This window comes from Arachis hypogaea, chromosome 9, assembly GCF_003086295.3.
Source record: "Arachis hypogaea cultivar Tifrunner chromosome 9, arahy.Tifrunner.gnm2.J5K5, whole genome shotgun sequence".
Classification (NCBI taxonomy): domain Eukaryota; kingdom Viridiplantae; phylum Streptophyta; class Magnoliopsida; order Fabales; family Fabaceae; genus Arachis; species Arachis hypogaea.
In genome coordinates, this window is record NC_092044.1 from 23,834,380 (window position 1) to 23,906,468 (window position 72,089).

The following is a 72,089-nucleotide window of genomic DNA, read 5'->3' on the forward strand; positions in this document are numbered from 1 at the left end:
GAGATAATGAACATATCCCCTTCCTTTTGGCTTTCAGTTATTCCATCTTAACCATAACATTATCGTACGCACGGTGCAGAATGGAAGTCAGCTCCTCGGATTCTGATGCAAATTCGCATATATTTTGTGAACGAAACACCAATTCATTAAACCTCTTGCTTCTTGACTCCAATAGTGGCTCGTCGTGACTGCTTTTGATGTGAGTATGTCGCCTCTTTACCTTCCTGCTCCATCGTTCCAATATATATCTCGGTGAAACTTGGGTTACCCGTTCAAAGCTTAACACGCTTAGTCGCTTAGGGCGTGACGGCACAATCTCCCTCTTGATTCAAATAATAAGCACTGGCATTTCACTTGGGCTGCTATTGAGTCATAAGTAACTGCAAACTTGTTGAATATTGAGCTGAAAACTTGTTCTCCAACTTCGTATACTGAATAGCATAGAACGAAATTCATTAATCTTGTGATGCAATTCGCATTCCCTCTAAATTGTGCTTAGACTTCCCTAAACTTTTGGTGAGTGTACACATGTTGAAACTAAGCTTCAATGGAGGATTTTGTTGCACATGGTATGACCGTGTGAAAATCTACAGCATCCGATTCTCTCTCTGTTTGCTCCCTGCTTCCAAGACAATTATCGTATTGTTTGACAAATTTGATAAGTGAGCTGTTCCGGGTAATGAACTTATTGAAAAATGAATGCATGCTCTCGCTCCTTTGTGTACTTCTTATTCCAGCTCAGAAGTGGTGATCTAGATAAATTGAAACCCATATATGACGGTCTTCATAAAGATCCGCATAATACACCCAAATCAGACTATAGTGCACCCAAAAACATGCAATTTGTACCTCTGCTGCAGATTTTAAACGTTATTACCTGAAAGCCACTTGTTGTCCACAAGACCATACTTCAGCAGAAAATCATCCCAATTCCTATCAACTGATTCTTTGGTATGAGAGTTCCAAACAACTTGGCTCATTTCTTGTTCAATTTCTATGTGTCCCTTGTAGCCATTTAATTTGCTTGGAATCTTCTTCATGATGTATGATGAGCGGATATTTTATACGCTTTTTGGGGGTAATTTCATGTAGATTTTAGCATGTTTCAGTTAGTTTTTAGTAGGATAATATTAGTTTTTAGGCAAAAATCATATTTTTGGACTTTACTATGAGTTTGTGTGTTTTTCTGTGATTTCAGGTATTTTCTGGCTGAAATTGAGGGAGCTGAGCAAAAATTTGACTTAGGCTGAAAAAGGACTGCTGATGCTGTTGGATCCTGACCTCCCTGCACTCGAAATGGATTTTCTGGAGCTACAGGAGTCCAATCGGCGCGCTCTCAATTGGGTTGGAAAGTAGACATCCAGGGCTTTCCATCAATATATAATAGTTCATACTTTGCGCAAGGATAGATGACGTAACTTGGCGTTAAACGCCAAGTTCATGTTGCTGTCTGGAGTTAAACGCCAGAAAAACGTCATGATCCGGAGTTGAACGCCCAAAACACGTCATAACCTGGAGTTTAACGCCAAGAAAGGCCTTTACACGTGGAAAGCTTTAGTCTCAGCCCCAGCACACACCAAGTGGGCCCCAGAAGTGGATTTCTGCACCAATTATCTTAGTTTATTCATTTTCTGTAAACCTAGGTTACTAGTTTACTATTTAAACAACTTTTACAGACATTTCTTGTACCTCATGACATTTTCAGATCTGAATTACATACTTTGTGACGGCATGAGTCTCTAAACTCCATTGTTGGGGGTGAGGAGCTCTGCAGCGTCTCGATGATTTAATACAATTCCTTTGTTTTCCATTCAAACACGCTTGTTCTTATCTAAGATGTTTATTCGCGCTTAATTGTGAAGAAGGTGATGATCCGTGACACTCATCACCTTCCTCAATCCATGAACGTGTGCCTGACAACCACCTCCGTTCTACATCAGACTGAATGAATATCTCTTAGATTCCCCAACAGAATCTTCGTGGTATAAGCTGGATTGATGGCGGCATTCATGAGAATCCGGAAAGTCTAAACCTTGTCTGTGGTATTCCGAGTAGGATTCCGGGATTGAATGACTGTGACGTGCTTCAAACTCCTGAGGGCTGGGCGTTAGTGACAGACGCAAAAGAATCAATGGATTCTATTCCAACCTGATTGAGAACCGACAGATGATTAGCCGTGCTGTGACAGAGCATAGGAACGTTTTCACTGAGAGGATGGGAAGTAGCCACTGACAACGGTGACACCCTACATAGAGCTTGCCATGGAAGGAACTTGCGTGTGAGAAGAGGATTTCAAGGAAGAGTTGAAGTTCTAAGGACAAAGCATCTCCAAAACTCCAACATATTCCCCATTACTGCACAACAAGTAACGCTGTTATTCTCCATTATTTTAACTTACAATTTTAAGTAGTTTGTAGTTTGGCTTTTTACAAATAAATCCAAATAACTTCATTAGCCTCCTGACTAAGATTAATAAAATAACATTGATTGCTTCAAGCCAATAATCTCCGTGGGATCGACCCTTACTCACGTAAGGTATTACTTGGACGACCCAGTGCACTTGCTGGTTAGTTGTGCGAATCATAAATTCGTGCACCAAGTTTTTGGCGCCGTTGCCGAGGATTATTGAGTTTGGACAATTGAAGGCTTATTTTATTTCTTAGATTATGAATAATTTATTTCTTTTGTTATAGAGTCATCAAATTTTGATAGGATAGTTTATTTTCAAAATTTTCTTTTCAAAAATTATTTTTCTTAATTAATTGTTAATTTTTCGTGAGTTTAGTGTCTTCTTTTAAGTTTGGTGTTAATTGCATATTTGATTTTTTTCTTTAATTTTCGACGTGTGTTCTTTGTTCTTCATTGATCTTCAAGTTGTTCTTGGTTATTTTTCTTGTTCGATCTTGAGTTTTTCTTGTTTTGTGTCTTTTCTTGTTTTCCTGTGCTTTTTCAAAACATTAACTTTAAAAAAATAATACATCTTTAAAATACATTACATTTTTAACTCAGTTGGTTATAGCGTTGGCTTATATTCTTGATAAGGGAGCACCAGTACTTTTGGAAATCTTTTTCAAAAATAATTTTTCTTTGATTTAATCTTGTGTCAAATTTTAAGTTTGGTGTTTTCTTGTTAATCTTTTCATAAATTTCGAAAATTTATTTTGATTTTCTAAAAATTTTAAGTTTGGTGTTCTTCCTTTTGTTCTTGATGTTCTTGTGAATCTTCAAGGTGTTCTTGAGTTTTTCTTGTGTCTTGATCTTAAAATTTTTAAGTTTGGTGTTCTTTGGTGTTTTCCCTCCAAAAAAAATTTTCGAAAATAAGGAGCACTAAATCTAAAAATTTTAAGTCTTGTGTCTTTTATGTGTTTTTCTCTTTCATCATAAAATTCAAAATTCAAAAAAATTTTATTTTCTAACCATTTCTAAAACTACTTTTTCGAAAATTTGCTATAAAAATTCAGATTTCAATTTCAAAATATTTTCAATTTCCTTTATTTGTTTCGTTTTTAATTTTATTTTATAAAAATTAATTTTTATAAAATAAACAATATCAACATACATATCATCACTCTTGTATTCCATTACAACAATAAGTATGAATGAACAAGACAAGAGGACTCTGGGGTCATATGCTAACCCCACTACTGCTTCATATGGGAATAGTATCTGCATACCCTCCATTGGAGTTAGTAGCTTTGAGCTGAATCCTCAGCTCATTATCATGGTGCAGCAAAACTGCCAGTATTCTGGTCTTCCACATGAAGAACCTACAGAGTTTCTGGCACAATTTCTGCAAATTGCTGATACAGTACATGATAAGGAAGTAGATCAGGATGTCTACAGATTATTACTATTTCCATTTGCTGTAAAAGATCAAGCTAAGAGGTGGTTAAATAACCAGCCTAAGAACAGCATAAAAACATGGAAACAGCTGTCAGAAAAATTCCTGAATCACTATTTTCCTCCCAAACGGATGACACAGCTAAGGCTAAACATCCAAGGCTTCAAACAAGGAGATAATGAATCCCTTTATGATGCATGGGAGAGATACAGAGAGATGCTAAGAAAATGCCCCTCTGAAATATTTTCAGAATGGGTGCAATTAGACATCTTTTACTATGGGCTTACAGAAAAAGCTCAGATTTCTCTAGACCACTCAGCTGGTGGATCTATACATATGAGAAAAACAATTGAAGAAGCTCAAGAGCTTATTGATACAGTTGCCAGAAATCAGCATCTGTATCTAAACAGTGAATCTTCCATGAAAGAAGAAGCTAGAACAGTAACTGCTGAACTCAGTCCGGTGGATCAGGCTAATGAATTCAATCAGCAATTAGACTTTCTAACCAAGCAGCTAGCCGAATTCAAGGAAATATTACAGGAAACAAGAATGGCTAACAGGAATATGGAAGTGCAATTAAAGCAGACAGAAAAGCAACTGTCAAAACAAATAGCAGATGAATGCCAAGCAGTTCAATTAAGAAGTGGGAAAACATTAAATACCCCACTTCAAGGCAGCAGGAAGCTAAGAAATGAACAGATGGCCAATCAAAATCCCTCTGAGGACAATCAGAGCCCAGAGAGGAATAATGCTGGCGCTGAACGCCCAGCCCATGCTCATTCCTGGCGTTCAACGCCAGAAACAAGCATGGATCTGGCGTTGAACGCCCAAAAAGAACATGGTTCTGGCGTTCAAACGCCAGTAACAAGCAAGAAGGTGGCGTTTAACGCCACCCCAGCTTCCACCCCTGGTATTCAAACGCCAGTGGGTGATCAGTCACATTCAAGTGCTGATGACAACCCTTCTAAAAAGGCTTCCCAACCTACTTCTATAGGTAATAAACCTGCAGCAACTAAGGTTGAGGAATACAAAGCCAAGATGCCTTATCCTCAAAAACTCCGCCAAGCGGAACAGGATAAGCAATTTGCCCGCTTTGCAGATTATCTCAGGACTCTTGAAATAAAGATCCCGTTTGCAGAAGCACTTGAGCAAATACCATCTTATGCTAAGTTCATGAAAGAGATCTTAAGTCATAAGAAGGATTGGAGGGAAACTGAAAAAGTTTACCTCACTGAAGAATGCAGTGCAGTCATTCTGAAAAGCTTACCTGAGAAGCTTAAAGATCCTGGGAGCTTTATGATACCATGCACATTAGAGGATACTTGTACCAAGCAAGCTTTATGTGATCTTGGGGCAAGTATCAATCTAATACCTGCATCTACTATCAGAAAGCTTGGTTTGACTGAAGAAATCAAACCAACCAGGATATGTCTTCAACTTGCGGATGGCTCCATTAAATACCCATCAGGCGTGATTGAAGACATGATTGTCAAGGTTGGACCATTTGCCTTTCCTACTGACTTTGTGGTGCTGGAAATGGAGGAGCACAAGAGTGCAACTCTCATTCTAGGAAGACCTTTCCTAGCAACTGGCCGAACCCTCATTGATGTCCAAAAAGGGGAAGTGACCTTGAGAGTCAATGAGGAGGAGTTCAAGTTGAATGTTGTTAAAGCCATGCAACATCCAGACACCCCAAATGACTGCATGAGTGTTGATATTATTGACTCTCTGGTAAGAGAGGTCAATATGGCTGAGAGTCCCGAATCAGAGCTGGAGGACATCTTTAAAGATGTTCAGCCTGATTTGGAGGAATCAGAGAAGATAATAGAACCTCTGAAAATTCCTCAAGAAGAGGAGAAACCTCCAAAACCCGAGCTCAAACCATTACCACCATCCCTGAAATATGCATTTCTGGGAGAAGGTGACACCTTTCCTGTAATTATAAGTTCTACCTTAGAACCACAGGAAGAGGAAGCACTAATTCAAGTGCTAAGGACACACAAGACAGCTTTTGGGTGGTCCATCAGTGATCTTAAGGGCATTAGCCCAGCCAGATGCATGCACAAGATCTTGCTGGAGGATGACGCCAAGCCAGTGGTTCAGCCAAAGGCGGCTAAATCCAGCTATGAAAGAAGTGGTGCAGAAGGAGGTCACTAAATTACTAGAGGCTGGGATTATTTATCCTATTTCTGACAGCCCCTGGGTGAGCCCTGTTCAAGTTGTCCCTAAGAAAGGTGGCATGACAGTGGTTCATAATGAAAAAAATGAACTGGTCCCTACAAGGACAGTTACAGGGTGGCGTATGTGCATTGACTATAGAAGGCTCAATACAGCCACCAGAAAGGATCATTTTCCTTTACCATTCATAGACCAGATGCTAGAAAGACTAGCAGGTCATGAATACTACTGCTTCCTGGATGGATATTCAGGTTATAATCAAATTGTAGTAGATCCCCAAGATCAGGAGAAAACGGCATTCACATGCCCATCTGGAGTATTTGCATACAGAAGGATGCCATTCGGCCTGTGCAATGCACCTGCAACCTTTCAAAGGTGCATGCTCTCAATTTTCTCTGATATGGTGGAAAAATTCCTGGAAGTCTTCATGGATGACTTTTCAGTATTTGGAGACTCATTCAACTCCTGCCTTAACCATTTAGCACTTGTTCTGAAAAGATGCCAAGAGACTAACCTGGTTTTGAACTGGGAAAAATGTCATTTTATGGTGACTGAAGGAATTGTCCTTGGGCACAAAATTTCGAACAAGGGAATAGAGGTGGACCAAGCTAAGGTAGAAGTAATTGAAAAATTACCACCACCTGCTAATGTTAAGGCAATCAGAAGCTTTCTGGGGCATGCAGGATTCTATAGGAGGTTTATAAAGGATTTTTCAAAAATCGCCAAACCTCTGAGTAACCTGCTAGCTGCAGACACGCCATTTATCTTTGATAAAGAGTGTCTGCAGGCATTTGAGACTCTGAAAGCTAAATTGGTTACAGCACCAATCATCTCTGCACCAGACTGGACATTACCATTTGAACTGATGTGTGATGCCAGTGACCATGCCATTGGTGCAGTGTTGGGACAAAGGCATGACAAGCTTCTGCATGTCATTTACTATGCCAGCCGTGTGTTAAATGATGCACAGAAGAATTACACAACCACAGAAAAAGAGCTACTTGCAGTGGTTTACGCCATTGACAAATTCAGATCCTACTTAGTAGGATCAAAAGTGATTGTGTACACTGATCATGCTGCTCTGAAATATCTACTCACAAAGCAGGATTCAAAACCCAGACTCATCAGATGGGTGTTGCTTCTGCAAGAGTTTGATATAGAAATAAGAGACAAAAAAGGGACAGAAAATCAAGTAGCAGATCACCTGTCCCGAATAGAACCAGTGAAAGGGGCATCCCCTCCTCTCACTGAGATCTCTGAAACCTTTCCGGATGAGCAACTGTTTGCCATCCAGGAAGTGCCATGGTTTGCAGACATTGCAAACTATAAGGCAGTGAGATTTATACCCAAGGAGTACAGTAGGATGCAATCAAAGAAATTAATCACAGATGCAAAGTACTATCTTTGGGATGAACCATATCTCTTCAAGAGGTGTGCAGACGGAGTAATCCGTAGATGTGTGCCTAAAGAAGAAGCACAGAAGATCCTTTGGCACTGCCATGGATCACAGTACGGAGGACATTTTGGAAGTGAGCGAACAGCCACAAGAGTCCTCCAAAGTGGCTTCTACTGGCCTACTCTCTATAAAGATTCCCGAGCATTTGTGCTTAATTGTGACAGTTGCCAAAGATAAGGCAACCTACCTCACAGTTATGCCATGCCTCAACAAGGAATCTTGGAGATTGAATTGTTTGATGTATGGGGCATTGACTTCATGGGACCTTTCCCACCATCATACTCAAACACTTATATTCTGGTGGCAGTGGATTATGTATCCAAATGGGTGGAGGCTATTGCAACACCCACTAATGACACTAAAATAGTGTTAAAATTCCTCCAGAAACATATTTTCAGCAGATTTGGTATCCCTAGAGTATTAATCAGTGATGGGGGCACTCATTTCTGCAATAAACAGCTTTACTCTGCTCTGGTACGTTATGGAGTTAACCACAGGGTAGCTACTCCATATCACCCACAGACTAATGGGCAAGCTGAAGTCTCAAATAGAGAACTCAAAAGAATCCTGGAACGGACTGTAATTAACCGTAGAAAGGACTGGGCAAGAAGCTTGGATGATGCTCTGTGGGCATACAGAACAGCATTTAAGACCCCTATAGGGACCTCTCCATACCAGCTTGTGTATGGAAAGGCATGTCACTTGCCAGTGGAACTGGAACACAAGGCCTACTGGGCAACCAGATTCCTAAACCTTGATGCCAAGTTGGCTGGAGAAAAACGATTGCTCCAGTTAAATGAGCTAGAGGAATTTAGACTCAATGCTTTTGAGGATGCGAAAATTTACAAGGAGAAAGTAAAAAGGTGGCATGATAAGAAATTGTCATCCAGAGTCTTTAAACCAGGGCAGAAAGTTCTGCTATTCAACTCTAGGCTCAAATTATTCCCTGGGAAATTAAAATCCCGGTGGAGAGGTCCATATGTAATCACAAATGTATCACCATATGGATACATAGAACTTCAGGATAGTGACTCTAACAAAAAGTTCATTGTTAATGGACAAATAGTTAAACACTATCTTGAAGATAATTTCGAGCAAGAATGCTCAAGACTGAGACTACATTGAAGATCAGTGACAGTCCAGCTAATGACATTAAAGAAGCGCTTGCTGGGAGGCAACCCAGCCATTTACAAAGTTTATTTACTAATTAAATAAATTTTCTTTTTTTTTACAGGTTTGAGTCCAAGTATCTTCAAAGGTGAATTAGCAATTGGTTGAAGTCACAGAGTTACAGGGAAATTTGGAAGCTCACTGGCGTGAAAAAGCCAGTAAGGAATGCTTTGGGCGTTAAACGCCCAAAAGAAGCACCCACTGGGCGTTTAACGCCAGTAAGGGTAGCCTTCTGGGCGTTAAACGCCAGAAAGGAGCATCTTCTGGGCGTTAAACGCCAGAAAGATGCACCTTCTGGGCGTTTAACGCCAGTCTGCTAGCATCCTGGGCGTTCAGAAAAACGCCCAGTGATGAAGGACTTCCTGGCGTTCAACGCCAGAAAGAAGCACCAAATGGGCGTTGAACGCCCAGGAGAAGCAACATGTGGGCGTTAAACGCCCAAAACATGCACCATGTGGGCGTTTAACGCCAGGATGGTGGGAGGAGGTACAATTTCGTTTTTCTTTATAATTTTTCAAAATTTTTATGTTTCAATTCATGATTTCTTGCATAAACATATTTTAAATTATCACTTTCAATTCCAAAAGTTTTTATCCTAATTTCTAAAATCCCTTTTTCAAAAATATTAAATATATCTTAATCCATAAAGCCAAATGGCTTTCCAATTCAATCCATCATCTTTTCAAATTTGTTTTCAACACATCAATTATCTTTTAAAATCTTTTTCAAAATTAAATTTCAAATCTATCTTTTAAATTATAATTCATATCTTTTTCTTTTCAAAGTTATATCTTTTTCTGATCATATCTTCTATCTTATCTCTTTCTTATTTTTTTGGAAAATTTCCCACCCCCCTCCCTATATATTGTGTTCGGCGCCCCCCTCACCATCACCATTCCACAATTGCTCTCCTTCTATCCCTCTTCTTTCTTCTCTTTTGCTTGAGGACAAGCAAAGCTCTAAGTTTGGTGTGTTTTATCCGTGATCACAAAAACATACCCACTTAAGATCATGGCTCCTAAAGGGAAACAACCCAACCCAAGAGGCAAGAAAGAAAGCACTCCAAAGCCACTTTGGAATCAAGGGAAGTTCTTAACTAAAGAACATTCAGACCATTACTACAAGATAATGAGTCACAGATCCGTGATCCCGGAAGTCAGATTTGATCTGAAAGAAGATGAATATCCGGAGATCCAAGAGCAAATTCGAAACAGGAATTGGGAAATTCTGGCCAATCCTGAAACGAAAGTGGGAAGGAACATGGTTCAGGAATTTTATGCTAATCTATGGCAGACAGAAAGGCAAAGAATCATTGGAGCTGCTCTCTTTGACCATAAGACTGTAGTCAGAGGAAAGATCATTCATACCAACTCTGATAAGATCAGGAGATATTTAAGCTTCCTCAACTGAAAGATGACCCAGACTCTTTTAACAGGAGAATGATGAGGGTCAATAAAGGGCTGGACAAGGTTCTGGAGGACATATGCATCCCTGGAGCCAAGTGGACTACCAGCACTACTGGCATCCCAGTTCAACTCAAAAGGGAAGATCTGAAACCAGTAGCCAGAGGTTGGCTGGATTTTGTAGGGCGTTCCATATTGCCCACCAGCAACCGTTCTGAAGTCACTATTAAAAGAGCAATAATGATTCACTGCATCATGTTGGGAAAAGAAGTGGAAGTCCATCAGCTGATCTCCTGTGAGCTATATAAAATAGCAAACAGGAATTCTAAGGACGCCAAATTGGCTTATCCAAGCCTAATTTCTATGCTTTGCAAAGATGCTGGAGTAAAGATGGGAATAACTGAATATATCCTAATTGAAAAGCCCATTACTGGAATATCAATGATCAGACAACAGCAGCAAGAGGATTCAGCCAAGAGGAGAGCACAAGAAGTCCTCCCAGAACTGCCCCAATTCGAATATTGGGAACAGCTTGAGGCTTCTATTTCCAGATTGCAAGAAGCTATGGATCAAATAAAGGAAGAACAGAATAATCAAGGTAGCATGATTTGCAAACTGCTCAAAGAACAGGAGGAGCAAGGGCGTGATCTAAGGGAGCTGAAGCGCCAAAAATTAATCCTTGAACAACACCCCACAGATTAGAGGAACATCTACTCCTCAAAACAACAGGTTGCTGAGTTCCTATTTTTGCTTTAGCTTAGTGATAGTATTATTATAGAAATTCACCTTAGGAGATATTTAGTAGTAATTAGTATGTCTATTTTGATTTTATTTCCAATTAAGCTATAATTTATTTTTCTCATCATCAATAGGCATGAATAAAGTAGTAGATTTTCTTTTAGAATAAAGAAGTAATTTATATTTTTCGAGTTCTTAATAATAAAAAGTATAATTAATTATATGTGGTGGCAATACTTTTTGTTCTCTGAATGAATGCTTGAACAGTGCATAATATGTACTTTGAATTTGATGAATATTGGCTCCTGAAAGGATGAGGAACACGAAAAATATTATTGATGATCTGAAAAATCATGAAATTGATTCTTGAAGCAAGAAAAAGCAGTTCAAAAAAAAAAATATTCACAAGCCATGAGCACTAGGCAAGAGTAAAAAGGATCCAAGGCTTTGAGCATCAATGGATAGGAGGGCCCAAGGAAATAAAATCCAGGCCTAAGCGGCTAAAACAAGCTGTCCCTAACCATGTGCTTGTGGCATGCAGGTTCAAGTTACAAGCTTGAGACTGAGTGGTTAAAGTCGTGATCCAAAGCAAAAGAGTGTGCTTAAGAGCTCTGGACACCACTAACTGGGGACTCTAGCAAAGCTGAGTCACAATCTGAAAAGGTTCACCCAGTTATGTGTCTGTGGCATTTATGTATCCGGTGGTAATACTGGAAAACAAAGTGCTTAGGGCCACAGCCAAGACTCATAAAATAACTGTGTTCAAGAATCAACATACTACACTAGGAGAGTCAATAATACTATCTGAATTCTGAGTTCCTAAGGATGCCAATCATTCTGAAATTTAAAAGATACAGGGAGATGCCAAAACTGTTCAGGAACAAAAAGCTACAAGCCCCGCTCATCTAATAAGAATCTGAGCTTCATTTAAAACTCTAAAATATTATTACTTCTTAAATTTCTGTTAAGAACCTATTTTATTCATCTAGTTGCTTGAGGACAAGCAACAGTTTAAGTTTGGTGTTGTGATGAGCGGATATTTTATACGCTTTTTGGGGGTAATTTCATGTAGATTTTAGCATGTTTCAGTTAGTTTTTAGTAGGATAATATTAGTTTTTAGGCAAAAATCATATTTCTGGACTTTACTATGAGTTTGTGTGTTTTTCTGTGATTTCAGGTATTTTCTGGCTGAAATTGAGGGAGCTGAGCAAAAATCTGACTTAGGCTGAAAAAGGACTGCTGATGCTGTTGGATCCTGACCTCCCTGTACTCGAAATGGATTTTCTGGAGCTACAGGAGTCCAATTGGCGCGCTCTCAACGGTGTTGGAAAGTAGACATCCAGGGCTTTCCAGCAATATATAATAGTCCATACTTTGCGCAAGGATAGACGACGTAACTTGGCGTTAAATGCCAAGTTCATGCTGCTGTCTGGAGTTAAACGCCAGAAAAACGTCATGATCCGGAGTTGAACGCCCAAAACACGTCATAACCTGGAGTTTAACGCCAAGAAAGGCCTTTACACGTGGAAAGCTTTAGTCTCAGCCCCAGCACACACCAAGTGGGCCCCAGAAGTGGATTTCTGCACCAATTATCTTAGTTTATTCATTTTCTGTAAACCTAGGTTACTAGTTTACTATTTAAACAACTTTTACAGACATTTCTTGTACCTCATGACATTTTCAGATCTGAATTACATACTTTGTGACGGCATGAGTCTCTAAACTCCATTGTTGGGGGTGAGGAGCTCTGCAGCGTCTCGATGATTTAATACAATTCCTTTGTTTTCCATTCAAACACGCTTGTTCTTATCTAAGATGTTTATTCGCGCTTAATTGTGAAGAAGGTGATGATCCGTGACACTCATCACCTTCCTCAATCCATGAACGTGTGCCTGACAACCACCTCCGTTCTACATCAGACTGAATGAATATCTCTTAGATTCCCCAACAGAATCTTCGTGGTATAAGCTGGATTGATGGCGGCATTCATGAGAATCCGGAAAGTCTAAACCTTGTCTGTGGTATTCCGAGTAGGATTCCGGGATTGAATGACTGTGACGTGCTTCAAACTCCTGAGGGCTGGGCGTTAGTGACAGACGCAAAAGAATCAATGGATTCTATTCCAACCTGATTGAGAACCGACAGATGATTAGCCGTGCTGTGACAGAGCATAGGAACGTTTTCACTGAGAGGATGGGAAGTAGCCACTGACAACGGTGACACCCTACATAGAGCTTGCCATGGAAGGAACTTGCGTGTGAGAAGAGGATTTCAAGGAAGAGTTGAAGTTCTAAGGACAAAGCATCTCCAAAACTCCAACATATTCCCCATTACTGCACAACAAGTAACGCTGTTATTCTCCATTATTTTAACTTACAATTTTAAGTAGTTTGTAGTTTGGCTTTTTACAAATAAATCCAAATAACTTCATTAGCCTCCTGACTAAGATTAATAAAATAACATTGATTGCTTCAAGCCAATAATCTCCGTGGGATCGACCCTTACTCACGTAAGGTATTACTTGGACGACCCAGTGCACTTGCTGGTTAGTTGTGCGAATCATAAATTCGTGCACCAATGTACTAAATACACCAACGGTGAATTGTTGTGGGCATACAAGCCTTGATAGCCCTTTGCATAGATGTACATTGATCAGTGAGAATCCCTTTCGGAGTATTTCCTCCCATGCAATGAAGCTAACATTGAAATAACCATTTGAATGATTCAATATCTTTATTTTTCATCAAAGCGCATCTAAGAAGTGTTGACTGACCGTGGTGATTCACCCCGACAAAAGAACCACAAACTAGATTATACCTGAAACAAATTACCACAAAACAGGATTAAAATCAACAAAATGCACCCAAATAATGATCCTATGCACCCAAAAACTGTCAATATACACCTCTACAACAGATTCATAAAACAACATAAATTCAGCATCATAAACCAGAATACCATGTTACCTGCTTGTATTGTAGGTGGTGTCCAATAAAATAACATCTCCGGAATACTCACAGGTAGCTCTCCTCCTTGCATCTGCCAGAAAAGCAAGCTTAATGGACTGATCATCCTTGAGTTCGAGCTCAAAAAAGAAATTCTGATTCTTTTCTTTCATTCTTAATAAGTATTTCTCGAATTCTTTTGCATCCTCTTGTTCCAAAACATTCCGCACTTCTCTAGTGATGTAATTCCTCATATCTTTTTCGATAAAATTTAACTCGCGGTGACCCCCGGCTGCTGCAACAAATGATTAGAAAGTTTTGCTAGGTCTGCTACCGGCTTTCTCGTTATTCTCTATCGTACGACGCACGGACATACTTAGTTCCCTGTGTTGTTTGAGCATCTGTGCTTGATCTGGACAACAAGGATGTGAATGATGGAACACGACCTTCGAAATGATCCAAATACCAACAACCTTCAATACGTGTATATAAATTCTTGTAGGACAATTTAAACCAGCTAAGGGATTTGTCTTCTCGATCAGAAATATTTTCAATTAGCATTTTTCTTCTCTAGTATATGTAATCAATTGATTCTTAATTTCGTTTTTCTTCTTATTTGTGCACCAAACTCTTGTAGAAAAACCTGTAACCTTTGAATAATCCTTGTAGAATTTTGCAGCATCTTTAAAGGTGTTAAAAATCATCCCAACCTTGGGGACAAACTGGTCATCAACAGCACAAAAGGTCTGCAAAAGTACACTCAAAATACACTATATTAAAACAAAAACTAAAACAATTCAACTAAAATAATAAGACAAATCACTCTCCATCGGATGAAAATTAATAAACTGTAAATCACCCAAATTTTTCTTAAACGCATCCAATTGTTACTGATCTACACATGAATGTCTGATATAAAATGGACAAAATTATTTTAATTCTAATGAGAACTAGTGCATTAGATTCAATTCAAATAAGAAAGAACAAACAGCAAATATCACAGTCATGATTCACAGATTATTCAGCTACACAATCAAAAAACTACTAATCGGATTTAAATTCAGATTCAATTACTAAATAAAACTAAATCACACATCAGGAACTTCATTGGATCAGTTTCAAAATCTACTTCGCTATGGTTCAGCTGAGAATCTGAAGTTGATTCATCCATTATCTTCAAAAGTAATTTCACAGCTTGATGTAAAAAAATAATGGATAAACGCAAAACGAAACGAAAAGTCTGAAGCATGTAAGGCAGAGAGAAACGCACGTAAAACACGAAAGAGAAGGCACAGAGAAACACTCGAAAGAGATCGAAGAGAGAAGGCAAGGAAACGTAAAAGAAATTCAAAAAATGAAACGAAATCTTTTTAAAAAAGGAAGTTATATATTCGCATGTTGATTGATTAAAGACTTGTAAGACTTGTATAGAAAAAAGACTTGTACGTAGAGATTTTCTTAAAATTAAATCATACTTATTTTGACATTTTTTTCCAACTTATTCTTTCCAATAATTAAAGTTCATGAAGACATTTTTTTTATAAAACTAAATATGGATATCATATTATTGACTATTAATTAAATCACTAATTGGATCTTAATTCATGCACAATAATTACCTATCATAAAACCACAACACGAATATTACTCACCTGAAATCATGGATTTAAGGTGGACAAAAACACTAATTGAGTCTTAATTAGTGGTGTGAGAGTTAGTGACATTAAATTGAATAAAAACAATAATCAAATATTGATTGATGGGAATTTTTTAAACAGTATTTCACTATTCATTATTACAGCAATTAAAGAGAATCAAAAGGAACTCAAATGATAATCAAAACAATCATAGGTATTAAAAAGAATATCTAAATAAATATTTATTATTTATGGTCTATCTTAATTACATGGATTTGGATTTTTATTTGGTGCAATTGTTTAAAGAAAAGTACAAAAGATTATAAATGATACTTTTTGATGAAGAAAAAGAGAATTTTTCTAATATTATAGAAAAAAAGCTGAAAGAAAAAATGGACAACAGCTACTTCTTAATCAACTAGGTAAACAATAATTATATAATTTTGTGATTTGTTTTTTGTTTCTGCAGATTTCTTAGATGAATTTCATTTATTTGCTTGTTAAGGTTTTTTCGTTATTTTTTCTTCATGAAGACTTGCATGATACCGAATTACTAAATTCAGTGACAAACCCAAAAAATTTTAGGAGTGAGGCAGAAATATATATACTAAAATAAATTTTGTTAAATATTATTAATTATATAAAAATATAAAAATTATAAAGAGTTAGTTAAGACTTTCATTTTTAAAATACTATTCATTATATATAATTTATAAAAAATATTTTTTATTTCTAAAACTTAAACTTAAAATATTTTAATTAATTATCTTATTATCCTAACTAATTTTTTATACAAATTTAATAATAAAATACTGAATTAATTGATACACTAGTATTTATAATTTGAAACTAAAATTATATATAAATACTAGAAAAATTAAATCTCTATATGAGGAGTATGTTTATATAAAATAATAGAAAAATAATTCACAATTTTTTCTTTCTTTCTTTTTAAAATAATTAAATTTGTTATATATTTTTTAATTTAATTTTGATATAATGTTAGATGAAAGATTTTATGCATCTGTTTAATTATGTATTGTAATTAAAATATTTTTTTTATTATTTCTAAAAATAAAAAATATATTCTACATTAGTAAATTAATCAATTTATTTTAAAATTTTATATGCAATATAGGTACATATAATAGAACAAAAGATAAAAAATAAGTTAAAAGAATGAATAAATCGAGAATAAAATAAAATATATAAAGTCACGAAAAAAATAAAACATTGGATTAATACCTAAACTATAATTGTTTGAATTAAAATTTGCAATTGAAAATATCAAAAAGAGAAACAATGAAATTGGAAGATACATAGAGTCATGGAGAGCTATATAAAAAAAATAAAAAATTTAAAATTTACTTTTTGATGATGAGAAGATGACCACTAGACAAAAAATAGAAAAAGAAGGTTGAAAATATAAAAATAAGAAGAGAGTTTAAGGGAATAAAGAAGTGACGACACAAGAATTAAATTTGATTAAGTTAGATAATATTTAAAATGATAGAAAAATAAAAAAAAAGTGAATTTAGAACTTTAGTTAATTGAGTTTAGTTTATTTGTAATGGGGTCATTTAAAATTTGAAGTGAGGTACATTATATATAACTATATTTTAAAAAAAAATTTAAAAACACCATGGGGGCAAGTGCCCCTCATTGATGTTTCTGGGTCCGTCCCTTACTAAATTAGTATTTTATTTTTTCACTTAGACTATAATATTACTATTATCGTGTTATTGGATTCTTGTATTTCACCAATGTTATGAAAATCGGACCGGATCGGCCAATCGAACCAATTCAACCAAAAATAACGTGAAAAATGGTCCGATCTTCCTTTTAAAACCGTTATTCTCAAAACTGCTGAAAAATTGTTGAACCAGTCCGTAATCGATCGATTGGACCGGACCAAAAACCAACCGATTCTTAAGAAACGACGTTATTTTCTTTTTTTTTAAAAAATTAAAAAACCCCAACCCCACCTCATGCGAGTCCCTCACCCGCATACTCCCCCACCCCTACACACACCAAACACCCACACACTCAAGCCCTAAAGTTTCCCAAATGGCCAAACCTAAAATCCAGCTTCGTCAATGGAATTGTTGTCACTGTCCGTGGTTGTCGGCGTTTCCACGGCCTCCTCTTTCCCGTGTCCCAAATCCATACGGCCAGACCTTCTTTTCTAGGCTTTCTAGCTCGGCACGTTGTCCTGTCTTCGTCGGTGACTTCACTGTTCAAGGCTTCCAGCTGTTGCGCCGTCATGCCGCCGTTGTCGTCTTGCTGTCAATGGAAGGTTAGTGAATTTATTTTTGATGTTGAGCTGTTTCAGTGTTATGAATTTGATTTTGAATGTGTGATGAGTGATTTGTAATTTTTGAAACTGAAATCAATTAATTTGTAATCAGTGTTTTGAATTTGAAATTTGTGATAAGTGATTTGTTATGCTGCATTGCTGTTGTTGGTATTTAATTTGTTATTGAAATAGTTACTGATTTGTTGAAATAGTTACTTATTTATTTAATTTCTGAATGCTCGGTTCTTCTTCTTACTTTTAATTTCTGAAATTTTTGTTTAAATTTTCTTGTAATGTTTTGTATGTTTGTTGCTGTTTTGTAATTGCTGGTTGCTGGGTGCAGGTTTAGTGTCATCACTGATTTAGAATATTTTGTAATGTACAATGTTTGTTGCTGTTTTGTAGTTGTTGTTTTGTAATTGAGGGTTGCAGGTTTAGTGTGATTATTGGTTAATGTTTTGTAATGTTTGGTGCTGAAGGCTGATTGTTGAGTTCAGATATAGTTGTTTATTTTGACTTGGGTAAAGAGACTTATGGTCATTTTTTTCTGCCTTGTACCAATTCAGATGATTATTTTAAGAGGATGAGCACTTATTTATGTTTTTTGAGAAACTATTTTATGTTTGTTATAAGTACTTAGTTTTACTATAAAAGCTTAGTTTCACCAAATGGTCTTCAAAGCAACTCATCCAAAATGCTGCTGCACAAACCCAAGCTATTGTCTCTTAGGTAGCGTTTGTTTTGAGGTATTGAGACAGAGACTAAAATTCAGTATCATGTTTGTTGGTTCAGAGACTGGTACTAAAATTTCTGTTTCTGTCCCCAAAATTTCAGTATTTCAGTACCTCCAAAAAGTGAGGATACAAGGGACTAAAATTTTTAAAAATAGAGACTGAAATTTTAATAACATTTTATACCTAAAATACCTTCATTTCAATTAATTAATTCTAATTTTATCCTTTGTATGAATTAAATTATAATTTTATTCTTGTTTTAATTTCTGTCTCCTATTTTGCACCAAACAGAATACTGAGATTGATTTTCAATCTCTGTCTCTTAGTCTCTATCTCTCAGTCTCAATCTTTTCGTCTCTGTCTCTCCACCATACGTTACCTTAAAGCCTGCATGCTCCTTCATTTGGTGAAGCCTTTCTAGCACTAGTCCATTGCCAACTTTGTTATTAATAATGTTATCAAATTTGTTTATCCAAGTACTATGTTTATTTTTTTTAGTTAGATTTATAATAATTCATTTGATATTCTTTTTATTCTTGTCAGATATTTTTTTTAATATTTTGTATACTGATGAGAAATTGTACTTGCTTAGTATCATGCTTTCATCTGGCAATTTTGTATTTACTATAAAAAAGAAAATCCTAAAAGAGTAATTTACCGCTCCATTGAAAAAACTTCATACTATTCTATACCCTCAATTTAATACTTGCATATTTATAATTTATTTATTATTTTATTCTAAAATAATTTTTTTGATTGAACTGGTTGAATTAATAAACTAATAAATCAATGACTAAAACGATTTGACTGGTTCAATTCTCAGAACCTTCGATTTCACAGACACATTTTTAGACTTAGAGAATAAGGTTAGGGATTTTGTAACAGCATAGATAGATAGCACTTAGAGGATAAGAGTAGAAACATTTGCAATTAATGCATACTTTATCATCACTCCGAATTTTTAGTTTTTTTTTTTAATATATTCTTTATCAATCATTATAAAGAAATGCTTTGCTAATGGTTAAGAAATCAAAAGTGAAATAATTTTATAAATAATGAAAATTTAAAGATTTTTATTAATTATTGCAATAAATATTAAATAAAACAAATTTGATAAAATAATCAGTAATTAAAAAAATGAAATGAGATAATTTTAGACTCTTTTAGACTAATTTTATTGCCTTCTAAATATTTTAGAAAATGTAAATACAAATCAAACACGTCCAATATATGCACTCATAAAAGTAAAGATAAAATCAATTACATTATTCAACCTTATGTAAATCCACAATTTTCTTTCCAATATTATCTCCTTTGAAAATTCCTACAAAGGCTCAAGGGATGCTCTCTACACCCAATGAGATGTCTTCAATCACTTTCAACTTGCCACTTCTTAGATATCCTGATGTTTGTGCCAGAAAATCTGAATAGGTATTCAAAAAGTCATCAGCCAATAATCCTCTTATGGTGATTCTCTTTATAACATTCAACATGTTTAGTGATGCTCTGTTCTTTGCAGCATTGTATTAAGATATTACCCACAAATAGTTATTCTACCAAATGCATTCATATTAGCAATTGCAGCCTCTAACATCTCACCCCCCAATATTGTCAAAATATACGTCAATTCCGTTAGGAAAGTACCTAAACAAAAAACAACATTAACAGGGGAAAAGATTGAACTATTATTATTTTCTTCATTTTAAAATAGGTATTCATTTTATTAAAAGTACTATCACAATCAAGTTCTTCAATGGGGAGAAGTATTTGATTTTGATGGACCATAGTTGTAACTGTAACACCCTACTACACAGAATTTTACGTTTAAGTCGTAGAACAGAAGTAGTATAGTGTTATGGACCTCTAAACAGTAAAATATATACATAATAGAGGAAAAAGATAATATATTAGGAGTCTTGAAAAACGAGTAAAACAAAATTACAAAATAAAAAGTACAACGCTCAAGGAATAGGATTACTTGCGTGCTAAGAAACCTAAAAGGTATTGATAAAAACAAACCAAGAGAAAGGAAAACTAAGAAAATAGCATAACTAACACCTGACTCAGCCTGCGAAGCTAAGACTGGCTGGAGGATATATATATATATATATACACATACATAGGTATCCCAAAATACATTAAAATACCAAAATAAGCTCTTATCTCTTCCTCAACCTCTATGAGGAGCAGCATACACAAGTTACTTGGAGAGTAAGCCAAACACATATATACATATATATAAATAGAAACCCAAAATACACCCAGGAACTACTTCGCTTCAAAGATCCAGACGCCTAGCGAGGAGCCTCTCGACCTGCATCTGAAAACAACAACACAGTATGGGATGAGAACCGGAGGTTTTCAGCATGATAAAGGCACCACGCGTATAATAAATAAGGTCCTGAGAATGCCAGAGGCAATCCTAGAACTCCGTCATTCAGTTATCCAACTTAATTACTAAACAGAAGCCATAAATAGGGGTAGGTAACCTAAATCTGCCTAAACTCACTCAATTTCAAACCTAACATAACACCAAACCATTTCTCCCTTTCCTCCATCCATCCGTTATCCATAAATCAGCAGAGACAAGTAACCAAACAAGTTCAGGTAGAAGTAATGAGCAGATATTGCAAGTAGCAAGTATAACAGGTAGCAGAAGGTATATATCAATTAGGCAAACCCAGGAAATTCATAGCAATCAAAACAAACAAATGCATATGATGCATGCCTGTCCTGTAGTTGATGAGGCTCATCTGTCGATTATCCAGCCAACCCGACAAGTTCGAAAACCTTAGACTGTCCCCCGTCGCGCATCCCCAAGAGCCTATGCATAGATTTCACATTCAAACATCAAGTAATCGCTCAATGGGGGCTATCCATACTCGGAAATTTATACGTGCCCGGTCACCCTTACGATGTAGGGTCAATAGAGTGTTGAGATTCAACCTGGAACATGTGGTGGCAAGCCACGGTTCTTACTCAGGAAAACTCGTATCTTAGATATCATTATTCATAAGCCATTTCATTTTCATTATCAATACTTCATCAATTATCAAGCCTTGGCATTAACCTTCTTTAGTATTCTTATCTTCTTCATAAAATCCATCATTTACCTCTTACTTCACCCTCAAGTTATCTTATTTTTCCTAGCTTCATTAACCTCTTGCACTATCTGCTAATTACTTGTGCGTGAACTTGTTTGGTTGCTTGTCTCTGCTGATTTATGGATAACGGAGGGATGGAGGAAAGTGAGAAATGGTTTGGTGTTATGTTAGGTTTGAAATTGAGTATGTTTAGGCAGATTTAGATTACCTACCCCTATTTATGGCTTCTGTTTACTAATTAAGTTGGATAACTGAATGACGGAGTTCTAGGATTGCCTCTGGCATTCCCAGAACCTTATTTATTATACACGTGGCACCTATACCATGCTGAGAACCTCCAGTTCTCATCCCATACTGTGTTGTTGTTTTCAGATGCAGGTTGAGAGGCTCCTCGCTAGGCGTCTGGATCTTTGAAGCAAAGTAGTTTCTGGGTGTATTTTGGGTTTCTGTTTATATATATGTATATATGTGTTTGGCTTACTCTCCAAGTAACTTATGTATGCTGCTCCTCATAGAGGTTGAGGGAGAGATAGGAGCTTATTTTGGTATTTTGATGTATTTCTGTTTATGTATGTATATATATATATATCCTCCTGCTAGCCTTAGTTTCGCAGGCTGAGTCAGGAGTTAGTTATGCTATTTTCTTGGCTTTCCTTTCTCTTGGTTTGTCTTTATCAATACCTTTTAGGTTTCTTAGCACGCAAGTAATCCTATTCCTTGAGTGTTGCACTTTTTATTTTGCAATTTTGTTTTACCCGTCTTTCAAGGCTCCTAGTATACTATCTTTTTCCTCTATTATGTATATATTTTACTGTTTAGAGGTTCGTAACACCACACTACCTTTGTTCTACGACTTAAGCGTAAAACTCTGTTTAGTAGGGTGTTAGATTATGATATCAAAGCAGTTCGTTCCTATAGAGCCTGAGGATAGACTGATTGTGCTTCTGTGCATTCTCTGTGTAGTGTTTATGTGCTATTAGGATATCTAACTGATATATGTGGCATAAACGTTCATGAGCATGCATTTAGGACTCAAAGCACTAAACTTGCGATATTGAGACTGATCAACTTGATATCACTTGTTTGGTGTGTATAGGGACCAGATGTCTGCACGCGGACGCGGACGCGGCTGAGGTAGAGGTAGAATAGGCAATGTTATGCCTGAAGCGCAGGGAATACTCCTAACCCAGTAGACTTCATGGCTGCTTTAGGCAATATGGCAGTAGCAATGCAAGCGACAGCTGAAACCTTGGGAAATCAGATTAATAATGGAAACAATGGCAATAATGGTGATAATAGTCCAATGTCGCCTTCTTCCTTCCTGAAGGTTTACCCTCCGACCTTTAGAGGGACCTTGAATCCTTCTGATGCTGATAATTTGATACAGGCTATTGAGCGAGCATTACAGGCTCAGCAGGTTCCCGATAAACAGTGGGTTGAGTTTGGAACCTACCAGTTGCATGGTGAAGTTCAGCACTGGTGGCAGGACATGAGGCGCATTCTATAGCCTGACGGGGTTGTGATCTCTTGGGAGTTGTTCGAGAGGAATTCTATAAGAAATATTTCCCCACTTCAGTTAGAAATGCCAAAGAACTCGATCTGCTTCAGCTTAAACAGGGCCAGATGACTATTACTAAGTACACCACTAAATTTGAGGAATTGTGCCGCTTCTCACGCATCTGTCAAAGACCTCCTAAGGACTTTGCTGAGTGGAAGTGTATAAAGTATGAAGGAGGCCTTAGGAGTGGCATTCAAAGCTTTGTGGCACCTATGGAGATTCGAGTGTTCTCTGAAGTGGTGAATAAGAGTGGGGTGTTACAGTAACTGTTATTCTCACCTCTTTGGTTCGGATATGTTTGAAAATTTTTTGTTTTTATTTTTTATTCAAAATTATTTTCTTATTAGTGAAATTTCGTTGATTATATATGATACGGATCAATGAAATAGGTATTAGTAAACAAATCTATAAAAACATAGTTAAGTAAAAATAGAACTAACGCCAATTAATTATAAATTTATAATTGATCCTAATCATGAAAAACTAAACATGCCCTTTTAAAAAATATAAGAAATTAGTTTTTACAAATTCAAAGGGTTAAATCATAATTTTTGAAAGGTTAAAATTTTTAATTTTAAGTGGAGATGCTATGAATATTTCATAACTTTTAAAGAAAAAATATTCACTTTAGACTATTTCATAACTATTGACAAATTTCTATAGTAAAGACTAAAAGTAAAATTACTTAAAAAAAAATTATGAGAATGATGCCCAAACAAACCCTATATCATACCTCTTAAAAGTAGTATTTAGATTTGTTTCCTCTTTGTAGTTGAATACATTGTCAAACCCTAGCTTTTCTTTCAGCAATGTCACCTATAACAAATTACACATGGATTAGGCTTCCAATTTAAACCGAAGCTTTGATGTGTTACTAAAATAGAAAATAAGTTATGCTCCTAATTACCCTTCTTAAATAGCATTCTCTCCGTTATTAGATATGAAAGAAGTTTTAGCTTTGAATATATATATATATATATATATTTCAAGACATTGAGTACTTCCTTTGTACTTCATTTATGTTAAAATAGTAATAATAAAATTATTGGGAACAAAATAATGATAAATGTTAAAGAAATAATCTTCTCTTGGCTCCCAGCAGAGCCAACAACATAGCAACCTAAGAGCTTTGCATATTATCCAACCAAAGTTCCAACACTTCCAGAAACTGCCGAGACAAACACTTTTTCTCCCTTTTGGGGTTTGCAAATTTCAATAAACCCCCATAGGCAGATAGCCCACTAAATCCTGCATTAATAAAATCCAAAATAATATATATATATTATTCCTCAAACATCTTTATATACATCTTAACATTAACTACTAGCTAATTAGTTAAGTATGTCTAACAATTATAGGAGTTACACATCGTTACAAGTAATAATGAAATCTACAAACATGTTATTATTGTGCATTTTTTTTTGTCAGAAGTAAAACTATAAGCTAAATACTCCCATGATAACATTTTCACGTAAAAATAACATTGTCATTAAATGATTTGATATATTTGATTAAATATGTTTAATTAACTATCTACAGATTCACAATATCATTTTTATATAAAGATGTTATCACGTAAATATTCCCCAAACTATAAACCGTCGCTACCACCCTTCCAACCTACTACCCCAATTCGATGCACCCTGATTTCTGGAGATATGTTATTTTAATAGTGTAGGAATTCATTCTTTAAAATCATCAAGTCAACCACAAACAAATGACAACACAACCTTCCAATTATTTAGTTATTTATTTGGCCAACACAAATTTAAATATAACTTGAGTTAAAGAGTAAAGACATTATAATAAAAAAAACTATTTATTACCTTGACCTTCTCTTAACTAAAAATGTACGAGATCATCTTCATAAATCTAGCACAAGGTACTTGACTACCTTCTTCCTATAACAAATCATGCCTACCTTGAAACATGTAACAAAAAAATATGTAAATTATCTTGTGTTCCATCCTGTTACTGTCGAGGTATAGCGACTCCTTCTACTTAGCAATTATATTCGAACTGGAGAGGTATACGTCGGCTGAAGATGAACACTGCGGTAGGAGCACCTGCGAAAAGCACTCCGACACTCAAGTAAGAGAACAAGAATATATGGGAGTAAAAAAAGTAAATGAGAATGAGTTTTGTAACCTGCTTTATTGAGTTGGGTTCGCCTGTTTATATAGACAGATGATGCATGGCGTTCCGAGATTCTCTTCCATTTGTTGATAAGAGTAGAGACGTTGGCAACGTCTATCTGAGTTCGGTTTGACTTTTCCGTATCTTTGGGTGTATCCGAATTATATGGTCAGTTATGGTTTCAGCTGAGCTTAGCGGTACACGTCATAGCCCCAAGCTTGTTTACTATCTTTTGGAGGCAGCAGGCAAGCTTTTGTTTTTGTATTTTTCCCGCGTGTCATTTTTGTGATTTTTGTTTATTATTGTAGACTTGGGCCTTTTGTGGACTGTGATGTGTTGGAAACCCGTTGACCACCTTTGAATTCTGTTTGAAGTGGTACTGTCGTCTTGGTGATTCGTGTCGCAATCAATGCACTCTCTTGCCGTTTTGGTTTTCGATGTTGGTGGGAGGCTGTTACTTATATTACCCACGATACTTAGTGGGCTTGCAATAATATTTGGTCTGTTTTGGAACTGTCGTTCAGTTTTCTTTTGTATTCTTCTTCCAAGTATGACTTCCAAAGGTTAGCTTTCTTCCCTTGTCTTTTATTTTTTGTTTCTTGTTTTCTGTAAATGGCGAGAGAGAAAGAGAAAGTAAAGTCTGTGGAGGAGAGAAAGGATAACCCATATCATTAGGTGCATGACGACGTTAAGACCCGTTCTTCTTCATATGTTGATGTTGATTCGGTTCGTGAGCTTCAGGGTTTGAAGGTAGTTAAGGAGGGTTCTGGAGTGAAGGTTGAGTTTCTTTGGTGTTCTGGTGAGGATAGGGTTTATGAAAGAAGGGGGGACTGGTAGTACTTTTATTTTTACACTCCTTGTCTTACTGAACTTCGTGTTACGTTTCCCTTTTCTTCGTTCGAATGTGGTGTCCTTACCTAATTGAACTGTGCTCCCTCACAATTACACCCTAACTCCTGGACTTTTTTGCGTGCATTTCAGTGCTTGATGGATTTTCTATCTATTCCTTGTTCCCTTCCCGTTTTCTTTTCTCTTTTTCAATCGAAAGGAGTTCGGAAAGGGTTGTAGGTTTGTTTAAGTAGTTTCCCTGGCCGTTCTCTGTTCTTGTTGTATAAACCTTCATTCAAAAATTTTAAGCCGATGTATGTAAAGTGTGTTCGGTGGAATCGGAGTACCCTTTTTACTTGGATGATGAGCTTGTGGAGAAATTTTCTTTATATTGGTGTTCGGAACCCATTCAAATTCTTGAAGCTAATGAACGCAGCGAGAAAGAGGAGTTGTTGTTGGACTTTCTGGTTGAGAGTTTTGCTGGTGGGGAATGTTTGTCAATTAGTGATATGCTCGGTTTCTATGATTCTGGTGACAGTGGGGGTATGAGGAATTATATAGGTATTATTTGGTTGTCTTACCTTTGTTTTTCATTTTTTTTCTTTATATGATATTTTGTGTTTTTGCAGGCAGGCGTGTACCTCTTCTTGATCCTTCTCGGTTTCAGTCTTTTTTGAAGAAGAAAAATGAACATGGTGTTGGTGGCTCTGGGATCTTGAAGAAAGGAGGTGGGGAAGCTACGCAGTCCACTGCTCAGCCTACGTCGTCTTTTAAGAGGAAAAGGGATGAGACGGATCAATCTCTGGAAGTCATTTCTGAGGGTGATCATGATTTGATTGGTAGTGTTAGGTCAGTGTTTGAACGTCAGAAGAGACTTTGTGGGTTTGTTCCTGGAACAAATCCTCATTCCTTGTGGAGCGACCAATTCCATATCGCCGAGCTCTCGGATAGGGTTTCTCAATATCCGGGCGACATGTTGATGACTCGTCGCATTGGCATGGAGGGCCTGGGAAAATTTGTTCAGGTTGGTTTTATCTTCCCCTGGGTTCCTTGATCTCTCTTTATGTTTCTTTTATGCTTATATTATGTTATTTTCGCAGATTGTTGCTTCTCGGTTGATGTGTTTTGGCCGCACGACCGAGCTTATTGGTGCTGAACAGCAAGAGACGGTGAACAAGATTTCTAAGTTAGAGAAATCTTATAAGGCGAGGATTGATGAGTTGGAAAAATCGCTAAAAGAAAAAGATGATGCAGTGGTTAGTGCTGTAGCCAGGGCGAAGGAATCCGAGGATGAGGTGGCTCTGTTGAGGGATCAAGTTCGGTTGCAGCAGGTTGATATTAAGGAAAGTGATGTCTCAAATGGGAAGTTAATTACAAGGGTTCATGAATTAGAGGAGTTGGGAATGGAAATGTTCTCCTCTGGTTTTGATCGAGCTGTTAGCCAGATTTCTTTCTTGGCTCCTGACTTTGACTGTGATCGTCTGGATGTGACTAAGATCATAGTTGATGGAAAGATGATTGTGGATGGCACTGTAGAGGAACATGATGAAAATGCTCTTTCTTGATTTGTTTTATGTTCGGTTCGGATAGGGTAACTTGTTCCCTATTTGTTTGACTATTTTATTTTGTTTGACCGAGCTTTGGTCAGTATGACTGCCTCTTTTTGTTTGTTTTTATTGTAATCTTTGGACAACATTTGAATTTTCCGAGGTTAGGTTAGGTTGACGATATGAGTTTTGGTAGTATATGCCTTATTATTTATTGTTTTTGTTAGAACTTTGGATTTGTTCGCAAAAAATCAATCACGTTTGTTTGTGTGTTTGGCGTCCGGCCTCATTAAAACCCTTCTTAGGTAAAAACCCCAGACAAGGGAAAAAAGCTCTAAGGGAAAAAAGAGTACCTTCATCCGCTGTTTGTACAAGTCATGATCTGTACATTTTTAATGAAGAAACATTCTAATTCCCCGATAGTGGGTTGCCTTGTAGTGTTTGATGTTGATAGGCCCCCATTCCGAGTACTTTCGTTACCCTGAATGGTCCCTCCCAGTTTGCGACAAGCTTGCCATGCGAAGGAGGCCGTCTCGCTTCTTCTGTTCGTCTGAGGACTAGGTCGCCCTCACTAAATGTTCTGGGAGTGACCTTCTTGTTGTGTTTTCTCTCCGCCAATTGTTTCCTGGCTCTTTGTCTAATTGCCGTAATGTTTCTTTCCTCCTCGACGAGATCAAGCTCGTCCTTCCTCATGTTTATGTTATGCTGTTCATCATATAGCTCGGTTCTTAAGGTGGGCACTCCGACCTCCACAGGAATTAGTGCTTTCAATCCATGTACTAGTTTGAAGGGTGTTTTACCTGTGGTGGTATGTATTGTTGTGTTATACCTCCATAATATTTCCGGGATCAGCTCTGTCCATTCTCCTTTTGCATTTTGAGCTTTTTCTTCATTTCCTACAATATAATTTGGTTAGCAGCCTCGGCCTGCCCATTAGTTTGTGGGTGTTCGACCGAGCTAAAATAATGCTGTATATTGAAGCTTTTTAGAAATGACCCGAGCTTGTTATCTGTGAATTGCCTACCATTATCTGATATGATTTCCCTTGGTATTCCAAACCGGCATATTATGTTTTTCCAAATAAAAGATCGTACCTTTTCGACTGTTATTCTTGCTAGCGGATGTGCTTCTATCCATTTTGAAAAATAATCTATTGATACTAGGAGAAATTTTACCTGGCCTGGTGCTATAGGGAATGGGCCGAGAATATCGAGGCCCTATCTGTTGAAGGGCCAGCTTACCTCAATGCTGTGTAATATCTCGGCAGGCTTTGTAGTGTTGGTGGCATACTTCTGACATTTGTCACATGTTTTGACCTTCGTTATACAATCCCTTTTTATGGTCGGCCAATAATATCCTATTCGGACAATCTTGGCTGCGAGAGCTTGTCCCCCGATGTGGTTTCCACATACGCCTTCATGAACTTCGTCCATCACCAAGTTGGCCTCATCTTTGTTTAGGCATTTTAGTAATGGTTGTGAGAGTCCACGCCTGTATAGTTCTCCTGCGATACTTGTGTAGAGACTTGCTCTTCGCTTGAAGTGTTGCGGGTTGAGCTCGTCTTTGGGTATGATACCTGCGTTGATGTACTCAAGAAAAGGTGTTCTCCAGTCTTGGAGGCGGTTAATACTTGCTATAGATAATAGTTTGATGCTAGGTTTTGTAAGTGTAAGCATTGATAATGTTGATATTTGTGTATCTGCCCTAGTGGATGCAAGTTTGGATAATATGTCTGCTCTGAGATTCTTTTCTCTATGTACATGTAGAATAATAAATGTGCTAAATTTTGAAATGAGATCCTTTGCTACGAGCCAATATTGTTCGAGCAAGGGATCTTTTACCTGAAATTTTTCTCGAATTTGTTGCACTAGGAGAGAGTCACAATGTGCCGTCAGGCTTTGTACTTGGAGGTTTAGGGGTGAGCTTGAGTCCTGCTATAAGTGCTTCGTATTCGGCCTGATTGTTGCTAGTTGGGAAGTTGAACTGGAGGGATTGCTTGGCTATTACTTTGTCTCCTTCTTTCAGGATTATTCCTGCTCCGCTTCCTCCTCGGCTGGATGCTCCATCAACATGTAGTTCCCAATTTTTATTTAGCTCGTCTGGGGTCAATTCCGAGATGAAGTCTGCCAGGATCTGTGCTTTCAAGGCTGTCCTTGGTTGATATTGGATGTCGAATTCCGAGAGTTCGATAGGCTATTTGGTTAGACGCCCAGCCAATTCTAGTTTTGTCAGTATTTGCCTTAATGGTTGGTTAGTCCTTACTATTATCGTGTGACTTTGGAAGTAGTGCCTGAGTCTTCTCGCAGTTATTACAAGTTTTAGGGCTAGTTGTTCAATCCTCAGATATCTTTCCTCTGTTGCTTGCATGACTCGGCTGACGAAGTATACTGGTTGTTGTATTTTTCCTGTCTCAATGACTAGAGCCGAGCTTATAGAGCAGTTAGAGATAGATAAATATAAATATAAAGGTTTATCGATTTTTGGTCTTTGTAGTACGGGCGGTGATGACAAAATGGTCTTGAGCTCGGTGAATGCTTTCTCACATTCTTCTATCCATTCAAATTTTGTTTTTTTATATTATTTGGAAGAAATTTTATGATCGGCTTGATGCTGCTGGTAGGAACTGTGATAGTGCTGCTATTTTTCCTGCCAGTTGTTGAACTTCTTTTATTGTTCTCGGGCTTGCCATGTTAAGTATCGCCTCACATTTTTCGGGGTTTGCTTCAATTCCTCTTGAGGTTAGCATGAATCCGAGAAACTTGTCTCCTTGAACTCCAAAGGTGCATTTCTCCGGGTTGAGTCTCATATTGTATACTCGAATTTGTTCAAATATTTCTTTGAGGTCATCGCAGTGCGACTTTTCTTGAGTGGTCTTGGCGACCATATCATCCACATAGATTTTCATGTTTCGACCTATTTGATGACGGAATACTTTGTCCATCAGCCGTTGGTAGGTTGCACCTGCATTCTTTAGGCCAAATGGCATTACTCTATAACAAAAATTTCTATTTTCAATTATAAATGCTGTTTTGTTTTGGTCTTCTGGATGCATAAGGATCTGGTTGTAGCCAGAGTATACATCCATGAAGCTCAAACTTTTGAAACCTGATGCGTTGTCTACAAGCTTGTCAATGTTTGGCAAAGGGTATGCATCTTTAGGGCATGCTTTGTTCAAATTTGTAAAGTCAACGCACATGTGCCATTTACCTGATTTTTTTCTTACCATTACCACGTTAGATAGCCATGTTGTGAATCGGATTTCCTTAATGAAGTTTGCACTGAGAAGCTTTCTGGTTTCTTCTAGGGCCGCCTCTGATTTCTCTATTCCAAGATTCCTCTTCTTCTGAGCTATAGGTCAGATGGCTCTATTGGTGGCAAGTTTGTGATAGAGAATGTTAGGGTCTATCCCTGGCATATCTGCTGGAGTCCAGGCGAAGAGATCAGCATTTGCTTGCAGTACTCTTATGAGTTCGGTCCTTTGTTGTCCCTGGAGTGCTTGGCCGATGTATGTGAACTGTCCTGGTTTCGATGTTAGCGGGATCTTCACGAGTTCGTCCGCCGGCTGAGGTCTTCCTTGGGTGTCTTCCCTGGGGTCAAGCTCCGCTAGGGATAGCACCTCGTTCGCGCTATGAACTGCTTTGACTTCCTGGTGATACTCCTGTTTTACGGCCGACATTTTCAGACTTACGTTATAGCAATGCCGACCTTGTTGGTAATCCGAGTGGATTGTAGCTATTCTGCCATCCTGTGCCTGAAATTTAACACATAGATGAAAAGTAAATACTACTGCCCTGAACATGTTCAGAGCAGGCCTTTAGAGAATAATATTGTAAGGGCTTGGGCAGTCAACTACTAAGTATTGCATGTCAATGGTTCATGACAGTGATCCCTCTCCCATCATTGTTTTTAACCATACGTATCCTTTGATCGGGACCCTTTCTCCGGAGAATCCTACCAGTTCTCCAGATGAGGGTTGCATAAGTTTTTCAAATAATTACATTTTTTGGAAAGTAGAATAAAAAAGAACATCGGCACTACTACCTGGGTCCATAAGGACTTTTCTTACCAGTAACTTGCCTATTTGGATGGAAATTACCACTGGGTCGTCCAAGTTTGGTATTGCCGAGTGATGAGCGGATAATTTGTACGCTTTTTGGCATTGTTTTTAGTATGTTTTTAGTATATTTTAGTTAGTTTTATTATATTTTTATTAGTTTTTAGTTAAAATTCACTTTTCTGGACTTTACTATGAGTTTGTGTGTTTTTCTGTGATTTCAGGTATTTTCTGGCTGAAATTGAGGGACCTGAGCAAAAATCTGATTCAGAGGCTGGAAAGGACTGCAGATGCTGTTGGATTCTGACCTCCTTGCACTCAAAGTGGATTTTCTGGAGCTACAGAAGCCCAATTGGCGCGCTCTCAACTGCGTTGGAAAGTAGACATCCTGTACTTTCCAACAATATATAATAGTCTATACTTTGCTCGAGATTTGATGGCCCAAACTGGCATTCCAAATCAGCTCAAAACTGCCAGGCGTTAAACGCCGAAACTGGCACAAGAATGGGAGTTAAACGCCCAAACTGGCACAAAAGCTGGCGTTTAACTCCAAGGGAAGTCTCTACATGAAAATGCTTCAATGCTCAGCCCAAGCACACACCAAGTGGGCCCGGAAGTGGATTTTTATGTCATTTACTCATTTCTATAAACCCTAGGCTACTAGTTCTCTACAAATAGGACCTTTTGCTATTGTATTTTCATCTTTAGATCTTTGAATCTTTTGATCACTTTAGATCCTTAGATCATCTTTGGACGTCTAGTTCTTAGATTATGGGGGCTGGCCTCCCGGCCATGCCTAGACCTTGTTCTTATGTATTTTCAACGGTGGAGTTTCTACACACCATAGATTAAGGTGTGGAGCTCTGCTGTACCTCGAGTATTAATGCAATTACTATTGTTCTTCTATTCAATTCAGCCTATTCTTATTCTAAGATATCACTTGTTTCTCAACTTGATAAATGTGATGATCCGTGACACTCATCATCATTCTCACCTATGAACGTGTGCCTGACAACCACCTCCGTTCTACCGTAGATTGAGTGGATATCTCTTGGATCCCTTAATCGGAATCTTCGTGGTATAAGCTAGAATTGATGGCGGCATTCAAGAGAATCCGGAAGGTCTAAACCTTGTCTATGGTATTCTGAGTAGGATTCAAGGATTGAATGACTGTGACGAGCTTCAAACTCGCGATTGTGGGGCGTTAGTGACAGACGCAAAAGAATCACTGGATTCTATTCCGACATGATCGAGAACCGACAGCTGAATAGCTGTGCTGTGACAGAGCGCGCTGAACATTTTCACTGAGAGGACGGGACTGTAGCCATTGACAACAGTGATGCCCAACATACAGCTTGCCATGAAAAAGAGTGAGAAGGATTGGATGAAGACAGTAGGAAAGCAGAGAGACGGAAGGGACAAAGTATCTCCATACGCTTATCTGAAATTCTCACCAATGAATTACATAAGTATCTCTATCTTTGTTTTATGCTTTATTCATAAATCATCCATAACCGTTTGAGTCTGCCTGACTGAGATTTACAAGATGACCATAGCTTGCTTCATACCAACAATCTCCGTGGGATCGACCCTTACTCGCGTAAGGTTTATTACATGGACGACCCAGTGCACTTACTAGTTAGTTGTGCGAAGTTGTGATAAAGAGTTGAGATTGCAATTGTGCGTACCATGTTGATGGCGCCATTAATAATAACAATTTCGTGCACCAAGTTTTTGGCGCCGTTGCCGGGGATTGTTTGAGTTTGGACAACTGACGGTTCATCTTGTTGCTTAGATTAGGTATTTTTCAGAATTTTTAAGAATGAATTCTAGTGTTGATGTTCTTATCATCACCAAAGCTGATTGATCTTCATCAATTTAGCTCTTGAATGCAATGTCCTGCTGAAGCTTGGCTAGCCATGTCTAATTTCTTTAGACTGAAGCTTTAGACTAACATTGCATGATTCCTGGAATTCTTATTAAAAATTTTGAATCTCTTTATTTTGTTTTCCACATAAATTTTCGAAAAAACAAAAAAAATTACAAAATCATAAAAACCAAAAATATTTTATGTTTGAGCCTAGTGTCTCATTTTAAGTTTGGTGTCAATTGCATGTTTCTGTTCCTCTTGCATTTCTCATGTGTCTTCAGTGATCTTCAAGTTGCTCTTGATGATTTACTTGCTCTGATCTTTAAATTCTCTTGTCTTGAGTGTTTTGTTGTTTCTCATATGCATTCTCCATTTGTTAGTGTCAGTAGGATACAAACTTCTAAGTTTGGTGTCTTGCATGCATTGTTTATTTGATTTTTAGTTGCATTTTGATTATTTCTCATCATTAAAAATCCAAAAAAATTTTAATTTGTGTCTTTTCAAGTCAATAAGACAGAGAATTGAAGATTCAGAACATACAGCAGAGGAATTACACAGAAAAAGCTGGGCGTTCAAAATGCCCAGTGAGGAAGGAAAACTGGCATTTAAATGCCAGCCAGGGTGCCTGGCTGGGCGTTTAACGCCCAAAAGGGTAGCATTTTGGGCGTTAAACGCCAGAATGGATACCATTCTGGGCATTTAACGCCAGGATGGCACAAGAGGGAAGATTTTGTTTTTAATGCAATTTCTTTTCAAGTTTTCATAATTTTTCAAAATCAAATCTTTTTCAATCATATCTTTTCAATCATATATTTTTAAAACCATAACTTTTCAATCATATCTTTTTAATCACATCTTTTTCAAAATAGTTTTCAAATCATATCTCTTTAACTTCCAATTTCAAAATCTTTTTCAAAATCACTTTATTTCTTTCTCAATCTTAGTTTTCGAAAATCATCAATCAATTTTCAAAATGTTTTTAAAATATTTTTAATTTATTTTTGAAAATTTCTTCCCCTCTTCTCACATCCTTCTACTTTTGGACTAACACTCCTCCACTATCAACAATTCGAACTCCATCTTTCTTGATAAGTTCGAATTCTTCTATCTCTTCCTTCTATTATTCTTTTCCTCTGACACCTCAAGGAATCTCTATACTGTGACATAGAGGATTTCATATTTTCTTGTTCTCTTCTCTTTCATATGAATAGGAGCAAAGACAAAAGCATTCTTGTTGAGGCTGACCCTGAACCTGAAAGGACCTTGAAGCGAAAGCTAAGAGAAGCTAAAGCACAACTCTCTGTAGAGGACCTAACAGAATTCTTCAAAGAAGAAGACATGGTAGCCAAAAACAACAACAATGCCAACAATGCAAGGAAGGTGCTGGGTGACTTTACTGCACCTACTCCCGACTTCTATGGGAGAAGCATCACTATCCTTGCCATTGGAGCAAACAACTTTGAGCTTAAGCCTCAATTAGTTTCTCTAATGCAACAGAATTGCAAGTTCCATGGACTTCCATTGGAAGATCCTCATCAGTTTTTAGCTGAATTCTTACAAATCTGTGACACTGTCAAGACCAATGGGGTTGACCCTGAGGTCTACAGACTTATGCTATTCCCTTTTGCTGTAAGAGACAGAGCTAGGATATGGTTGGACTCACAACCTAAAGAAAGTCTGAACTCTTGGGAAAAGCTAGTCAATGCCTTCTTGGCAAAGTTCTTTCCACCTCAAAAATTGAGTAAGCTTAGAGTGGAAGTCCAAATCTTCAGACAGAAGGAAGGTGAATCCCTCTATGAAGCTTGGGAAAGATACAAACAATTGATCAGAAAGTGTCCTTCTGACATGCTTTCTGAGTGGAGCATCATAGGTATCTTCTATGATGGTCTGTCTGAATTGTCCAAGATGTCTTGGATAGCTCTGCTGGAGGATCTCTTCATTTGAAGAAGACGCCTGCAGAAGCTCAGGAACTCATTGAAATGGTTGCAAATAACCAATTCATGTACACTTCTGAAAGGAATCCTGTGAACAATGGGACAAAATCAGAAGAAAGGAGTTCTTGAAATTGATACTCTGAATGCCATACTGGCTCAGAACAAAATACTGACTCAGCAAGTCAATATGATTTCTCAAAGTCTGTCTGGAATGCAAGCTGCACCAGGCAGTACTAAGGACGCTTCATCTGAAGAAGAAGCTTATGATCCTGAGAACCCATCAATGGAAGAGGTGAATTACATGGGAGAACCCTATGGAAACACCTATAATCCTTCATGGAGAAATCATCCAAATCTCTCATGGAAGGATCAACAGAGACCTCAACAAGGTTTCAACAACAATAATGGTGGGAGAAACAGGTTTAGCAATGGCAAGCCTTTTCCATCATCTTCTCAACAACAGACAGAGAATTCTAAGCAGAGCCACTCTGACTTAGCAACCATGGTCTCTGATCTAATCAAAACCACTCAAAGTTTCATGACTGAAACAAGATACTCCATTAGAAACTTGGAGGCACAAGTGGGTCAGCTGAGTAAGAAAGTTACTGAACTCCCTCCTAGTACTCTTCCAAGCAATACAGAAGAGAATCCAAAAGGAGAGTGCAAGGCCATCAACATAGCCGAACCTGGAGAGGAGGAAGAGGCAGTGATCACCACTGAGGAAGGCCTCAATGGATGTCCACTGGCCTCTAATGAGTTCTCTAATGAGGAACCATGGGAATCTGAGGCTCACAATGAGACCATAGAGATTCCATTAGATTTACTTCTGCCATTCATGAGCTCTGATGAGTATTCTTCCTCTGAAGAGGACGAAGATGTCACTGAAGAGCAAGTTGCTAAGTACCTTGGAGCAATCATGAAGCTAAATGACAAGTTATTTGGTAATGAGACTTGGGAGGATGAACCCCCTTTGCTCACCAAAGAACTGGATGACTTGTCTAGGCAGAGATTACCTCAAAAGAGACAGGACCCTGGAAAGTTCTCAATACCTTGTACAGTAGGCACCATGACCTTCAAGAAGGCTCTGTGTGACCTAGGGTCAAGCATAAACCTCATGCCTCTCTCTGTGATGGAGAAACTAGGGATCTTTGAGGTACAAACTGCAAGAATCTCACTAGAGATGACAGACAATTCAAGAAAACAAGCTTATGGACTTGTAGAGGATGTTCTGGTAAAGATTGAAGATCATTACATCCCTGCTGATTTCATAGTCCTAGAGACTGGGAAGTGCATGGATGAATCCATCATCCTTAGCAGACCTTTCCTAGCCACAGCAAAGGCTGTGATTGATGTTGACAGAGGAGAATTGATCATTCAAGTGAATGAAGAATCCCTTGTGTTTAAGGCTCAAGGATATCCCTCTATAACCATGGAGAGGAAGCATGAAGAGCTTCTCTCAAAACAGAGCCAAACAGAGCCCCCACAGTCAAACTCTAAGTTTGGTGTTGGGAGGCCACAACCAACTTCTAAGTTTGGTGTTGAACTCCCACATTCAAACTCTAAGTTTGGTGTTGGGAGGTCCCAACATTGCTCTGAGTATCTGTGAGGCTCCATGAGAGCCCACTGTCAAGCTACTGATATTAAAGAAGCGCTTGTTGGGAGGCAACCCAATGTTATATTTATCTATTTTCCATTGTTATTTTATGTTTTTATAGGTTGATGATCATGGGAAGTTACAAAATCAATTGAAAAAGCAAAAACAGAATGAAAAATAGAAAGAAAAATAGCACACCCTGGAGGAAAACTTGCTGGCGTTTAAACGCCAGTAAGAGCAGCAAATGGGCGTTTAACGCCCAGTCTGGCACCATTCTGGGCGTTTAACGCCAGAAAGGGGCACCAGACTGGCGTTAAACGCCAGGAAAGGGCAAGAAGTTGGCGTTAAACGCCAGAAATGGGCACCAGCCCGGCGTTTAACGCCAGAATTGGCATAAAGAGCATTTTTGCTCGCCACTTGGTGCAGGGATGAATTTTCCTTGACACATCAGGATCTGTGGACCCTACAGGATCCCCACCTACCCCACCACTCTCTCTCTTCTTCACCCATTCACCAATCACCTCAACACCTCTTCCCCAAAAACACCTCACCTATCAAATCCCACTATTCTCTTCACCACCCACATCCATCCTTCATAAAACCCCACCTACCTCACCATTCAAATTCAAACCACTTTCCCTCCCAACCCATCCTCACATGACCGAACCATACACCCCCTCTCCACTCCTATATAAACCCATCTTCACTCCTTCATTTTCACACAACCTAAACACTATTTCTCCCCCTTGGCCGAACCACAAAGCCTCCTCCATCTCCTTTATTTCTTCTTCTTCTACTCTCTTCTTTCTTCTTTTGCTCGAGGACGAGCAAACCTTCTAAGTTTGGTGTGGTAAAAGCATTGCTTTTTGTTTTTCCATAACCATTTATGGCACCTAAGGCCGGAGAAACCTCTAGAAAGAGGAAAGGGAAGGCAAAAGCTTCCACCTCCGAGTCATGGGAGATGGAGAGATTCATCTCAAGGGTGCATCAAGACCACTTCTATGAAGTTGTGGCCATGAAAAAGGTGATCCCCGAGGTCCCTTTCAAACTCAAAAAGAGTGAATATCCGGAGATCCGACATGAGATCCGAAGGAGAGGTTGGGAAGTTCTTACCAGCCCCATTCAACAAGTCGGAATCTTAATGGTTCAAGAGTTCTATGCTAATGCATGGATCACCAAGAACCATGATCAAAGTGTGAACCCGGACCCAAAGAATTGGCTTACAATGGTTCAGGGAAATGCTTAGATTTTAGTCCGGAAAATGTAAGGTTGGCATTCAACTTGCCCATGATGCAAGGAGATGAACACCCTTACACTAGAAGGGTCAACTTTGATCAAAGGTTGGACCAAGTCCTCATAGACATTTGTGAAGAGGGCGCTCAATGGAAGAGAGATTCAAGAGGGAAGCCGGTTCAACTGAGAAGGCATGACCTCAAGCCCGTGGCTAGGGGATGGTTGGAGTTTATCCAACGCTCAATCATTCCCACTAGCAACCGGTCCGAAGTTACTATAGACCGGGCTATCATGATTCATAGCATCATGATTGGAGAAGAAGTAGAAGTTCATGAGGTTATAGCCCAAGAACTTTATAAGGTGGCGGACAAGTCCTCTACCTTGGCAAGGTTAGCCTTTCCTCATGTTATTTGTCACCTGTGTTATTCAGTTGGAATTGACATAGAGGGAGACACCCTCATTAATGAGGACAAGCCCATCACTATGAAAAGGATGGAGCAAACAAGAGATCCCACTCATCATGAAATCCCTGAGATGCCTCAAGGGATACACTTTCCTCCACAAAACTATTGGGAGCAAATCAACACCTCCCTAGGAGAGTTGAGTTCCAACATGGGACAACTAAGGGTGGAGCATCAAGAATATTCCATCCTCCTCCATGAAATTAGAGAAGATCAAAGAATCATGAGAGAGGAGCAACAAAGGCAAGAAAGAGACATTGAGGAGCTCAAGCACTCCATAAGATCTTCAAGAGGAAGAACAAGCCGCCATCACTAAGGTGGACTCGTTCTTTAATCTCCTTGTTCTTTATTTTCCTGTTTTTCGAAATTTTCATGCTTATGATTATCCATGTTTGTGTCTTATGATCATTAGTGTCTTAGTGTCTATGCCTTAAAGTTATGAATGTCCTATGAATCCATCACCTTTCTTAAATGAAACATGTTTTTAATTGAAAAAGAGAAGAATTGCATGAATTCTGAATTTTATAACAGATTAATTATTTTGATGTGGTGGTAATACTTTGACTTCTGAATGTATGCTTGAACAGTGCATATGTCTTTTGAAATTGTTGTTCATGAATGTTGGCTCTTGAAAGAATGATGAAAAAGGAGACATGTTACTGAGGATCTGAAAAATCATAAAAAAATGATTCTTGAAGCAAGAAAAAGCAGTGTATTAAAGAAAAAACGAAAAAAAAGAAAGAAAAGAGAAAGAAAAAAAGAAATAATAAAGTTGTGATCCAAGGCAAAAAGAGTGTGCTTAAGAACCCTGAACACCTCTAATTGGGGACTCTAGCAAAGCTGAGTCACAATCTGAAAAGGTTCACCCAGTTATGTGTCTGTGGCATGTATGTATCCGGTGGTAATACTGGAAGACAGAGTGCTTTAGGCCACGGCCAAGACTCATAAAGTAGCTATGTTCAAGAATCATCATACTTAACTAGAAGAATCAATAACACTATCTGGATTCTGAGTTCCTAGAGAAGCCAATCATTCTGAATTTCAAAGGATAAAGTGAGATGCCAAAACTGTTCAGAGGCAAAAAGCTAAAAGCCCCGCTCATCTAATTAATACTGATCTTCATAGATGTTTTTGGAATTCATTGCATATTCTCTTATTTTTTATCTTATTTGATTTTCAGTTGCTTAGGGACAAGCAACAATTTAAGTTTGGTGTTGTGATGAGCGGATAATTTGTACGCTTTTTGGCATTGTTTTTAGTATGTTTTTAGTATATTTTAGTTAGTTTTTATTATATTTTTATTATTTTTTGTTAAAATTCACTTTTCTGGACTTTACTATGAGTTTGTGTATTTTTCTGTGATTTCAGGAATTTTCTGGCTGAAATTGAGGTACTTGAGCAAAAATCTGATTCAGAGGCTAGAAAGGACTGCAGATGCTGTTGGATTTTGACCTCCCTGCACTCGAAGTGAATTTTCTGGAGCTACAGAAACCTAATTGGCGCGCTCTCAACTGCGTTGGAAAGTAGACATCCTGGGCTTTCCAGAAATATATAATAGTCCATACTTTGCTCGAGATTTGATGGTCCAAACTGGCATTCCAAATCAGCTCAAAACTGCCCTGCGTTAAACGCTGGAACTGGCACAAGAATGGGAGTTAAACGCCGAAACTGGCACAAAAGCTGGCGTTTAACTCCAAGGAAAGTCTCTACACGAAAATGCTTCAATTCTCATCCCAAGCACACACCAAGTGGGCCCGGAAGTGGATTTTTATGTCATTTACTCATTTCTGTAAACCCTAGGCTACTAGTTCTCTACAAATAGGACCTTTTGCTATTGTATTTTCATCTTTAGATCTTTGAATCTTTTGATCACTTTAGATCCTTAGATCATCTTTGGACGTCTAGTTCTTAGATTATGGGGGCTGGCCTCCCGGCCATGCCTAGACCTTGTTCTTATGTATTTTCAACAGTGGAGTTTCTACACACCATAGATTAAGGTGTGGAGCTCTGCTGTACCTCGAGTATTAATGCAATTAATATTGTTCTTCTATTCAATTTAGCCTATTCTTATTCTAAGATATCACTTGTTCCTCAACTTGATGAATGTGATGATCTGTGACACTCATCATCATTCTCACCTATGAACGTGTGCCTGACAACCACCTCCGTTCTACCGTAGATTGAGTGGATATCTCTTGGATCCCTTAATCGGAATCTTCGTGGTATAAGCTAGAATTGATGGCGGCATTCAAGAGAATCCGGAAGGTCTAAACCTTATCTGTGGTATTCTGAGTAGGATTCAAGGATTGAATGACTATGACGAGCTTCAAACTCGCGATTGTGGGGCGTTAGTGACAGACGCAAAAGAATCACTGGATTCTATTCCGACATGATCAAGAATCGACAACTAAATAGCCGTGCTGTGACAGAGCGCGTTGAACATTTTCACTGAGAGGACGGGACTGTAGCCATTGACAACGGTGATGCCCAACATACAGCTTGCCATGGAAAAGAGTGAGAAGGATTGGATGAAGACAGTAGGAAAGCAGAGAGACGGAAGGGACAAAGTATCTCCATACACTTATCTGAATTTCTCACCAATGAATTACATAAGTATCTCTATCTTTATTTTATGCTTTATTCATAAATCATCCATAACCATTTGAGTCTGCCTGACTGAGATTTACAAGATGACCATAGCTTGTTTCATACCAACAATCTCCGGGGGATCGACCCTTACTCGCGTAAGGTTTATTACTTGGACGACCCAGTGCACTTGCTGGTTAGTTGTGTGAAGTTGTGATAAAGAGTTGAGATTGCAATTGTGCGTACCATGTTGATGGCGCCATTGATGATCACAATTTCGTGCCCCACCGAGCGTATATCCTCCTGGCTGAAGGTGATGTGGAGATCGGGTATGCCTTTGGTTTTTTGGGGTGTTGCTCCTTCGATTGCCAATATTACGTGGTAGCTTTGTTGTCGAGCCGAAGTTGTCTCACCTCCTCCGGCGAATCCTCCGGATATACAGTTTATAATGCTTTTGGGTGGGTTTTGACCATTTGTTGTTTTCCTCGTGCACTGAAGCTTGACGACGTGAATCTCAGTCCTTGTTATCTTCTTTGTGCTTCCTCCCTTCGATGTATTTGTCGAGGAGGCCCTGCCGAGCCAATCTTTCTAGCAGATCTTTGGCTATCATGTACTTATCAGTTGTATGTCCATACTTCTGATGGAACGCACAGTGTTTGCTTTTATCGATAAAGCGCTGATCTTGATAGCTTCCTGCCCTCGCTGGTGGTTTTACGATCTTGGCGTTGAGGATTTCTCTAATTATCTTTTCCCTCTTTATGTTGAATTTGGTGTAGTTGACAAATTTTGGGGTCAGTCTGAAGGGCTTTCTAGAGTCTTTGACATTTGCCAACCTTGTGGCTCTGTCATCCTCTTTTTTTGGTTGTTTTTTCTCTGTTCTTTCAGCTTCGCGGAGTTCTTCAATCTCCATCTGTCCTGCCGCCCTTTCTCGGAATTCTTCTAGTGTCTTTGGCTTAGTTACCGCGATTGTTTCGCTGAATTTTCCGGGTCAGCGCCCAGCCTTTAAGGCATGCAAGTGGACGGCGCGATTTAGATCGGGTATCTCCATTGTTGCATCGACGAATCTGGTCAGATAGTCTTTCAAACTTTCATGAGGACCTTGGCGGATGGTGCTGAGGTAGTCTGATCCATGTACATATATCCGTGCTGCAGCGAAGTAGCCTATGAAGGATTTTGCCAGTTCCTCGAAAGAGGAGATTGATCCTTCAGGTAATTTTGAAAACCAAAGTAGAGCAGCACCGTCGAGGTAAGTAGGAAAAGCTCTGCAAAGAACAGGTTCGTTATTAGGGCCGTTAAAGAACATCATAGATTGAAATTTCTTAATATGAGCCCGGGGGTCACCAATCCCCTTATATGGCTTGAGTGAAGAAGGTAGTGTGAAATGTTTTGGCATCTGATAATTGGTGATCTCCTCAGAAAATGGGTTGTCTAAGGTCAGTTTCTCCCTTGGCGGGTCCACGCTTAGTAGGTCTGTGTTGCCTTTTCCTTTAGAACTGTTCTCTTCACGTTTGCTGTCATTATTTTGGGTGGATAGTTCGCCAAGTCTTTTGACTTTTGCTTGTAGCTTGGCCATCTGGGCGATGAGTTCGGCCTGGGTGAGTTGGTGAATTCCATTGTCGGCCATGCTCGAAGGTCAGGTAACCCTGCATGGAAAAGAAATACACAGTGCGATATAGAGAAATAGTGGGGTTAAAATAACTTTTTCGGCCCCACGGTGGGCGCCAAATGTTCCGTCCTATTACTGCCGAGGTATAGCGACTCCTCCTACTTAGCGATTATGTTCAGACTGGAGAGGTATACGTCAGCTGAAGATGAACACCGCGGCGGGAGCACCTACAAAAAGTACTCTGACGCTCAAGTAAGAGAACAAGAATATATGGGAGTAAGAAAAGTAAATGAGAATGAGTTTTGTGACCTGATTTATTGAGTTGGGTTCGCCTGTTTATATAGACAGATGATGCATGGCGTTCCGAGATTTTCTTCTGTTTGTTGATAACAGTAGAGATGTTGGCAACGTCTATCTGAGTTCGATTTGGCTTTTCCGTGTCTTTGGGTGTATCCGAATTATATGGTTTTTAGCCGAGTTTAGCCGTGTCTTTGTTACAAATAATTTTGCATATTTTAATTAATTCGAATGTTTAACTATTGTTATTGACATTTAAAAAAGTTATAATTTATATAATTAACATATCAGAGCTGCTACACATTTAAGTATTATTGCCATCTAAGTTCAACCAAGTTTGTTTGAGGTGAAAATGGGAGAAAGGAAAAAGGAAGGAAAGAAACAAGAAGGAAAATAGTTATTTTTCCTTGTTTGGTTGAAAAGAGAAATGGGAAAGGAAGGAAAATGGATGGAAAAATATTGGTGGGACCCACCAATTTTTTTTTCCTCCAACAATGGAGAGAAAATAAAGATAAAACTAAATCTCTCTCTACTTCCAATATTATCTCTTTACTTTTTTCTATATCATTTATAATATAAGGATAAAATTGTCTTTTTATAACATTTCTTTCCTTCTTATTTTCCTTTCATCAAAACACATATAAGAAAAATGAAAATTCACTCAATTTCTTTTCTTTCCTTTCTTTTCTTTCTATTTCCTCCATCTCTATTTCTTTCCTTCCAACCAAATATAGCCTAAAAATCACTCTCACTAAAAAGCGTGATTATATGCACACGGACTTTAAGTTATCGTTGTCGTTGTGTCTTCTTTTTTTCGCGTTCCTTCTTCTCCTTCTCCTCCTTCTTCTCCTCCTCCTTCTCCTTTTTCTTCTTATTCTTCACATTCCTTCTTTTTCGTGTGTTTTCTCCTCATCATCATTCTTTTATTGCTACTGTTGCTGCATTTTTTTTCCTTATTAAGCTTGTAACAAACTATAGAGCAACTAACCATATTACAAGGCTAACCTAGTCTGTTTTTACTCCTATCCTAATCAGAGGTCACATTTTCATCTCACTTTTCTCTCTATTTTTAATCTCCTAAACATAGTGTTAGGTTTACCCATTATAGTCAAACAAAATAATTATCTTAAAACGAAGGAGCATCAATTTTATGTACAAAAGATAATAAGTACCTTGTATGCGGGGGGAATAGCTGATAGCATCTTGGGAAGCGCTAAAGCTCTTCATGCGGTTAATCTGATATGGGTCAATAGAGATATACATATTTTTCATTGTTATATCATCACTTCCTTCTTCTACTGACAAACCTAAAGTCTCTATTTTTATCTCAAAATCTGACTCTTTTGGTAAATCTTCGAAGTGATGCTTTATCACTATGTATTTGTTACTCACTTCCATTTCTTAATTTCACCTCTGCTTTCCTGTGCATCATGAAGGAGGAAGGAAGAATGATTCATTTTCATATTAATTATTAGCACAAAATAGTTAAAGAATATATAATAAAAAGAAATGGCAAATATATATATCAAGTAATGTGAAGTAAAAATTAATGATCTAAAAACTGACATTTGAAGTTTGAACTTTAACTAGTTGGTAACACAAAGAGTGAGATTGCTGATACCGGTAGGTGATAGCCACAACCAACTGGAAAAAGAACCGTGCAAGGGGGAAGGAAATTAATTATGACAAGAAAGTGAAGAGATTACTAATTTTTTTCTATATGAAAAAGATATTGGTATTTTTGTTAGAAATAGGATTATTGGGTGTAATTGCAAATAGGTGGATTTCGTAGGTGAGAAGTCAACACATAGGGAGGCGTGTTGCAACACGTGGAGGCGTGTTGAACACGTAGCAACATCTCAGACAATACGCAGGGGCGTGTTGAACCACGTAGGGGGTGTGTGGAAATAGATCCTCTCAATTTTTTTAACAATTAAGAGAGTAAAATGTGATCTTTCACCATTAATTTTATAAGTGAGACTAAAAATAAATATAAAAGAGAGAACAATAAAAAGTTAGAGATCACACTTTACACTCTCAATAGTGTAATACACTTTAAATGTCAATATTCAAACAAAACATCTTCTCTACTTCTATATTAAAAATAATTTCTGGTGAAGAGACAAGTTAAGCATGTACCCAATTGCAAACTCTTTTATCTTGTATAGCATTTATAACTTTAGTATTTATAAGATAAAGGTAGATACTACAATAAAGATTTTATAATTATCTTCATGTGAAAATAATATTTTTTTTTATTTTTGGATGATAGATTGTAAAGTTAAATTTTGATATTTATAAAAATATTGTCTTTGTTTAAAGTGTAGCTAAATAAATAAATCACACTTTTAAACAAAACATTTTTATAAAATATTTTTGCCATCTTCAGTTAAGTAGTTGCCTACGATAAATGGTTAAGATATTCGTGGCTAGACTTAAAATTTTGGTCAAATTATGTGATACAGAGATGAGCTCTAAAATATTCACTATTGATGAAGGGAAATGATATACCACACACCCAAATGGGTTGGTCATGTAGTATGATTGTAATAGTAGAATACATTAGTAAATAAAATGGATAGCACATATTGGTTAAAAGGAACGTAAATTCACAATTTGTATTTATTTTTTTCCTTTTCACTTATATTTTTTTCCACTGTGCATAATTTTACACTCATCCTCCATATTATGTTCTACGGTCACAAATCACAATACCATAAAATTTCCTCCTCCTACTAAATAATAATAATAATAATAATAATAATAATAATAATAATAATATCCCTTTATCTTGATGAGGAGGTAAATGCCAGTGTGAACTGTGAATAGCCTCCTGCCATTCTACTACGAAAAATCTTTAGGTATACAGAATGGTTTTTTGAATACATAACAAGAAGCAAGCCAATTGCATCATCATGGAGCAAAAATGGTATACAGAACACACAGATAATACAATAAAGCAAAGTTGCAAGGTTTCACTTGTATCAAAAACTATAGATTTTACTCGATAACCTCTTACAGAAAACGCCCAAGGAAACCCTTTATCTCATCAATATATGGCGATCGAGTAGGAATTATGTGACCACAATCATGTTCAATTATCACAGAACAACCATCGTCATACAATGAAGCAAGTTCCTTGCTTGCTTGGTTGGCTATCTGCCTGTCCTTACCATGTTCATTGCCGAAAATATGAAGAGAAGGGCACTTGATGATGCCGCGTTCCATCTCCTTTACATTGAGAGCAAAGCCTGAGCATATTATTACAAATTTGAAGTCCATTTCACCTTTTAGTTGTTCTTGTTGCGCAGAGATTAAAGCCGCCATCGCAGCTCCCTGTGAAAATCCCAAGATACCGTCAAAAGACCCTTGTTGGGAAAAAACGTTCTTCAAGTGTGACAAGGAAGTATCATATCCTTCAGTTTGTTGCTGGTATTGAAGTGGATCGAATGGGCCTTCTGCTATCTTCCAATTGACATCAGTACTTCCATCGGAATTGGGAGCTACTAACCATGCAAATTTCTTCTTGCAATTCTCCAAAGGTGGAGGTGGACTAGACAGCATTGGAGATGATTCACAAGTCGCATCTTTGGCTAAAGTTGTTTGATAAATGAATGACAACTCATGAGGTGCATCAACGAAAACAAATTCGGCAATTTTCTTTAGTCTTTTTGCTAATGACGATGTTCTTCCCTTAAAACTGGAAGCGTTCTGCCGAAACCCGTGCAAGCATAAGATTCTAAGCTTTCTAGAGGACCTGACATCTGGAACATTATTCATTAATCATTAGGATGTTCAGAACTGCACATTTTATATTGCCAGATCTTTAGACTTTAGAAACTTAAAAAGAAAAAAAAAAGTAGTTAACAAATTTTAAAATAAAAATTCAGCAAACTATGAAAATTATATATTAATGTAAAATATGACAAAATAGTTGTGAAAGCAAGGCTAATTCATGCGTATGGATCACAGACCTTACCATCTCCCTTAGGCATTTGAGGTGATAATGTAGCATTTGAAGATGAATTTTGCAACTCAGCACCTTCCAATGGGGTTTTCAATTCACCAGTATCAATTAACTGCATTGACTGAATAGATTTGCCCTGCTTCTGGCACAACTCACAAACATACAATGCAGCTTCATTCTGGGGAATCACAGTAACAGAATTCAGAGGCAAGAAGAGAAAACAGACCCCAGAAACCAAAATAATTAAAGGGCTGCTTGTTTTCCGGTTAACAAGGGGTCAAACATTCATTTGACTAAAGCGGCAATATAATTCTTGTGAACAAGACTCAGAAAGTGTTTTTTCACATTTATAGCAACAAACAGACCAAAAAAGGCTTCAAGTCAATATAACAGAAAATAATATAGTGAATCTCCAGTATCAGTTCTCCACAATATCAGTCTTTTTGGGATATTAGAACCAGCAACTAATTCAGTGGTATATAACCAATTCCTATACTTCTCTCTGCTCCATAAGTCCTACAGAATGCTAAGGTTAATGAAGGTTTGCAAACTTAACATGTTGGCATGGATAAGCTATCAGATCATACCTGACAATTATGACAAACTAAGACAAGCATTCTACAATAAGTACATCGGCAGCGTGAAGAATAATCATCAAATGAACGATGACAGATAAGGCATGTACCAAGAACATTAGTATCTGAACTTCCTACAGAAATCCTGCAGCCATGGAAGAAAAAATCAGGGATTATTCAATATTTTCACAAACAACAATATCCCAAATTTGACCATCTTTCAAGATTACAGAACACAAACTCTTCACTGGATAATCTAAATCAAGACCTAGGCAATGAAGAGAAAAGCTCAAGCAGCAACAACAAAAATAGCAACAATAAAATGGTGAAATTAATAAAACCACCATGGTGTTCATAGCTAAATAATGAATTGATGATTCAATCAAATTAACTTCTTTTATGATAAGCATAGCAATATCGAAAAAGAGAGCCATAAAAAATCATGGACCAGCCTTCAAAAACTTTACTGTCAAGGACCAAATTGCTTATTTGGTTAAGTCCAGTTAATTGAATAATATATTATAAACAGCTGCATCAAAAACCCAGTCTACAAAAGCAACTGAAAGATATATGGCTCAGTATCTTTAATCCAAAAACAAATTGCTTGGATTATAGGATCTAGAGTTTCTTCCATAATTCCACTTGAAGCTGTAGTCTTTAAACATTCCCAAAAACACCTACTATTTTAAATTTGTGTCTTGGTAAACCTACTACTATAACCTTTATTAACGATTAATGGTCTGATGTCTTGGTGATACTCCAAATTACAACACAGGATTACAAGATACTCATGAACCAGTGCCTAAACGCAATCTGACATTTGAAAAAACATACCGGTGATCAAACACAAAATTTTTCCCCTTGAAAAAACCACCATCTGGGAATTGCTCCAAATACCGTTGGATACCACCAAACAACTGCAATTAATCCAAAACACAACTGATCAGCAAAAATAAAAACTTGCCATGTTTATGACATGTTTCTGCAAAAGGATACACTCCCAGAAGATTTTCACACTCTTAACAATTCTCATGCTTCATTGCACAACACCACCCAATTCCTTAAGAATTAAGAGGATCATTTATAAGGTTGTGCCAATATGACCAGTTAATAAACAATAAACATACTAGTTTACACACAAACTACATGATACTAACCCATGAGACATTACTAAATTTTATCCCATTTCAAAACAGGGTAACACAAAAAGGAATAAAGATAACAAAAGTTCCGTTGTTTACCTGAAACACATTCTCAAAGCCAGCACCTTTTGACTTAATATACGCAGATGCCATTTCACACCTGATTCCTCCAGTACAATACCTATAAATAAAATAAGAAAACACCATTGTCAAGTTCAAAAATGAAAGTTGCATGAAAACTACTACCTCCAGCCTGCAAACCAACAATAGATATTTACCAGGCAATAACAAAATGCTACAAGGGAATGTTGAATAACCCAAAATAAAGAGTAAGATAACTTACATAAGGACATGTTTTCCTTTCAGCTGCTCACTATTATCATCTATCCACGAGGATAAATCACTATACTGCCTAACTTGTGGATCCAAAGTTTCGACATTTGGTGCATGGAATTTCCCGATTCTTGTTTCATACAGATTCCTTGCATCAAGTAACACAAGGCCGTTTCCTTGACTCTTCTGATCTAAAAAATAACCAAGATTATACAAATAGAAACCTCAAATTCAATTGCAGTCGTAGAACCACACAGTAAAGTTAAAATCAAACGAAAAAAATAAGCAAATAAGCAAAAAGAAGGAGGGAAGGTGTTCGGGAAGGCAACCTAATTTGATCCAAGATAACAAATCGAAAAGATATACATCAACGTAAGCAAGTTATAGAAACTTACCAGCATTTTGAAGGGAAGAATGAAACTCAGATGCTGAAAGATGTCTTCCAGCATTTGAAATCTCCGGTGACTTTAACAAGGGATGAGAACTGAGAGTAACTAGTTCCTATAAACAAAGCAGACATATATCACTGAGATGTGCTGAACCTAACTAGCAATTAGCATGGCAATAACAATTCATGATGCCCAAGCACATGTTCCAGCACCCAAAGAGGAGGAAAGAATCAAAATACCGAAAGTGAGGTCCCAAATGCAAACTAAAAATGTTGATTACATTCCACCACAATAGATAGCTAAATATGCTAGTACAATCCCAGATAACAAATTATGCCAACATATCTAATTCAACACTACAAAGCAAAATAAAAAGTGCAACTATGCAAAGATAATCAATACCTATGTGTGTGCGCATCTGAGCATTGATGCAATGAATTGTTTTCGATCATTGAATTGGATTAGATACCTCAATCAGTTTGCCTCATTCAAATATCACAACTCTTTCATATGTATATAATCATTTCCAAAGACCAATAACACTAACAATAATTCACCTATTGGGATTGAAAATTATAAGCGTGAATCAAAGCGGCCCCTCGGATTTCCATCAAATCGAATTGCTCTCTAACCTATTTTCCACGCCCTTTGATCTGTGTCATGAAAACCACTCATCTCAAAAGTTGATAGGAGGTAACATGAATGGTTATATCTCTAATACTCTCCCCTCAACCAAGGACCTCTTTTGGGTTTGCTTGATTTTCGCATAGGCCTTTTTCCTCTTTTTATTTGCCTTATGCTATTTTTTCCAATTTTGGGGTTCAACAAGATCGAATTCTTGACCTTCCGGACATAGAGTTCTTACCACTTATCCCAAAAGCTTAAACTTATAAAAGGAGGCAATATGAATGATTATATCTGTACCAATCTGAATCTTAAGTTTCACATAGGATGCAATGATGCAACAAAACGACCAAGTTTTGTGGTGGATATCAACCTTGGTCAAATGGCGTAAAGACCTAAAATTGGCTAGGGACTAACATGATCCGCATTGGATAATTCGGGGAACCAATTTGACTTCCGCCTAAAATGTATGGGAAGAATTTAAGCCTTTACTCCGATATAAAATGAAAAAACAAGGGAAAAATGTATGAAAAAGAGAATGACCTCGACGATTCGAATGGAAAGAGAAGTGAATCCACACTCCTCGGCGACCCTATCGTTTAGCGGCTCGTCACAAGTAGCAAGCTTGAAATCGGTCCCTTCGAACACACAGTCCTTGGCCTTGAGGGCTTCAATGTGGCTCTCCAAGCACGACAATTTCCCACCAACCTATCCCAAAACAAATCGAAAAAATAAATAAATAAATAAAACGAAGTTCAGTTTCGGAAAGGGAAAAAGAAAGAGAGAGCACTGGCATTGAAGAAGAGTGGCTGAGTTAGTTAGTTACAGTAACATTGACGCCGCGGGAAGAGAGGCGAACGCGGCCGAGGAGGGAGAGTTGGGAGCAGTTGGAGTGATAGAAGGAGAGGAGGTCGTCGAGGTTGGGGATGTGGGCATACTTGTAGTAGAGGAGCACGCCGTATTGGTCTATGCCTTCGGTGTCCGACATGCTTTAAGGGTTTATGTTTTGGTGTTTTACACCACTGCACCTCTAAGCCGGATGCTAGTTTGAGTTAGATGCCAAAATGGGTCGGATTTAGTTTAACCCAAACTTGACCTTAAGACACCAGCTAGTTCGACCCCTCTTGAAGACTTAGAGCCAATGACTATCGACTATACCCGTAAAAAAATACTTTGCAAATAATGAAAAAAAAAACTAAATTTTAAAGTAGTCTCTAAAATTACACTTAAATTTTAAAGTAGTTCCTAAAATTAATAATTACTCATTTTATTCTAAAATTTGTACTGCGAGAATCATACTAGTCCCTAAAACATTTTCCGTTCATCGAAACATTGAAACAACGTCGTTTTGTATTATACAAAAAAAAAAAAAAAAACAGAGCCTCCCCTCCCCTTCCCCTTCCCCTTCCCCTTCCCCAATACTTACTATACCTTTTTCTCTCATCCCCGGCGAGTTGAAACCTATTTTGACCCCTGAAATTTTTGACCGGCCTCAATTTCGACCCCCGAATTTATAGTTACTCAATTAACACCTCCAAATATTGGATTATGCCCTACGCTTGCCCCTGTATCTATCTTTGTTAACGGAGATCTGATGTGACACGTTAAGTTGATAGAGTGTGTATCCACGTGCCACCCAATTTGCTAGAATGGATGTGTGATGAATGAATGATGTGATAAAAGTTGAATGAACTCAATTTGCAACCCTCTTTTCCCAATATGTTCGAGACTTTCTTGGAGAAATTAAGTTCATTCAACTTCTGCCACGTCATTCACTCATCACCATCCATTCTGGCAAGTTGGGTGTCACGTGGATACATACTTTGTCAACTTAACGTGCCACATCAGATCTCCGTTAACGGAGATAGATACAGGGGGCAAACGTGGGTCACGATATAATATTTGAGTGTGTTAATTGGGTAACTATAAATTTGGGGGTCGAAATTGAGGCCGGTCGAAAATTTCGGGGGCCAAAATGGGTTTCAACTCCATCCTTGGCATCCTTTCCGGCCACCTACCAATATCTGTCTCAACTTTTCCTTCCTTTTCACCAAAGTTTGAATCTTTCACCTCTTAGAACCACTTCCCATTTCTTGAGCTTCTCGCTTCTTCATCAAACACACAAAAAAAAAGATAAAACCAAGAGAGGAGAAAAACAAGGAGAAGAATAGAAAAAGGAGGGAAGAAAGGACAGGCCAACGGCGCAGGGTAGTGGCAGTGGTGGCTAGTCTTACACGAAGGGGAGGAGAAACACAAGGAGAGGAAGAATAGGAAAATGAGGGAAGAAAAAGGGGTCGTCCGGTGGTCCCTGAGGTTGCTTGCAGCTGGCGGCTTGGGAATGAACGATAGAGGGAGATGTCGCAGCAGTCTAGGTTTGACGGTGGCACCAGGGTGGTGGCAACCAACAACGAGCTTGTGGAGAAAAAGGGGCTGGCTTCGGTGGTCCTGTGGATTGCGCCGGTGGTCCATTGGTAGTGGGGAAGTAATTATGAGAAGCCAAAGAACGTAGGATAAGGGGGAAAGAAGAAAAAGAGGAAGGGAAGTGGAAGGGGAAGGAGAGGGGTGGCTCAGGTTTTTTTTATATAAATACAAAACGATGTCGTTTCAATATTTCGATGAATGGAAAATGTTTTAGGGACTAGTATGAGTCTAAGAGTGTAAGTTCAAGAATGAAATTAGGTAATTATTAATTTCAGGACAACTTTAAGGCTTGAGTACAATTTCAGAGACCACTTTGAGGTTTAACTCAAAAAAATGATAACTTTATCATTATTGGTCACAATTTTACAAACGCAAATGTTTAAAGTGTTTGAACAAACTCAGATCTAATTGATTATTCATTGTGGGAGGAGATTGAAAAAGAAGTAGAGTGATTTTTCACCAGAAAGATGATAGCTTATGTATCCTCTTCAATGAGGATATCAAGGTTCTGATACCATGATAAAATTGTGAAAGAATGAAAAAAGAAAAGAATGCGAACTTTTATTGATCGTTGATTGATTGAATTGAATTGTATTGAATTGAATTGTAAACTATGAAGGTGCAGACAGGCCATAGTGACTATTCCATGAATGATAGTTGTTTCCTGTTAGAATAGGAATAACCAAGACTGATGTTGAATTTTTACGTGGATGGATGTAGTAGAGATTAGTTGAATTCTGAGCTAAATTAGAAGATTGATTATTCAACTAAATATTGTTGGATATCTTCATTGAGATCATACTTTGTTGCTTGGTATTGAGTTTTGAACGTTGAATTTTGTGCATACCAAGTACTTATGACATTGCCTTCATGAATCTTTTTAGATTTCTAAATTGCATGTTGTAGCTACCATGTAATTTGATTTCATAATCTATCATTTGGCAATTTAGTTGTAGTTGATGCATTTTTTGTTAGGTGATGTTTGCTATGATTGATTTTTATTTAAGTCACCTATTTGATGCATTAACATTAAGGTAGCGTTTGTTTTGAGGTACTGAGACAGAGATTGGGAGACTGAGACTCAGTATCATATTTGTTGGTTCAGAGACTGGTACTAAAATTTCTATCTCTGTCCCTAAAATTTCAGTATTTCAGTACCTCCAAAAAGTAGGGACACATGGGACTAAATTTTTAGAGATGGAATTGAAACTTTAATAACATTTTATGCCTAAAATACCCTCATTTTAATTAATTAATTCTAATTTTACCGTTTGTGCAAATTAAATTAGAATTTTATTCTAGAATTTTATTCTTGTTTTAGTTTCTGTCTCTGATAAACTACTATTTTGTGATTCATATTGTGTCTAATTGTGTGGTTTTATCAAGTCTTCACCCACTTATTCATATGATTTGCATGTATTTACAATTCCTTCCTAAAAATATTCTATGATTAAAAACTTGCTTCCTTAGATCTTTTAGTTGTATATTTTATCTTCCTTTGTACCATTCGATGCCGTGATATGTGTGTTAAGTGTTTCAGGCTTCATAGGGCAGGAATAGCGTAAGGAATGAAGAGGAAGCGTGCAAAAATGGAAGGAACACAAGGAATTGAGGAGATGACCAGCGAGAAGTCACGTGGTCGCATGGTTCACGCGACCGCACGAAATGGAAGAAATCAGAGTGACGCATTCGCGTGCCTGACGCGACCGCACGGATTGGAAGCTGCACGAACGACACGAATGCGTGGACGACGCGCACACGTGGTACGAGAAATGCTGAGTGACGCGAACGCGTGGACAACGCGGCCGCGAGACGTGTGTGATCTGCAGAATTTCAGAAGTCGCTGGCAGAGTTTCTGGGTTGCATTTCAACCCAGTTTTCGGCCCAGAAACACAGATTAGAGCCAGGAAACATGCAGAGACAAAGGAACAACATTCATTCCGCATAATTTTTAGTTTTCAGATCTGAATTTACTCCTCCCCTAGGTTTCTCACTTGAACATTCATAATTAGAATTTTGAAAATTTTGGCTTTAGCTTTTGAGAAGAGTCTACCTCCGGTACTAGTCACTATAGTTTGTTATTTACTTTTCAATTATTCTTCCATATTCTTAATTCCTCCAGAGTTGACATTGGATTATTTTCACTAGTTATTAATACAGAACTATTTTTATTTTTAATTAATCCCTTTTATTATTATTTATTATGTCTTCTTTTATTTTCCCCATTGATTTTGTGAAGTCTATAATTATGATGAGTGAGTAGTTCCATAACTTGATTGGGAGACGATTGAAAGGAAACCTTGAGTTGGATTACTCAAAAGAAAAATTGTAATTGGGTTTATTGTTGGATCACCCTCTAGTCATTGACACTAGTCCTTCCCAAGGGAGAGGATTAGGACTTGTGACTAGAAATAGCTTTCCAACTTGCTTGACTTTCCTTTACCTAGTAACGGATAACTAAGCAGAGCAACCTTCAATTATCAATTAATCTTGAGAGTACTTCAACAAGAATAGGGCTTCCAACTAATCTACTCCCAGTCAAGGCTTTTATTTAAATTATTTAAATTCTCTGATTTAATTTCCTGTTTATCAACTCAACCATTTTTGAAAACATCTGATTAATAAAATAGCACATCTTTCTGCAACTCGTTAGGAGACGACCTGGGATTCATACTCCCGATATTTTAATTTCAATATTGTGACAACTCTTCTAAATTGATAAGCGAATTTTCGGCTGGTTAAGGACTGTACTTGCAACGTATCTCTTATAATAATTTCTTAACTTGCTAATTTTCGCCACGTCAGTCTCTCATTTTGCACCAAACAGAATACTGAAATTTATTTCAATCTTTGTCTCTCAGTCTCAATCTTTTCATCTCTGTCTCTCCACCAAACGCTACCTAAGAATTGTGAAATTGGATCATAAGCTTACCTAATGACACTTTTTGAGCTTTTTAAGCTTTGTGAATTATGCTTGACATGTTTTCCACTTCATGTCAATTAGGTGTTGCTTCATTATCCATTTCACAATTCCTTGATTTTTGCTTGAATACTTTTATACTTCTTTATTATTTGTTTACTTATCTTAACCTACAAGTCTCTTTTAAAGTATTTCAAGTACACTAGAATGAGTGAAGTGCATGCTTCTTTAGTGTAATTGTTACCTAGCTTTCCATGCTAATGTGTGTATTCTAAATCGTGCACAACTTAGAATTCACACACTTGTTTTCTTCATATCACAAACCTATTCACTCACTTATTTTAGTGAATATCACCTCATTCCAACAATCTATGCTTCCTTGTTTTTGCATCCACTCATCTGACTATCCTATTTTCTATTTTTCAGAGATGAGGCACCATAAGCAACAAGGGAAGCGGGAGGAAGAGTACGCAGCAGCCGATTGATCCACCAGCTGAAGGTGACAATCCGAAGTTGTCATACCCCCCCTTGGTCACCTTTGAATGCACAGAGGACCGTGCAACCCTTTAAGTGTAGGGAGGTCGTCACTAATCGGCAATCTTCGGTGACATACTCTAATCCCAAACACTTTCACCTTTTATTTTTCTTAGTTTGTATATATTTTAGAGCTTTAATTGCATTCTTTCTTAGTTTATTGCATTTCTTTGCATACATATAATAAGCTTAGTTAATTTAATGAAATTTTCCAAGAAAAACATTCTTGATATGGCATTGACATCCTAATTGATTTGAGTTGGTATTTGTTTGATTGAAACTTACTTTAAGTATATTGTGGAACATGTTTTTGAGCTAAGAACACATAAGCATGTGAGTTTTGAGCCTCATTATGTAGTTACATCATATAACCACTATTTTCATTCTTGTGTGTGTTATTCTCTTTTTATGATTGCAATATTTGATTTGTTTGATTCTTTATGTCCATTATTTGATATATATATATATATATATATATATATATATATATATATATATATATATACGTTTACATGATTGAGGCCATCTTTTCATTTAACTCACTTACCCAAATAGCCTACCCTTTTATCTTCCTTTGCTAATCAATTTTGAGTCTATGTTAATCCCCTTTTTGTTCTTAATTTTGCCAAATGACTAGCCTTAAAGCGGAAACAATAAATGTCCCTTATTTATATCTTTGATTAGCTTAGGATAGCGAGAGTGTGCATCATATAAGTGTGGGGAAGCTTGGGAACATTGGTTGATATAAAAGTGGATGTCTGAAAAATTGTAAATTACGGAATGAGGTAGAAGAGAATAGATCTCCGAAGGGCTGATTCTTTTCCCTTTTATATCTAATTCTAATTAATGTAAAATATATTTTCTAAAACTAAATAATATATTTTCCTATTTGTAATTAAAATAAAGTTTAATAAAAATAATTAAGGAATCACGTGCTAGCTTGTTAGCAAGAAGGGGACCACTGCAGACTCCAAAGCTGGCGCCAAACTTGGAGTTTCTCAAGTTTGGCACCACCAAGGCAGCAAGCAAGGAAGGCGTTGTGATGTTCATGGCGCCAAACTTAGGATTTTCTAAGTTTGGCGCAACCAAGGCAATAATTTCATATGAAAGGTGTAGACTATTGTATATCGTTGGAAAGCTCTGAAAGTTGGCTTTTCAATGCCGTTAGAATCATGTTAATTGGACGTTTGTAGCTCAAGTTATTTTTATTTGAGTGCAAGGAGGTCAAGGTTGACAGCATCATCTACTTTCTTCCTCTTCTTCTACAGAAACTCCATCAAATCCATCCAAATGCTTCTTGAAATAAATAGAATTGGACATAACTTAAAGTACCATTCATAGTGGCTAGAAGTATTTAAATCTTGATTAAACTCACAAATTTGAATGCAAATTCACTAGGAAAAGATATGAAAGATGCTCACCCATCAATGTCCCATCCTCAGCCGATCCATGTTGGAGCTCAATTCTCCTAGAGAAGTGTGCAATTGATTTCAATAGCCTTGGAGAGGAAAATGCATCCCTTGAGTCATCTCAGGGTTTTCTTATTGAGGCGGCTCCACATGCTCTTCATGAGGTGCATGTGCAGGCTCTCTAGTTTGCTCCATCCTTCTTTTAGCGATGGCCTTGTTCTCTTCAATGGAGATATCTCCTTCTATGAAAATCCCAGCTGAATTGCACATGTGACAGACAAGGTGGGGAAAAGCCAACCTTGCTAAGGTGGAAGGCTTTTCAGCTATGTTGTACAGTTCTTGAGGTATTACCTCATGTACCTCCACCTCACTTCCAAGCATGATGGAACGAATCATGATGGCTCGGTTAATGGTCCTTTCTAACCGATTGCTAGTAGGGATGATAGAGCGTTGGATGAATTCCAACCATCCTCTAGCTACGGGCTTGAGATCAAGCCTTCTTAGTTGGATAGGCTTGCCTTGAGCATCTCTCTTCCGCTATGCTTCTTCCACACAAATGTCTGAAAGGACTTGGTCCAACCTCTGATCGAAATTGATTCTCCTAGTGTAAGGATGTGGGTCTCCTTGCATGATCGGCAAATAGAGCGCCAACCTTACACTTTTTGGGCTGAAATCCAAGAGACACCCTCGGACCATGGTATGCCAATTTTTGGGACTTGGGTTCAGGCTTGATCATGGTTCTTCGTGACCCATGCATTGGCATAGGACTCTTGTACCATTAAGATTCCAACTTCCGAAATAGGATTAGTTAGGACTTCTCAACCTCTCCTCTGGATTTCTCGTCAGATCTCCAGGTACTCATTCTTTTTTAGTCTAAAGGAGACTTTAGGAATCACCCTTCTTTGTGCCACTACTTCATAAAAGTGGTTTTGATGAGCCTTGGTGATGAATCTCTACATCTCTGAAGGTTTGGAGGTGGAAGCAATAACTTTCCCTTTCCTCTTTCTAGAGAATTCTCCGACTTTGGGTGCCATAAGTGTGAATGGAAAGCAAAAAGCAACGCTTTTCCGACACCAAACTTAAAAGTTTTGCTCGTCCTCGAGCAAAAGAAGAAAGAAAAGAGTAGAAGAAGAAGAGAATTTGTAGAGAAAGGAAGAAATGAGGATTCGGTTAAGAGGGGCTTTAGTTTATGAAGTGTGTTGGAGAGGTGGTATGAGGGGTTATTTATGGGATTGGGATGGGTTAGGGTTTTAGTTATGGGAAGGGGAAATGGGAGGGAAAGTTTGAATTTAGAGTGGGTGTGGTTGGTGGAAGTTATGATGGTTTTGGGAAGAGGTATGGATATGATTGGTTGAAGGTTTATGGGAAAGAGTGAAAATAAGAGAGAGGAGAAGTGGGGTAGGTGAAGATTCTATGGGACCCACTGATCCTGATGGGCTAGGGAATTCAAATTCCCTACCCTCTTGTGGGCATTGGACGCCCAGCTCCTGCTCCTAGTTGGCGTTCAATGCCAACAATGTGCTCCTAATAGGGCGTTGAATGCCCATTGGGGTGCTCCTTCCTGGCGTTCAACACCAGCTTCATGATCCCTGGCTAGCGTTCAATGCCAAAAATGCTACTCCTCATGGGTGTTGAATGCCCACTCTGGCCTCCTTGTCTGGCGTTCAATGCCAGCAAGGTACCTGCTCCAGGGTGTTCTGTTTCTAACTCTGACTGTTTCTGTTTCTTTCTAACTATTGCACATGATCACAAACTTAAAGAAATAATAATGTAAGATAAACTTAACGAAAAACAACGATAACTAAGTAGGGTTGGGTTGCCTCCCAACAAGTACTTCTTTAACATCACTAACTTGACAGTTAGCTCCTTACAGAGATGGATAGGGGCTCAGAATTTTGCCCACTTCAGTGAACTTCTTGCCTGTGCTCTCATGGATTAGTTCCACATGTTCCAGAGACAGGATCCTATTTACAGTGTGTAGGATGACAAGATTGTCAGCGAAGATGACTCTCATGCCAGATGAGAAGCCTTCAATGGGGATTTTCTTATCCCTCCAGTCTTTAGGTACTTTCTTCTTAGTACAAGTGTTTTCAGTACTTGATAATGGCTGCCCAACACCAAACTTAGAGCTGGTATCTGGGGGCTCTGTATAGCTTTGCACTGAGAGAGAGGGTTGGAACAGTAAGTGTTGTACAACTGTCTCTTTTTTGTTAGAAGGAGAGTTGGGGTTAGGCATCTTGAACAAGATGTGGTCATCCCATAACTATGGAATCAGTTCTCCCTTTGCTACATCAATGATGGCATTGGCAGTGGCTAGGAAAGGTCTTACTAGGATGATGGATTCATCCTCTTCCTCCCCAGTGTCCAAGATTATAAAATCTGCAGGGATGTAAAGGTTCTCAACTTTTACTAAGACATCCTCTACCAAACCATATACCTTCTTCATTGATTTGTCTTCCATCTCTAGTGAGATTCTTACAGCTTGTACCTCAAAGATTCTCAACATCTCTATTACAGAGAGAGGCATGAAGTTTATGCTTGACCCTAGGTCACACAGAGCCTTCTTAAACGGAATGGTGCCTATGGTGCAAGGAATTACGAAGTGTCTGGGATCCGACAACTTCTGAGGTAGTTTCTGCTGAACCAAGGCATTGAGTTCCTTGGTGAGCACTGGAGGTTCTTCCTCCAATGTCTCTGTTCCAAATAACTTGGTATTCAGCTTCATCAGAAGTCCTAGGTACTGAGCAACTTGCTCTTCCCTAGTTTCCTCTTTCTCATCAGAGGAGGAGTACTCTTCAGATTCCATAATCTGCAACCAAGCATTGAGGGAACTTCAATGGGCTCCTTATAACCTTAGGTTCCATCAGTTCTTCAATAGGAGAGTTCTTAGTGGGCTTAGGGTAGTGGGTACCCAACTACTCCTATTGTGGCGTTCAATGCCAGGAAATGTGTTTCTTTGGGCATTGAACGCCCAGCTTGTGTCCCTTTGCTGGCGTTCAATGCCAGATATTATGCCTTTTTGGGCGTTGAACGCCCAGTAAGAACCTCCTTACTAGCGTTCAACACTAGTGATGGCTCTCTTATGGGCGTTGAACGCCTAGTAAGGACCTCCTTACTGGCGTTCAATGCCATTGATGGCTCCTCTTTGGGCGTTAAATGCCCAGTAAGGACTCCCTTACTGGCGTTCAACGCCAGGAATGGTGCTTCTATGGGCTTGAACACCCATTAAGGACATCCTTACTGGTGTTCAACTCCAATAATCCCCCTTTAGATTCGGCCTCAGTCTCTACAGTGATGGCCTTGCATTCTTCTCTTGGGTTAACCTTAGTGTTACTTGGAAGAGTATTTGGAGGAATCTCAGGGATTCTTTTGCTCAGCTGACCAACTTGTACCTCCAGATTTCTGATGGAGGACCTAGTTTCTGTTATAAAACTGTGAGTGATCTTAGAGAGTTCAGAGACTATGGTTGCTAAATCAGAGAGGCTCTACTTAGAAGAATCCATCTATTGCTGAGAAGGTAAGAATGGTGGTCTGTTGTTGAACCTATTTTGGGTTCTTCCATCTTGATTATGGTTGAAGCCTTGTTGAGGCTTCTGTTGATCCTTCCATGAGAAGTTAGGATGATTTCTTCATGAGGAGTTGTAGGTGTTTCCATAGGGTTCTCCCATGTAATTCATCTCTTCTTTTGGTGGGTTGATTTGGATTATAAGCATCTCCTTCATAGGAGGTGTCTTGAGTACTGCCAGCTGCAGCTTGCACTCCAGTCAAATGCTGAGAGATCATATTGACCTGTTGGGTCAAGATCTTGTTATGAGCCAATATGGCATTCAAAGCATCAACCTCCAGAACTTCTTTCTTCTGAGCTACCCCATTGTTCACAGAATTTCTCTCAGAAGTGTACATGAATTGGTAGTTTGCAACTATTTCAATGAGTTCTTTTGCCTCTGTAAGTGTTTTCTTTAAGTGGAGTGATCCACCAGCAGAATGGTCCAAGGACATCTTGGACATCTCAGATAGACCATCATAGAAGATACCTAGGATAGTCTATTCTGAGAGCATGTCAGGAAGACATCTCTTGATCAATTGCTTGTACTTTTTCCAAGCTTCATAGAGGGATTCACCCTCTTTTTGTCTGAAGGTTTAAACTTCCACCCTGAGCTTGCTCATCTTTTAAGGTGGAAAGAACTTGGCCAAGAAGGTATTGACTAGCTTTTTCCAAGAGTCTAGGCTTTCCTTAGGTTGAAAATCCAACCATATCCTAGCTTTGTCTCTAACAGCAAAAGAAAAAAGCATAAGCCTATAGATCTCAGGATATACTCCATTGGTCTTAACAGTATCACAGATTTGCAAAAATTCAAATAGAAATTGATGTGGATCTTCCAGTGGAAGTTCATGGAATTTGTAATTCTGTTACATTAGAGAGACTAATTGAGGCTTTAGCTCAAAGTTGTTTTCTCCAATGGCAGGTATGGAGATATTTCTTCCATAGAAGTCAGAAGCTGGTACAGTGTAGTCACCAAAAACCTTCCTTGCATCTCCTTCATTGTTCTATTCGACTGCGATATCTATGTTTTCAACTTCTTGTTCGAATAGCTCTCTGAGGTTTCCTCCAGAGTGTTGTGCTTTAGCCTCTTGCAAATGCTTCCTTAGGGTCCTCTCAGGTTCAGGATCACGATCAAAGAGAGGTTCTTTATCTCTGTTCCTTTTCATAAACAAGAAAAGAAAACAAGAAAGAAGGAGAATGGGAGTTTCTATGTCAGAGTATAGAGATCTCCCTGTGAGACATGAAGAAGAAAGAAGAATGAGGGTAGAGAGATGAGAGAAAGAATTCGAAAATACAGAGGGGGAGAAAAGTAGCACTATTTCGAAAATAAAGAGGAATGAGATTTTAAAATGAAAATATTTTTGTTTTGTTTTTATTTTATTCATGCAATTCGAAAAAGAAACAAAAATAAAGATAATTAAAAACTAAGACAACTAATTAACTAAAAAGATTTGAAAATTAAATGATGATTTTCGAAAAATAGAAGAGAGAGAAAGAAGTAAGAAGTTTTCGAACATAGAAGAGGGACGAATTAGTTAGGAAGTTTTGAAAAATAGGAAAGAGAAAGAAGAGTATTAAAGAGAATAACATAAGATAAGTAACTAATTAAGGAAGATTTGAAAATAAGATAAGATAGGAGAATTGAAAAAGATTTGATTTTCAAAAATTTTGAAATTTAAAATTGGAAAGAAGAAGTCAACAAGATAAGATAAGAATTGAAAAGATTTGATTTTGAAATTGAAAATTGAAACAAGATAAGATAAAGATTTGAAAATAAGTTGAAAAGATAAGATTTGAAATTTGATTTTTGAAAAATATTTAATTTTGAAATTTGAAATTAATATAAGATAAGATAAAGATTTGAAAAAGTTTTGAAAAGATTTAAAAAGATAAGATTTAAAATTTGAAATTTTCCTTTACTAACAAGAAAACACCAAACTTAAAATTTTTAAATCAAAATAAAAAAAAGAAAGCAAGGTTTTCGAAAATTTTGAATAGAGACAGAAAAGATATATACATATATATATATATTTGAATTAATGAAGAAAGAGAAAAACAACCAAAAGACACCAAACTTAAAATTTTTAGATCAAAGACACTAGCTTTTTCGAAATTTTTAAAGAAAAACACTAAAAGACAACAAACTTAAAAATTTTAAGATCAAAACAAGAAAAGAAATAAGAACAACTTGAATACCACGAAGAATACTAAAGAACAAATAAAAAATTTTTAGAAAAAAAAGAACACATAAAGGACACCAAACTTAAGAACTGACACTAGACTCAAACAAAAGATAAAGATTAATAAAAAAAGCAAAGATTTTTTAAAAATGTTTTATTTTTTTTTTGAAAAAGAAAACAACAGACTCAAATAAAATAGTAAAAAGTACCTAATCTAAGCAACAAGATAACCCGGTAGTTTGTCAAATTCGAACAATCTCCGGCAACGACGCCAAAAACTTGGTGCATGAAACTGACTCCGCACGCTTCGCACAGATAGACCGGCAAGTATATCGGGTCGTCCAAGTAATACCTCAGGTGAGTGAGGGTCGATCCCATGAGGATTGCTGGTTTGAGCAAGCAATGGTTACCTTGCAGATCTTAGTTAGGCAGATAGAAAATATAGTTGTCACGAGAAAACGCATAAAATAGATAAATAAAAAAAAACGTTACTAGATAGGTGTGAAATCAATGGTATGAGAACGGTTGAGGCTTCGGAGATGCTTTGTCCTTCTGGATTAACTTTTCTTACTGTCTACTTCAATAACTTTCTGATTCATTCAGTGGTAGCCGTAAGTGATTAGCTCATGTCCTCTCATTAAGTTAACCTCCTCCACTGCAGCAATCCACCATGTTGCAAGTGACTCATGTCCTCTTATCAAGCCACCTCTAGGTTTCTCACTGTAGCAGAAGATGAAGCTCTAAGCAATCCACTCCCCTTCATGATCCTACTCAAGGTGCCAGAAACAAGGCAAATCTTCTGGATCAGAAAACGCTGCTTCTCAGAATCTAGCCTTAGCGCCACAGAGACCTTACTTACCCACGGTCAACGGGATTTCATGTCACGTATCCAATGTTGTCCAAGTACTCTATTGGAATCCGCAATGCAATCTCTAGCTTTGGTTCAACGCTATCTGGGTCAGGACTCGCAAGGAACCCATGTAGAATAAGGGTGATTGTCACGGGTCACCCTCAATTCAAAAGATGAAGAACGAGAATGCATAAGAGAATAGAATCAGACATATTGAAATAGAACAGTAATATTATTTATCCATGAAACTCAGCAGCGCTCCTAACCTTAACCTTAGGAGGTTAGTGACTCGTAATGTATAGAAAATAGTAATGAAAGGTTCGAATGGGCAAAGATCTCTAACAAGAGTGATCTTTGTTCTGTATATACTAGTCTAGTAACTAAGGATTATAGAAACTAAGATAAACTAGGTTGATATTGCGAAGATCCACTTCTGGGGCCCACTTGGTGAGTATTTGGGCTGAGATTGGGTTGTCTCCATGAGCTACTACTCCTTAGAGGTGTTGAACGCTAGCTAGGGACTCCCTAATGGGCATTGGACGCTAGCTACCCCCTTTTGGGCGTTGGACGCCAGGAATAGGGCTAGTGGCTGGCGTTGAATGCCAGTTTTGGGCCTTCATTTCCAGAGCAAAGTATTGACTATTATATATTTCTGAAAAGTCCTGGATGTTAGCTTTCCATAGATGTTAAAAGCGCACCATTTGGACTTCTGTAGCTCCAAAAATTCTCCTTCGAGTGCATGGAGGTCAGAATCTGACACTATCTGCAGCCCTTTCTCTGTCTCCGAATCAGACTTTGCAAAAACTCCTTAATTTCAGTCAGAAAATGCCTGAAATCATCATAAAACACAAAAGTTCAAAGTAGAATAAAAAAATGTGAATTTAGCGCTAAAACCTATGAAAATATAATAAAACTTAAACAAAACATAATGAAAACTATATGACAATGATGCCAAAAAGCGTATAAAATATCCACTCATCAAATAACATCTACATATTTTTCCCCTGAAATCGATAACCGAGGACATATGAACAAAAAAGATAACTGTTCATGCCCTGGGTCGAGCTATACAACCAGACTGAACAAAGACAAGTCGACCGACCTCTTCAGGTCAGGACTATCCGACCTCTTCTCAAAGAGTTCAGCCATATCACCATGGAAGCCCAAAGTAAGCCCAATAAAGGAGCACAACCCAAATCTAAAGGTGGCAAAGCCTAGAAAGATAAGGTGGCTCCCTAGAAGATAAAATAAGATGACTTCACTCAAAGATAAGATAAGATAACTATCTTATCTCAAGAGAATGTCATCCCACACCATTATAAATACACTGGAGCACCCAGGTATAACTCATACTCTGATTCTACAAAAAACCTGCTTAATATCCTTGCTAACTTAAGCATTGGAGTCCCTTGCAGGAACCACTACCCTCCGGTGACGAAGGATCAGCACCACCACCAAGTCCAACAAGTCAGACACGGCGGCTCCGGCCACCATCATCAAGTCGGACACAACAGCTCCGACTAGTACAGAAGATCTCATCCGAGATCAACCTACAGTTTCAGGTAACCCTCGGAACATTGGCACAGTTGCCGGGGAACCTGGAAGTCATCCCATCATCATGGCAGACAACGTTGACAACGACCACAATTCTGATCTAGAAAACAGAACGCCGCATAAGAAGGCGGACACTACACCAGAGGATACTCTTCAACCAAACAAAGATAAGAGTCCACCAAATACAGAAATCCTGGAGGCACTCTAAGCTCAACATGACCGCCTCAAATAACTCAAAAAAGCAGTTGAGCATCAACGAGAGGCCGAGAAGGACCTTCGAAGGAAAACTAGGCGACGTAAAGAGTTAGAAGACAAGCTCTTAAGGCTTGAAGCCGATCTAAAAACCAAGGCTACTCGATCCAGTCATGAAGACAACCCCCGCAAGGATCAAGATCCATTCACCAAAGAGATTATGAAAGCCAAAATCCCTAAAGACTTCAAAGCTCCCGACATGACCCCATACGACGGCACATCAGATCCAAGCCATCATCTCAGTAATTTCAGAAGCAGAATGTATCCCACCGATGTCTCAGATGCAATTTAGTGCAAAGCCTTCCCGACTACCTTAACAAAGACAGCAATTAAATGGTTTGACAATCTACCCCCAGGGTCCATCGCAAGCTTTGACGACTTAGCTGGAAAGTTTCTTGCCAGATTCTCCATCCAGAAGGACAAAACCAAGCACCCCCAAGCCTATTAGGGATCAAGCAACGAGATCAAAAAAGTCTTCGCAACTACATGGAAATATTCAACAAAGCATGTCTAGACATACAAAGTGTACCAACTGAAGCAGCCATTATGGGTCTCATCACTGACATACGAGAGGGACTTTTTAGTCACTCTATATCAAAGAAACATCCCACATCTCTGAATAAAGTGCAAAAACGAGCAGAGAAGTACATCAACATGGAGGAAAACTCTCGAGTAGGATAGACCTCAAAAGCCGGATCCTTTTACTCCTCCCGAGATAAGGATAAAGAGTCCAAGAAAAAAGAAGATCAGCATGGAGAGAATATTAAGAAATATCACAATTACACCCCTCTCCGGGTGTCTCTTGTGGAAGTATACCGAGAAGTATGCCACACTGAGAAGATCTCACCACCTCGCCCACTTAAAAGCAAAAAGGGAGGAGAAAATCGGACGGAATACTATGAATACCATCGAATCTATGGACATCCGACCAACGAGTGCTTTGACTTGAAGAATGTCATAGAAAAATTGGTAAGAGAAGGGAGACTAGATCGGTACTTAGCCAGCAAGACAGATGAGCCTAGAAAAAGAAGAAGGGATGAAGAGGTCGGACGAACTGAACGACCACCTCGCACCCCGGAGAAACATGTCCACATCATACATGGTGGATTTACAGGAGGAGGAATCTCTAAATCATCTCGCAAAAGGCACCTTAAGTAAGTATATCACGTCGAAGGAGGAGAAGGAGCACCCGACCTCCCTACTATTACTTTCACTAAAGAGGACGCGGCTGGCATCATCTCGGGACATGACAATCCCATGGTTATCACTATCATATTGGTCAACGCTAATCTCTACCGCACACTGATGGACCAAGGAAGCTCGGCTGATATCTTGTTTAAAACCGCTTTCGACAAACTCAGCCTAGAGGAAAAAGAACTCAGAGCATATTCGAACAACTTATTTGGACTAGGAGACACTCCAATCCAACCACTTCGATACATCTCACTACACACAACCTTTGAAAAAGGAACCCGATCAAGAACACTCAATATAGACTACATCGTAGTCGACGTAAGCTCAGCCTACAATGCCCTGATAGGTCGAATAACTCTGAATCAGCTCGCCGCAGTAATTTCGACTCCACATCTATGCATAAAATTCCCAACTCCAGAAAATAGCGCGATGCTGTTACAACGAAAGTCTGAACCTCAGGGGCAAGGGAGAAGAAATCCATACCATCGAACTCGGGGGAGTTCGAGGTCGGAAAGAACTTCATCCACAACCTGAGGGTGAGATTGAAGAAGTTCAGATCGGAGACTCCCTGGACAAAACAACAAGTATTGGGGCAACCCTAAATAGAGAAGTAAAGGAGCTCCTGATTCAATTCTTAAAAAACAACGTCGATCTCTTTGCATGGAAAGCTGCAGACATGCCGGGCATAGACCCCAAACTAATGTGCCACAAGCTGGCAGTATATCCAGGATCTCGGCCAGTACAACAGAAGCATAGGAAACTCGGATCAGAAAGATCCCAAGCTATGGAAGAACAGGTACAAGCCCTACTGGAGGCAGGATTCATAAGAGAAGTCAAATACCCACTATGGCTAGCCAACGTCGTCTTGGTGAAAAAATCAAATGGAAAGTGGCGGATGTGCACTGATTACACCGACCTCAACAAAGCTTACCCAAAAGATCCTTATCCACTCCCAAGTATCGACACTCTGGTGGATGCCTCCTCCAGATACAAGTACCTCTCATTCATGGACGCTTATTTAGGATACAATCAAATCCCGATGTATCCACCCGATCAAGAAAAAACCTCATTCTTAACCCCAAAAGCAAACTACTGTTACGTCTTCATGCCATTCGGACTCAAAAACGCAGGAGCCACCTATCAAAGATTAATGAACAAGGTCTTTGCAGATCATATAGGGAAACTCATGGAGGTATATGTAGACGACATGTTAGTAAAAACACAAAGCGATGAGTCATTTCTATTTGACCTCGCCCAAGTGTTCAATACCATAAGAAAGCATGGCATGCGACTTAACCCTGCGAAATGCACCTTCGCAGTAGAAGTGATGAGCGGATAATTTATACGCTTTTTGGCATTGTTTTTAGTATGTTTTTAGTATGATCTAGTTAGTTTTTAGTATATTTTTATTAGTTTTTAGTTAAAATTCACTTTTCTGGACTTTACTATGAGTTTGTGTGTTTTTCTATGATTTCAGGTATTTTCTGGCTGAAATTGAGGGTCCTGAGCAAAAATCTGATTCAGAGACTGAAAAGGACTGCAGATGCTGTTGGATTCTGACCTCCCTGCACTCGAAGTGGATTTTCTGAAGCTACAGAAGCCCAATTGGCGCGCTCTCAACGGCGTTGGAAAGTAGACATCCTGGGCTTTCCAGCAATGTATAATAGTCCATACTTTGCCCGAGATTTGATGGCCCAAACTGGCGTTGCAAATCAGCCTCAGAATTTCCAGCGTTTAACGCTGGAACTGGCATAAAAATTGGAGTTAAACGCCCAAACTAGCATGAAAGCTGGCGTTTAACTCCAGAAAAAGTCTCTACACATGAAAGCTTCAATGCTCAGCCCAAGCACACACTAAGTGGACCCAGAAGTGGATTTTTACGTCATTTACTCATTTCTGTATACCCTAGGTTACTAGTTCACTATTAATAGGATCTTTTGACATTGTATCTGGACCTCATGACACTTTACACGTTTCTTTGTGTATCTTCCACGGCATGAGTCTCTAAACCCCATGGTTGGGGGTGAGGAGCTCTGCTGTGTCTTGATGGATTAATGCAATTACTACTGTTTTTCATTCAATCATGCTTGCTTCCATTCTAAGATATCACTTGTTCTTAAATCGGATGAATGTGATGATCCGTGACAATCATCATCATTCTCAACTATGAACGTGTGCCTGACAACCACCTCCGTTCTACCTTAGATTAAGTAGATATCTCTTGGATTCTTTAACCGGAATCTTCGTGGTATAAGCTAGAACTGATGGCAGCATTCAAGAGAATCCGGAAGGTCTAAACCTTGTCTGTGGTATTCTGAGTAGGATTCAATGACTGAATGACTGTGACAAGCTTCAAACTCCTGAAGGCGGGGCGTTAGTGACAGACGCAAAAGAATCACTGGATTCTATTCCGGCCTGATTGAGAATCGACAGATGGATAGCCGTGCCGTGACAGGGTGCGTTGAACATTTCCACTGAGAGGATGGGAGGTAGCCACTGACAACGGTGAAACCCTTGCATACAGCTTGCCATGGAAGGAGCCTTGCGTGCTTGAAGAAGAAGACAATAGGAAAGCAGAGATTCAGAAGATGGAGCATCTCCAAAACCTCAACCTATTCTCCATTACTGCAAAACAAGTACTTATTTCATGTTCTTTTGCATTTTACAATCAACCCTGATAATTATTGATATCCTGACTAAGATTTACAAGATAACCATAGCTTGCTTCAAGCCGACAATCTCCGTGGGATCGACCCTTACTCACGTAAGGTATTACTTGGACGACCCAGTGCACTTGCTGGTTAGTTGTGCGGAATTGCAAAAGTGTGATTGCAATTTCGTGCACCAAGAAGCTGGCAAATTCTTGGGTTTCATGCTCACACAAAGAGGAATCAAAGCTAACAGAGAACAAAATTTATCTATTTGCAATCCATATCATTTCCCTTTATCCATTATGGACCTAAGTGGGATTGATCAGTCCAGAAGGACTCTGGGGTCATATGCTAACCCCATTACAGCTGCATATGGGAGTAGCATCTGTACACCTCCCATCAAAGCAAGCAGCTTTGAGCTAAATCCTCAACTCATTATCATAGTGCAGCAAAATTGCCAGTATTCCGGTCTTCCACAAGAAGAGCCTACTGAGTTTCTGGCACAGTTCTTACAAATTGCTGACACAGTACATGATAAAGAGGTGGATCAGGATGTCTACAGACTATTACTGTTTCCATTTGCTGTAAAAGATCAAGCAAAAAGGTGGTTGAATAACCAACCTACAGCAAGCATAAAGACATGGAAACAGTTATCAGACAAATTCCTGAATCACTTTTACCCTCCAAAGAGGATGACACAGCTAAGGCTGGACATCCAAGGCTTTAAACAAGAGGATAATGAATCCCTTTATAATGCCTGGGAGAGGTATAGAGGTATGCTAAGAAAATGCCCCTCTGAAATGTTCTCAGAGTGGGTACAGTTAGACATCTTCTACTATGGGCTTACAGAAAAAGCTCAGATGTCTTTAGACCACTCAGCTGGTGGATCTATACACATGAGGAAGACAATTGAAGAGGCTCAAGAGCTTATAGACACTGTTGCTAGAAACCAATATTTGTACTCTAGCAATGAGTTCTCTCCAAAAGAGGAAGTCATGACAGTAGTCACTGATCCCAATCCTCAAGAACAGATGATTGAGCTTAATCAACAATTGCTCCTGATGACAGAACAGTTAGCAGAATTTAAAGAGATGCTCCATGAAACTAAAGTTGCTAACAAGAACATAGAACTGCAGTTGAATCAAGCAAAACAGCAAATATCTAAACAGATAACAGAAGAGTGTCAAGCAGTTCAATTGAGGAGTGGAAAGACACTGAATAACAATGCTCAAAAGAGCAAAAGGCCAAATAAGGAACAATTGACAGAGGATAACCAACCCACTGTTCAAAATCCCTCTGAGGACAGTAAGAGCCCAGAGAGGAATACTTTTGGCGTTCAAACGCCAGAGAGGGAAGGAAAGTTGGCGTTAAACGCCCATTCCTTGCCCAGTTCTGGCGTTCAAACGCCAGAAAAGGGGGAAAAGTTGGCGTTAAACGCCCATTTTCCACCCAATCCTGGCGTTCAGACGCCAAGGGAAGATCAGACACCTGAGAGTGCTGACAGTAATCCCTCTAACAAGGCTTCTTCAACCACTTCTGTAAGGAATAAACCTGCAGCATCTAAGGTTGAAGACTATAAAGCCAAGATGCCTTATCCTCAAAAACTCCGCCAAGCGGAACATGATAAGCAATTTGCCCGCTTTGCAGACTATCTAAGGACTCTTGAAATAAAGATTCTGTTTGCAGAGGCACTTGAGCAAATACCTTCTTATGCTAAGTTCATGAAAGAAATCTTAAGTCATAAGAAGGATTGGAGAGAAACTGAAAAAGTGTTTCTCACTGAAGAATGCAGTGCAGTCATTCTGAAAAGCTTACCAGAAAAGCTTCGAGATCCAGGAAGCTTTATGATACCATGCACATTAGAAGGTGCTTGCACCAAGACAGCCTTATGTGATCTTGGAGCAAGCATCAATCTAATACCTGCATCCACTATCAGAAAGCTTGGGTTGACTGGAGAAGTCAAACCAACCCGGATATGCCTCCAACTTGCTGATGGCTCCATTAAATATCCATCAGGCATAATAGAGGATATGATTGTCAAAGTTGGACCATTCGCCTTTCCAACTGACTTTGTGGTGCTGGAAATGGAGGAGCACAAGAGTGCAACTCTCATTCTAGGAAGACCTTTCCTAGCAACTGGACGAACTCTTATTGATGTACAAAAAGGGGAAGTAACCCTGAGAGTCAATGAGGATGAGTTCAAGTTGAATGCTGTAAAAGCTATGCAGCATTCAGACACACCAAATGACTGCATGGGCGCTGACATTATTGACTCTCTGGTAGAAGAGATCAATATGACTGAAAGCCTAGAATCAGAGCTTGAGGACATCTTCAAAGATGCTC

At 38.3% G+C, this 72,089-nt stretch overlaps 2 protein-coding genes and 2 non-coding genes across 5 annotated transcripts; 1 reads left to right on the forward strand and 3 right to left on the reverse strand.

Moving 5' to 3' along the window:
* Positions 1 to 28,789: 28,789 nt before the first annotated feature.
* Positions 28,790 to 29,248, reverse strand: LOC140175089 (uncharacterized). Its single transcript, XM_072202003.1, has one exon. It carries the CDS (start codon positions 29,246 to 29,248, stop codon positions 28,790 to 28,792), a length of 459 nt encoding a protein of 152 aa, XP_072058104.1.
* Positions 29,249 to 35,239: 5,991 nt separating this feature from the next.
* On the reverse strand, positions 35,240 to 35,347 carry LOC112714060 (small nucleolar RNA R71). Its single transcript, XR_003159016.1, has one exon. It is a non-coding gene; the product is annotated as a small nucleolar RNA R71 (small nucleolar RNA).
* A 10,645-nt stretch (positions 35,348 to 45,992) lies between these two features.
* LOC112710712 (rhodanese-like domain-containing protein 6) lies at positions 45,993 to 51,352 on the reverse strand. Of its 2 annotated transcripts, none has more exons than XM_025763092.3 (9): positions 51,064 to 51,352; positions 50,781 to 50,945; positions 49,620 to 49,725; positions 49,235 to 49,415; positions 48,991 to 49,072; positions 48,584 to 48,666; positions 47,762 to 47,894; positions 47,187 to 47,352; positions 45,993 to 46,971 (listed from the first exon to the last, which is right to left on the reverse strand). In XM_025763092.3, exons 1-9 carry the CDS (start codon positions 51,223 to 51,225, stop codon positions 46,223 to 46,225), a joined length of 1,827 nt encoding a protein of 608 aa, XP_025618877.1. In that variant the 5' UTR covers positions 51,226 to 51,352; the 3' UTR covers positions 45,993 to 46,222. The 2 variants fall into 2 exon arrangements, with proteins under 2 accessions (XP_025618877.1, XP_025618878.1); XM_025763093.3 differs by having other exon boundaries at positions 47,182 to 47,352.
* Positions 51,353 to 61,578: 10,226 nt separating this feature from the next.
* On the forward strand, positions 61,579 to 61,682 carry LOC112713258 (small nucleolar RNA R71). The gene has a single exon (XR_003158232.1). It is a non-coding gene; the product is annotated as a small nucleolar RNA R71 (small nucleolar RNA).
* Positions 61,683 to 72,089: the final 10,407 nt, after the last annotated feature.

Coding starts and splice junctions, on each gene's coding strand:
- LOC140175089 (XM_072202003.1), bottom strand. CDS start 29,248: ATGCTTACACTTACAAAACCTAGCATCAAACTATTATCTATAGCAAGT.
- LOC112710712 (XM_025763092.3), bottom strand. CDS start 51,225: ATGTCGGACACCGAAGGCATAGACCAATACGGCGTGCTCCTCTACTAC. Junction 47,895..48,583: donor AATTTTGTGTTTGATCACCG/GTATGTTTTTTC, acceptor CCATGGCTGCAG/GATTTCTGTAGGAAGTTCAG. Junction 47,353..47,761: donor TAGTTTGTCATAATTGTCAG/GTATGATCTGAT, acceptor GTGATTCCCCAG/AATGAAGCTGCATTGTATGT.